We start from the raw sequence: 72,089 nt of genomic DNA, 5'->3' as shown, positions 1-72,089 counted from the left end.
TCCACATCTACATGCACATTCACATCCATACATCCACATCTATATGCGTACATTCACATCTACATGCATACATCCATATCTCTATGCATACATCCACATCCACATTCACATTCACCTCCATACATCTACATCTACACACCTCCACATTCACACCCACATCTATACATCTACATCTACATGCATACATCCACATCTCGATTCACATCCACATCTATACATCTACATCTACATGCATACATCCACATCTCCATGCATACATCCACATCCACATTCACACTCACATCCATACATCTACATCTACATGCATACATCCACATCTCCATGCATACATCCACATCCACATTCACATTCACATCCATACATCTACGTCTACATGCATACATCCACCTCCACATTCACATCCACATCTATACATCTACATCTACATGCATACATCCACATCTCCATTCACATCCACATCTATACATCTACATCTACATGCATACATTCACATCTCCAATCACATCCACATCTATACATCTACATCTACATGCATACATCCACATCTCCATTCACATCCACATCTATACATCTACATGCATACATCCACATCTCCATTCACATCCTCATCTATACATCTACATCTACATACATCTCCATGCATACATCCACATCCACATTCACACTCACATCCATACATCTACATCTACATGCAAACATCCACATCTCCATGCATAATAAAATTCTTTTAATTAATCTAGGATGATAGTTCCTAGAATATGGTAGGAAATCCTCTTTTCATGCTTTGAATGAAATTATTTTATGTGTATATTTTTATAAAATTTTGCCATAGCTCCGCTACTATAACTAATAAATCTCAATTATTTTAAAAGATAGGTTATCTTTAAGGGAATGATTAGAATGATCCCTAATTGGATCATTAATCCTTAATGGATTAAATAAAAAATAATCATAAACTAAAAGCATAAATAAAAAAAACTATTAATTTATTCTCAAGCATAGATTAATTTTGGATTAAGAAAAAGCTTTATGAAAAGCTTCATTTGGATTGAGAATGGTCATGAGTATGACCATTTCTTAAGTGAGAGAGAAAAAAAAACCATTAGAATTAAACATAAATAGAAATTTATGTAATTCTTTACTATCATTAATTAATTAACTTCAATAGCATTTCAAAAACCATACCAATTAATCTTCTCAAGCTTGAGAGGGGTTGAGAAGAGAGAAACATTGAGAAATTATAGAAAAGATCAAAATTCATCATACTTACCTTACAATTTGCTTGATTCTTTGTTCACGGTAGAGGCCCCCAACCAATCAATTGGTTTAGTATGTTGATGGAGCCACCAATGGGAATTGAAGAAAGAGAGAAGTGTCAAAAACTAGTGAATTATTAAAGAATTCACAGTTCTTGGCTTAGGTGGAGTAGAGTAACAATGTGTAAACACTATATTTTTTTCAGCAAGAGAAGGCCTTAATTTATAGGAAAAATTGAGCTCCTAACCAAACAAACTGATTCTAGAATTTTCCAAGTCAGTTTGGTTGAATTTGGACTAGATTTGGACCTAGTTTGGTTACTTTTTGATTCGGTTTGGTTCCATTTTGATTTGGTTTGGTTCAAGAGAGATGAGAGATAAAAATATCACATTATTTTTGAGGTTAAAACTCATTCAAGCATGTGAAATATGCACCTCCCTTAAAGAACTCCCCTTCCTTACATATGTGTCAAAATGGAATGATTATACCCAAAATATCTCATATTTTTAATATTGCTCATAGTTTTTTACTAATAAACCTTGTACATTTTCAACTCTTCATCTTATGTGAAATATGCACCTCCTTTAAAGAACTCCCCTTCCTTACATATGTGTCAAAATGGAATCATTATACCCAAAATATCTCATATTTTTAATATTGCTCATAGTTTTTTACTAATAAACCTTGTACATTTTCAACTCTTCATCTTATGTGAGCATTTACTCATTTTTGGATACCCAAAATATCTCATATTTTTAATATTGTTCATAGTTTTTTACTAATAAACCTTGTACATTTTCAACTCTTCATCTTATGTGAGCATTTACTCATTTTTGGGTATCTTCTTTTACAAATTGGATTTATCTCCTCCCTACACATGGATTGATGCTATTGGCCCATAGGAACCTTAATTGGACCATAATCCAAAAATTTCTGAAAATCTAGACCCTTAGGCTAAGGTCCTTTATACCCATTTCCAATAAATTCTAATTGCACATTGGCACACATGCACTTGGCATAGTGGAATGTCCAAGATTGGGTTCCAAGCATTGTCCTCCTGGTCACGCCGACTAGGTGGCTTGCTCTGGTCACAACTTAATATGCCATTATGCCATACCTTTGATCCTTTCCTCTGTTCAGCACCAAAAACAATTGCTTTTTTTGTACCCACTTGTTTTTGACTTTTGCCTTTGCTAGGTTGTTTCCCTTTTACTCTTGAGTCTACTGCTGTCTTGGAATGACAACAGTAAACACATGAGAATATAGTATTCGCACCTGTTTTACAACCCAACATACACTTTAAGGTTTTTAGATCGCCACCCAAGTGCCATTCAATGTTAAAGCAGCCTATTCTGGGAACATCAAGCTTTTGACCATTGACCTGACAAGAGACGACATGTTGAATGCCAGACCGTTCAAAATACCACCTCAAGGTATCATGGTTCTCTTTTGGGAGGACCCATGCTGCTTGCCCAGGTGTTCTTCTCTGATTGAATACCGTAGTAGTCTTGCTTATGCCCTTGATCCCTATTGTTGCTGTCTTCAGTTGCATCCAACTCTTGGGTCTCTAAAGGCTTTCCTCTAAGTGCTCGGCTCATCAAGGTTAAACTAACACGCTCCAGTCTTTGACCTTTAACCACTTGACATTCATCCAGCTTCAAGACAAACACGGCATTTCCACCTGTCTCTTCAAGTGTGATGCCATAGTACTGAATCATTGCTTTTTGTAGCACTTCCATGTCAATGTAGACATTGTTATATGCATTGTATTCAAAGGGTTTGATTGTTGGCATTGGCATAATATCCTCAACCCACTTGTACCCACCATTAAACATGGATGCAATATCACCATTAGCACACTTCTTTGCCATCTGTAAGCTATAAAGTGTTGGAAGCAAGGATTGCGTAACTCCCTTTGCTCGCAACCCTAAAGTGATTGATCTATACATTGCTCTCTAACCTTTCTGGCTAATACCTGTCACATATATCAAGCATCTCTTTGGGTGTGACAATTTCTTTGATTTCCTTCAAGAAATGTTGACGAAGGGTCTCCCGCAGCTTATCATTACCAGAACCTGTTATCATTTCCATGATATCCTTCTCCTGAAGGACATGTTGAAGAAGGGAGACATTAACATTGTCCTCAGCGTTGTTACATCCTAGTATAGCTGTTGCACATGCCCTACAATCGCAAGAGTCACCCATGAGAGATGCTTTATTCATTAATTGCTTCTCAAAGTTGCTATAATTCCTACAAAAAATTTTACCTGGTTGTTTGTTTACGCCTCTTGCATGCGCCTGCTATCTTAGAAAGTAACCCAACAGCTTTACGTTTTCTTTGCCTTGCGTGATATCCAATGGGAAGATGAGTGAAATGGTGAACACGACGCCGAAGATTACGAGTGGAGTGTTGGAGACGAACATAATTATCGGTAAATTGATTTATTGTGCGCACACAATCCGCTAGATTATTCTTCTGCACCTCAAGCTCCTCTGAGAGCTCTTTAATCCTCTGCATCAAACTATTGATCTGCTTAGTCGATGCCGCTTGAAGCTGGTCGAAGGCAAATTGTGTTTGCCTCTTTTCAGCTGCCTCATCTAGCCACAACATGTGTAATCTCCTACAATAGCCAAGAAGCCCATTGAAACCATCACCAACAAACTTAAGAAAACTTGTAATGCTTTTAAATGGTGGAGGGGCACCAGATATTGGATCTGGTGGATAAAGATTTCCATCAATCCAAAGATCAATTGCTCCTTGCATTCGAAGCTGATCGTATGAAATATTGGGTGCAACATGCCTACTGCGTAGGGTTGCGTATTTTGTCTCCAAATCAACCTGAAGGCGGATCTTAGAAGGCTTATTGGTGATGTCTTGTAGTGCCATCTACAAGAAAGTAGGCTTGTAAGCTTGGGTTGAATAGGAGTGAAAGGAGCAGGATATGGTATCAAAAAATAATGGGAAGAATGGAGATGAGGTTTGCTTCTCTAGAGCTGCATTGTGGATAGAGAAAGAAGCCAGAAAGGGAGCCAAAGAAACATAGAGAGGGTTGGCAATGGTGAGACGAAAATGCAAAGGAGACAATGCATCATGGGAAGCTTCTTTAGTGCAAGCTATGGCTGCTAAGCAATATAGAGAGAGAATACATCATGAAAAGGTTCTTCTGTGTGCTACTACTGTGGGTTTGGAGAGAGAACCAAGTATTGTAGAGAGAATGCTCCTGGTAAGCTTCTTCCTTGCAAGCCATGGCTACTACTGTGGGTTTGGAGAGAGAAGGATCATTTAGGAGTACAGACCTGCTAGCTATGGAGAGAGGACCAAGTATTGTAGAGAGAATGCTCATGGTAAGCTTTTTCCTTGCAAGCCATGGCTACTACTATGGGTTTGGAGAGAGAAGGCTCATGTAGGAGTACAGATCTGCTAGCTATGGCTTTTGGAGTAGAGAAAGACGCTTTTTTCCATGGAGAAGGAGTGCAGGGCGTTTTAGAGAGAGGATTTAGAGAGAGAAAGAGATCTGGTGCACACACAAAAAAGGGGAGAAGAAAGTGACGAATTTTTGGAATGTTTGGAGTTCGAAAAGGTAGAGAAGGCTATGATAACTGACTGACAGCCCATTACAAAGCTTTAAAGGCACCTAGGTGGCCAGATCTAAGAATATCTCCTTTTTTTCTTTTTCTTTTTGTTTTTGTGAAAAATCAAATATATGCTTTTAGGACTAGGCCTCTAGGCTTGGTCAAAGATGGATTAGCATTTTAAGCATTTCACTAAACGTCCAAATTAAAGAGCCCAAGAAGACTCCATTGAGTTCCTAATGCATACACATACATTCACTTAAATACACTTCATTACCATTACGCATCTTTACTACCATGCACTCAAATACACTTCAATATCATGACACATCCATAAAGTTATGTACATATCTCATAAAATTCAAAGCACATGTTACCTTACACTTATATACATCTGCAATACTATTTCATACATTTTCATATAGTACTTGTACTTCCATACACACCACACTTCACTTTTATACACATTTTGTACCCTTTATACAATTGTATATACTTGTGCACAATTTAGACACTTCACTAAATCTCATATCCATACACTTTGATACACTACCATACACATGCTTACAATAGCATATACTTTCTATATATTTCATCAACTCTCATATAATTCATTATTTTTTTGTACACTTTCATGAAGTTTTTTTACACGTCCTTAAAACTTGGTACACTTTCATACTCTTCAGCACAATTTCAAACACTTTTATACACTTCCTACATACTTCCACTCACTTTCCATAGTTCAATATATTTGCAGATTTTCCAACTTCATATACACCTCTTGTACACTTGTACATATTTACTCTACTCTATCTTATATAGTTCTATATACATTTTCTATACACATCTTTGTATTTATATATATATATATATATATATATATATATTATTATTATTATTATACATGTTCCATAAATCCTCTATACTCTATCTTATATACTTCTCTATCCTACCTTTTTTCTATACGCATCCTATATATGCTCTTTACATTCCTTTTATAAATCCTGTTCATATTCTACACATCCCCTATATGTGTGTGTGTGTGTGTGTGTGTGTGTGTGTATTCTATGTAGCTTCTATATATATTGTATATTTGTTCAATGCATCTCCTATAAATATTGTATATATGTTGAATGCATGTGCTATATATATATCCTATACATGTTGTGGAAGGGCAGACTTTGGCTCATATAAGAATTGTTGTGGGATACGTGAGAAGTTTGGTGACACTCTTCCCATAAATTCTTAAAATTCTTGTATATAGTACTGTTGTAATATGAGTGCTTGTGTATGGCTATGTTTTGTGTGCGTGTTTGAAAGAGAGAGAGAGAGAGAGAGAGAGAGAGAGAGAGAGAGAGAGGCCTTTGCTTAAGCTCGTGTTGGCATGCAACCTTAAAGCAGATAATATTATAATTTGGTAGTCAAGAACAGAGACTCGTAACTTTAAAGCATACCACTAAGGAAAACAAGAAAACTATGGCAAAAAAGTGAACAAGGTTGAAATTATCAAGCTTTAACCATCATGAGCAAAACTTAGCTCATTGAGAACTGCCTTAACAGAACCAGAAAATTAGTGTATTCCATCCCAGCATAGTGTTTCCCTCGTAAAAGATGCAGATTCAATGTTCCAAAATAGCAGAGAAACATGATAACATGAACCATAAGCAAAACTTTCACCATCATAAGCAAAACTTGCAGCCAAACCTTAGATAACCTTGAACGCAAAGAGTGACTCTTAAGTATCAGCAGCACATCTAGCTTGAGACTGTCAATAGTTTGTATTGTCCCTGTCACTTTGAGTTCAAAAAAACACCCTCTCAAATCAGCAGCATCCATCAGGGCTTGCATTGTATTTTCATGAGAAGTTCCCATCGATAAAATTTTAACCCAATCTGCCTGTTTCCAAGGAAGAGTTGTATGTATCGGGTTCCTTGGTAAAGTTGGATCAATAGGACTCCCTTTCGCCATTGCTCCCTTAGCTTGGTAAGTGTGCAAAATGTTATATTGCAATAATGCATTGTCATTGATAGAAATGCTCAATGACCTTGCTTCAGCTCTGTTGAACCTTTACATGCAAAACTAGGAATCACCACGTCTCCACAAACATGCAGTTTATAACTTACAAACTTAAGGAGTATCACTGACATCTGTGCACATAATGAATGAAAGAGTTGAAGACTTACATAATGAATGAAAGAGTTGAAGACTTACATAATGAATGAAAGACACAGTATGGCTATGTACATTGTAGAGCGAAGATAGATGCAGTTGATTACCTAGCTTTGGCAAAAAGAAGGCTGCAATTGCAGTCGCATCAACTTTTGTAATACCTGGCACTAGATTTTCAATAGTTCCCACAAGAATAGCTGGTTGCTTTTGTGCTCAGTCCTTTAATTGCGGACAAGCCCTGGTGAGCTGCTCTACTGCCTGATTGTGTAGTCTTGAACCCGGCTCTTCGTATCGCAATGCATTTTTTGTCACCTCCTGGACAACTTGAGTGCGATTATCCACACTAGAACTACTGTTCGAGGCTCTTGCCCCACTCGAACCTCTCCTTTTTTTGGTCGGGCTGTGTATTTGTGCACCTTCGTCCACGCTTACTCTTTGCAACCGATTGGTTTCTGCATTTTTCTGCCAAACCTTTGATGAATCCATCAAGACAAAATTAAGCAAGATAAAATAATCCTAGGGAATCGCTGCTCAAGCACTTCCTGCATCCAACCTGTAAGATTCCTCCCCAGCCTCTCAAAATGTCCAGCATCTTCCCCTGTAATCAATCCCTCTTCAAAAATATAAAAGACTTGTTTCTAACTGTTTTAACCTAGAGAGAGAATATTCAGATTTTTAATATTTTTGGATAGAAAATTATCTCATCTTATTAAAATAAGTTTCCCTGAAACAGAAATTCAAAAAGAACTTTCCAATGTGCAATTGGAATTAATTGGAAATGGGTATAAAGGACCTTAGCCTAAGGGTCTAGATTTTCAGGAATTTTTGGATTATGGTCCAATTAAGGTTCCTATGGGCCAATAGTATCAATCCATGTGTAGGGAGGAGATAAATCCAATTTGTAAAAGAAGATACCCAAAAATGAGTAAATTCTCACATAAGATGAAGAGTTGAAAATGTACAAGGTTTATTAGTAAAAAACTATGAGCAATATTAAAAATATGAGATATTTTGGGTATAATGATTCCATTTTGACACATATGTAAGGAAGGGGAGTTCTTTAAAGGAGGTGCATATTTCACATAAGATGAAGAGTTGAAAATGTACAAGGTTTATTAGTAAAAAACTATGAGCAATAGTAAAAATATGAGATATTTTGGGTATAATGATTCCATTTTGACACATATATAAGGAAAGGGAGTTCTTTAAAGGAGGTGCATATTTCACATAAGATGAAGAGTTGAAAATGTACAAGGTTTATTAGTAAAAAACTATAAGCAATATTTAAAATATGAGATATTTTGGGTATAATGATTCCATTTTGACACATATGTAAGGAAGGAGAGTTCTTTAAAGGAGGTGCATATTTCACATGCTTGAATGAGTTTTAAACTCATAAAAATTGAGATATTTTATCTCTCCTCTCTCCTAATTCAAGTCTAGTTACAAAAAGTTAGCTCAACTGACCTAAAAATGGTCAAAAATTGACCAAACTGAGTTGGGAAAATTCTAGATTAATCAGTTTGTTTGGTTAGGAACTCACTTTTTCCTATAAATAGAGGCCTTCCCCTTTGGTGAAACTCAACAATGTTTAATGCATTAATAATTCACTAGTTTTTGACACCTAAGCCAAGAACTGTGAATTCATTAATAATTCACTAGTTTTTGACACTTCCTTCTTTCTTCATTCCCCATTGGTGGCTGCATCAACATACTAAACCAATTGATTGGTTGGGGGCCTCTACCGTGAATAAAGAATCAAGCAATTTGTAAGGTAGTTAGTGAATATTGATCTTTTCTATAATTTCTCAATGTTTCTCTCTTCTCAACCCCTCTCAAGCTTGAGAAGCTTAATTGGTATGGTTTTTAAATGCTATTGAAGTTAATTGATGAATAGTAGTGAAGAGTTACATAATTTGATGAATGCTATTGAAGTTAATTGATTAATGATAGTAAAGAAGTATATAAATTTCCATTTATGTTTAAATTCTAATGGTTTTTATGTAATTTCTCTCTCTCACTCAAGAAATGGTCATACTCATGACCCATTCTCAATCCAAATGAAGCTTTTCATAAAGCTTTTCCTTAATCCAAGATTAAGCTATGCTTGAGGCCAAATTAATGGCTTTTTTCTATGCTTTTAGTTCATGTATATTAATGATTCAATCCATTATGGATTAATGATCCAATTAGAAATCATTTTAATTATTTCCTTAATGATAAGATTTATCCCTTAGAAAAATTGAGATTTATCAGTCATAGCAACGGAGCTATGGCAAAAATTTTATAAAAATTACGCATAAAATAATTTCATTCAAAGCATAAAAAGAGGATTTTCTACCATATTCTAGGAATTATCATCCTAGATTAATTGAAAGAATTTTATTATAATCATGGAGAAATTGAATTTTTATATTATGCATAAAGGATAAGTTTTTATATCAAAAGTGTTATTTTTACCATTTTTATTTTCATGCATAGAAGTATGCATAATGGATAAATTTTTATATCAAAAGTGTTACTTTTATCATTTTTACTTTCATGCATAGAAGTATGCATAATGGATAAATTTTTATATCAAAAGTGTTATTTTTACCATTTTTATTTTCATGCTTAGAAGTATGCATAAAGGATAAATTTTTATATCAAAAGTGTTACTTTTATCATTTTTATTTTCAAGCATAGAAGTATGCATAAAGGATAAATTTTTATATCAAAAGTGTTACTTTTATCATTTTTATTTTCATGCATAGAAGTATGCATAAAGGATAAATTTTTATATCAAAAGTGTTACTTTTATCATTTTTATTTCATGCATAGAAGTATGCATAATGGATAAATTTTTATATCAAAAGTGTTACTTTTATCATATTTGAATTTCATGCATAAAGGTATGCATAAAAGTTGATTATTTTATTATAAAAGTGTGACTTTTATTATAATTGAATTTCATGCATAAAGGTATGCATAAAAGCTAATTATTTTATTATAGAAGTGTGTCTTTTATTATATTGAATTTCATGCATAGAGGTATGCATAAAAGTTGATTATTTTATTATAAAAGTGTGACTTTTATCATATTTGAATTTCATCCATAGAGGTATGCATAAAAGTTGATTATTTTATTGTAAGAGTGTTACTTTTATCATATTGGATTTCATGCATAGAGGTATGCATAAAAGATATTCTTTTTATACTAAAAGTGTGATTTTCATCATAAATGGATTTTATGCATAACTTAGATGCATAAGAAAAATTCTTTTATTCTAAAAGTGTAATTCCTACCAAATTGAATTTATGCATAAGAAGATGCATAAAAGTTTGATTTTTAATTCAAAGTGTCATTCTCATCTAAATTGAATTTATGCATAGGAAGATGCATAAAAGAATAAGATTTCAATTCACAAGCGTTATTCTCATCCAAATTGAATTTATGCATAGGAAGATGCATAAAAGATGGATTTTTAATTCAAAAATGTCAATTCTCATCCAAATTGAATTTATGCATAGGAAGATGCATAAAAGATTGAATTTTAATTCAAAAGTGTCATTTTCATTTAAAATGAAATTATGCATAGGAAGATGCATAAAAGATTGATTTTCAATTCGAAAGTGTTAGTCTCCTTAAATGGAATTTATGCATAAATAAAAATGTAGAGAAATCTTATATCAAATATGAGAATTCTCTTGTATTCTATAAAAAGATATGAAATGTGATAAGACGTGATAAGAGGTGTATGAGATGTGATAATATGTGATAAGATGCGTATGGGAAGTGATAAGATGTGATAAGAGGTGTATGAGATGTGATAAGATGTGTATGAGATGTGATAGGATATGATAAGATGTATATGGAATGTGTAGGGCGAGAATGAATGAAATATGGATGTATGGATGTAGATACAGATATGTATGAATGAATGTGGATGTGGATGTGGATGTGTATGTATGAATGTGGATGTGGATGTGTATGTATGAATGTGAATGTGGATGTGGATGTGGATGTGGATGTATGGATATGAATGTAGATGTGGATGTGGATGTATGGATGTAGATACGGATGTGGATGTATGTATGTGGAAGTGGATGTATGAATGAGGATGTGAAAATGGATGTATGCATGGATGTGTATGTAGAATAATGAATGTGAATGTGTATGGAAAATAATGTGTCGTCGATATGAGTGAATGGATGATGATGAATACATATGAATGGGATGTGGAATAAGTAATGTGGACTAAGGAGGATAAAATGGAAAAGACGAGAGTTCGATATAGAAACTGTATTTTGTGAACTGTTTGTAAATGAATGTTTTATGTCAAGAATGCAGGGGAAGCATTTTGACCGTCTTGAGGATTAAGGTCATGGAGACCTAACTGATAAAGTTGCAACTACTGACGGAGAGTCAATGGAGGACGTCTCGCGTAGCAAGGTCAGCCGAGGTCTTGACCAGCCTTGGTTCGATTTAAATGGTGAGCTTCCCCGGTATGGTGGATTAGGGACCAAGGAAGCGGCCTATGAGTGAAGTGCTAGGTCACCTGCGAGAAGGATCCTAGAGGGTGCTGACCATACGGTGCTCGAGCTTTGGGTTGCCGAAGATACCCACACGTGCGTCGTGGAAGATATTGGAACAAGGAGTAAGAGTTATTTTCTGAAACCGGGCATGGATCTGGTTGATTGACCTTGCTGGTCCTCAACGGATTTTATATGGATCTGTGGGTTGATCTTGCTAATCTTCCACAGAGATTCCATTCTATTATATGAATATATTGCCGGTTACTATGAGCTAGGAACTATGGAAAAGGCCCCTGAGTGAACAAGTGGTGAGCGTTCTGGTTGCCAATGATGCCATAAGTATACCGATGAATGAATGACTGGAAATAAGGATTCAACCAGAGACTTTGAGGATTGTCATCAGTGACATAATGGTTTCATTAAAGGATTGTTTTAAAGTTGCTGATGCTAAGAAAAAGGTAATTTCATATTGGGTGTGTAAGTGGTGTGACTAGTTTTATGTTTGCATGAACTTCCGGCTAGGGGACCTTGGAACTCTTTTCCTTGGTACCCGGGACAAAACCTAACCAAATTCTTAATTGGATCCCATTGCTACAGCGGTTGGCTAACCCATGGGACTGGATGGGGTTAGGCTGGACTGATGGATCCGTAAATCGAGATTTAAATTCTATTATTACGATAGATGAAGTAAGTCCCGGATAGTAATTGTTCTATGGATAGGAATCAACGGCTGTGCCTCTTGATGGGGAAAAAAGCGTTGATCCCAATGATCCAAGTGCAAGTTTCTTCCTTGATCTGACCAAGTACAGTTAGAGGTGCAGTCGGATCAGTTTGATCAGTAATGATCTTGACTACGTTAGAGTAAAGAGTTATCCTGGTGGAATCGCCCGTGCTTTCCGGGTAAAGGAAGTTTTTCCGGTTTTGGTTTTGGATAAACTGACAGATTAGTCTCTTGTCCGGATATTTGTGGGCGAGGCCCCGAGTGTGAGACCCATGCCCCACGCCCGATGTGCTACTTCCACTGCTAGTACCCTGAATCCGTCGCATGGTGGGGACAGAGATCTCACAGTTGGTATCAGAGCGAAATTGAAAGCTAATAAAGATAATTAAATTCTTATCTGAAATTAGTAATAAGAATTTAGAAACAGCATTTTCATAATGTATTGTCATTCCGTAAGCTTCTTTAATGAAGAAATTTTAATCAAAGAAATTGTTTTTTATAGATGGAAGTTTCCCATTTATCTGGTATTCCCGACCTCACCCAGTCTCAAGATATGATTGCATTTGCCTTCGAGCATCTCATCTTTTCCGCTTCGGACGCCATTTCGAGGAATTATATTTTCCTAACCTAGTGGAGAGACAACAGCATAAGTGGTTTGCAGGACTATATATCCACGCCTCTTGCAACCGGCATGCAATGCTGAGGCAGAACCTCTCATTGGCCATGATTTTTGATAAAGCTAAAAATGACGCGTGGTGTTATTCTATATCATTCAACGCCTCAAAATTTCAGACTTGCTTGCCGAGTTTATAGACTCTTTAGTCGATTTATCCCTAAGGAGAAAATAATAGCTCCCTTCGCAATTAGAGAAATTATGTAACAAGGCATGACTATGGCCCTAGTACCGTCGTCTTATGCGTCTCTCGTGGAGATTTTGAATTTTGGAGCCGAGCCACTCTATGTACTTATTGCAACTTGTATATAAATATACAAATGTTTTTTAAATTTAAGTGATTGCTTACGGACGATCGGATAAAGAAAAATCTGTTTATCAGACTTATGTCATAGATCTCCATAAGATCAACTGAGGAGACAATTATGTCAAAAGTTATCAAGACGCACAAAAAGGTTGTAATTATGTGATATAATTCATACAAATTGTTAATTCAAATTGAAATTCGTAAATTAGTAATTGGGTCTTCAATTGGAAGTACCGCAATTGTATGGAACCCTGACTTGCTTGAGGCCTATCTACATGATGGTATTTACCTTATAGTTTCGAGTATCATGACTATCCGTATATACCGAGGGTATAACTGCAGCTCTTTACCGGTAGTATATACGAGTAAATCCAAGACTTGAAATTATAAGCATTAATGCTATCCAGATGATGATTTCAAATGTGATTGATATGATTTTTAATTCTGTTTGGGAACTGATGAATTGATTGGGATTCTGATTGAAAAATAATGATCCCTGAAAATGGGTTGAAATGTAATAAACTGAGCGAAACCACAATATGGATGATTGGGATGAGTCCCTGTGATGATAAATGATGATAATGATTTTAGCAAATCACTATGAGATTAGTGGATTGTGCTATCAAATTACTACTGTTAACACTTGACTCGTTAGATCAAGTTAAGAAATAATAAATTGAGAACTTACTTGTCTGAAATTTTCGTGGGAAAATATTCATAAAGAAATTTTTCGGTCTAATGGACCATTATCGTGTTAAAGATATGAATGATATGATTGAAAGAATTGTTATGATGAGTTCTATTTAAGGGATAATTATCCCCGTATTCTGTTGGGTTGACCAGAATATAAGGAACCCCAGAATAAATTGGATCTTAAGAAAAAGAGTTGCCCTCTACTTTGCGAGATAAGGACATCTCGCACTTTTTAAGTGGGGTAGAATGTAAGAAATTCTCCCCCAGCCTTCGAGGTATACAGGAGTAAGAATCTCCTTTTCTGATCTTATAATTATTCCCTCTCTAAATAAAAGAAAGATTCTGTTTAAAAAGGGAAGACACTTTACCCAGAATACCTTCTCAGGAGCCCACCTATTTTAAAGATTCAGAACGATGAGTTCAGAAGTGAGAACCAGTGTTTTGGATGCCAAGGTTTTGACCATCAGTTAAAAGACTGCCCGACTCCTACCATGGAAAGGACACAGGAAAGTCTAGAACCCAAATTCAGAGACCAATTCCTTCATACCAATCTAATCAGGGTCCGACTCAGACAAGATTGCTTAACTCCATTAACTAGGTCTGACCCATTGATTAGGGTCGAGATGACCAGTCAAATGCTTGGCAACTTAGAGCAACAGATGCAGGCAATTCATAAAGATATAAACGCTGTCGAGGATCGACAGAGACAATATACAGATAAGAAGAGGACAGTCAGAGAATTCAAAGAAGCAGTTATAGTCTTCATTTGAATACGGACCAAAAGAATTTCTTTATCTCTAGGAGAGTATAAGTAGTTATCCCCCAGATAGTGTGGACCAAAGAAAGTAAGTGACTTAGCCTACAAACTTCTTTTATCTCCTCATCTCAAAGTTCTTAATGCCTTCTATAGAAATTTGTGCCAAACCCAAATCATGGAAAGACGGTAAAACTTCAGTGGTAAGATACCGTTGGCTTCTAGGTTACGCTAGCTCCTTCCTTTATATAAGTCGTAACGCTTACTTGTCACTCACAGTAATCTTACTTCCATCGATCTCCTTTCTTTCTTAATCTCCTTTATGGCTTGGCAGCAGGAATTGGTTTTATCCATGATGATTTCTCACCTTCAAGATGCAAGCGAGTCTGTGAAGAAGGCTTTTATAGAACAGTATGAGCACTCACTTTTTCCTCACTTGGGAACGTCTGTAGCTCAGACCAAATGGCGGACCTATCAAGACATAACTAGGGTAACACCCTGGGATCAGCAGCACTTTTGTAACAATGTCCGCTTGGCCATGGTTATCGAAGCCTTGGGTTTGGGTCCCCGATACTACTGCGTCATGAGAACGGGTCTTCTTACTGGCGTGTTTTCTTCCTCATCAGAAGATATGCCTTTACCCCGTTTTTGGCTTGCCTCTCAGAGGTCCTTTTGTTAGATCACCTCATACCACTGAGATAGGTGCGGCAATAACCAACAGAATTATTCCCATAGATGAGTTACCTTATACGTGCGCAGCTTGTGAGTGCTGCTTTTGTGATCTTATGATGGACAGGCTTATGGAAGTGTAAAGAGTTCTTCTATCTTTACTGTATATGTTCCAAGAATGAATAAAGTTTAAATCTTGTTCTTGTCTTGACCCTTACTCTCTTTGAGACTTTTCTTGGTGGTTAATCTTAATTAAATTTTTTCTCTCAGTCTCATACGTGTGCATCTTGTGAAATTACCCCCAGTTTGCGAGATGAGGGCATCTCGCGTTTTTCAAGTGGGAGAGAATGTAAGATTCCTCCCCAGCCTCTCAAAATGTCCAGCATCTTCCCCTGTAATCAATCCCTCTTTAGAAATATAAAAGACTTGTTTCTAACTGTTTTAACCTAGAGAGAGAATATTTAGATTTTTAATATTTTTGGATAGAAAATTATCTCATCTTATTAAAATAAGTTTCCCTGAAACAGAAATTCAAAAAGAACTTTCCAATGTGCAATTGGAATTAATTGGAAATGGGTATAAAGGACCTTAGCCTAAGGGTCTAGATTTTCAGAAATTTTTGGAATATGGACCAATGAAGGTTCCTATGGGCCAATAGCATCAATCCATGTGTAGGGAGGAGATAAATCCAATTTGTAAAAGAAGATACCCAAAAATGAGTAAATTCTCACATAAGATGAAGAGTTGAAAATGTACAAGGTTTATTAGTAAAAAACTATGAGCAATATTAAAAATATGAGATATTTTGGGTATAATGATTCCATTTTGACACATATGTAAGGAAGGGGAGTTCTTTAAAGGAGGTGCATATTTCACATAGAATGAAGAGTTGAAAATGTACAAGGTTTATTAGTAAAAAACTATGAGCAATAGTAAAAATATGAGATATTTTGGGTATAATGATTCCATTTTGACACATATGTAAGGAAGGGGAGTTCTTTAAAGGAGGTGCATATTTCACATAAGATGAAGAGTTGAAAATGTACAAGGTTTATTAGTAAAAAACTATAAGCAATATTTAAAATATGAGATATTTTGGGTATAATGATTCCATTTTGACACATATGTAAGAAAGGAGAGTTATTTAAAGGAGGTGCATATTTCACATGCTTGAATGAGTTTTAAACTCATAAGAATTGAGATATTTCATCTCTCCTCTCTCCTAATTCAAGTCTAGTTACAAAAAGTTAGCTCAACTGACCTAAAAGTGGTCAAAAATTGACCAAACTGAGTTGGAAAAATTCTAGAATCAGTTTGTTTGGTTAGGAACTCACTTTTTCCTATAAATAGAGGCCTTCCCCTTTGGTGAAACTCAACAATGTTTAATGCATTGTTACTTTACTTCACCTAAGCCAAGAACTTTGAATTCATTAATAATTCACTAGTTTTTGACACTTCCTTCTTTCTTCAATCCCCATTGGTGGCTCCATCAACATACTAAACCAATTGATTGGTTGGGGCCTCTACCGTGAACAAAGAATCAAGCAATTTGTAAGGTAATTAGTGAATATTGATCTTTTCTATAATTTCTCAATGTTTCTCTCTTCTCAACCCCTCTCAAGCTTGAGAAGCTTAATTGGTATGGTTTTTAAATGCTATTGAAGTTAATTGATGAATAGTAGTGAAGAGTTACATAATTTGATGAATGCTATTGAAGTTAATTGATTAATGATAGTAAAGAATTACATAAATTTCCATTTATGTTTAAATTCTAATGATTTTTATGTAATTTCTCTGTCTCACTCAAGAAATGGTCATACTCATGACCCATTCTCAATCCAAATGAAGCTTTTCATAAAGTTTTTCCAGCTTAATCCAAGATTAAGCTATGCTTGAGGCCAAATTAATGGCTTTTTTCTATGCTTTTAGTTTATGTATATTGATGATTCAATCCATTATGGATTAATGATCCAATTAGAGATCATTTTAATTATTTCCTTAATGATAAGCTTTATCCCTTAGAAAAATTGAGATTTATCAGTCATAGCAACGGAGCTATGGCAAAAATTTTATAAAAATTATGCATAAAATAATTTCATTCAAAGCATAAAAAGAGGATTTCCTACCATATTCTAGGAATTATCATCCTAGATTAATTGAAAGAATTTCATTATAATCATGGAGAAATTAAATTTTTATATTATGCATAAAGGATAAGTTTTTATATCAAAAGTGTTATTTTTACCATTTTTATTTTCATGCATAGAAGTATGCATAATGGATAAATTTTTATATCAAAAGTGTTACTTTTATCATTTTTACTTTCATGCATAGAAGTATGCATAATGGATAAATTTTTATATCAAAAGTGTTATTTTTACCATTTTTATTTTCATGCATAGAAGTATGCATGAAGGATAAATTTTTATATCAAAAGTGTTACTTTTATCATTTTTATTTTCAAGCATAGAAGTATGCATAAAGGATAAATTTTTATATCAAAAGTGTTACTTTTATCATTTTTATTTTCATGCATAGAAGTATGCATAAAGGATAAATTTTTATATCAAAAGTGTTACTTTTATCATTTTTATTTCATGCATAGAAGTATGCATAAAGGATAAATTTTTATATCAAAAGTGTTACTTTTATCATATTTGAATTTCATGCATAAAGATATGCATAAAAGTTGATTATTTTATTATAAAAGTGTGACTTTTATTATAATTGAATTTCATGCATAAAGGTATGCATAAAAGCTAATTATTTTATTATAAAAGTGTGTCTTTTATTATATTGAATTTCATGCATAGAGGTATGCATAAAAGTTGATTATTTTATTATAAAAGTGTGACTTTTATCATAATTGAATTTCATGCATAGAGGTATGCATAAAAGTTGATTATTTTATTGTAAGAGTGTTACTTTTATCATATTGGATTTCATGCATAGAGGTATGCATAAAAGATATTCTTTCTATACTAAAAGTGTGATTTTCATCATAAATGGATTTTATGCATAACTTAGATGCATAAGAGAAATTCTTTTATTCTAAAAGTGTAATTCCTACCAAATTGAATTTATGCATAAGAAGATGCATAAAAGTTTGATTTTTAATTCAAAGTGTCATTCTCATCTAAATTGAATTTATGCATAGGAAGATGCATAAAAGAATAAGATTTCAATTCAAAAGCGTTATTCTCATCCAAATTGAATTTATGCATAGGAATATGCATAAAAGATGGATTTTTAATTCAAAAATATCAATTCTCATCCAAATTGAATTTATGCATAGGAATATGCATAAAAGATTGAATTTTAATTCAAAAGTGTCATTTTCATTTAAAATGAAATTATGCATAGGAAGATGCATAAAAGATTGATTTTTAATTCGAAAGTGTTAGTCTCCTTAAATGGAATTTATGCATAAATAAAAATGTAGAGAAATCTTATATCAAATATAAGAATTCTCTTGTATTCTATAAAAAGATATGAAATGTGATAAGACGTGATAAGAGGTGTATGAGATGTGATAATATGTGATAAGATGCATATGGGAAGTGATAAGATGTGATAAAAGGTGTATGAGATGTGATAAGATGTGTATGAGATGTGATAGGATATGATAAGATGTATATGGAATGTGTAGGGCGAGAATGGATGAAATATGGATGTATGGATGTAGATACGGATATGTATGTATGAATGTGAATGTGGATGTGGATGTGTATGTATGAATGTGAACGTGGACGTGGATGTGGATGTATGGATATGAATGTAGATGTGGATGTGGATGTATGGATGTAGATACGGATGTGGATGTATGTATGTGGAAGTGGATGTATGAATGAGGATGTGAAAATGGATGTATGCATGGATGTGTATGTAGAATAATGAATGTGAAAGTGTATGGAACATAATGTGTCGTCGATATGAGTGAATGGATGATGATGAATACATATGAATGGGATGTAAAATAAGTAATGTGGACTAAGGAGGATAAAATGGAAAAGACGAGAGTTCGATATAGAAACTGTATTTTGTGAACTGTTTGTAAATGAATGTTTTATATCAAGAATGCTGGGGAAGCATTTTGACCGTCTTGAGGATTAAGGTCATGGAGACCTAACTGATAAAGTTGCAACTACTGACAGAGAGTCAATGGAGGACGTCTCGCGTAGCAAGGTCAGCCGAGGTCTTAACCAGCCTCGATTCGATTTAAATGGTGAGCTTCCGGTACGGTGGATTAGGGACCAAGGAAGCGGCCTATGAGTGAAGCGCTAGGTCACCTGTGAAGGATCCTAGAGGGTGGTGACCATACGGTGCTCGGGCTCTGGGTCGCCGAAGATACCCACACGTGCGTCGTGGAAGATATTGGAACAAGGAATAAGAGTTGTTTTCTGAAACCGGGCATGGATCTGGTTGATTGACCTTGCTGGTCCTCAACGGATTTTATATGGATCTGTGGGTTGATCTTGCTGATCTTCCATGGAGATTCCATTCTATTATATGAATATATTGCCGGTTACTATGAGCTAGGAACTATGGAAAAGGCCCGTGAGTGAACAGGTGGTGAGCGTTCTGGTTGCCAATGATGCCATAAGTATACCGATGAATGAATGACTGGAAATAAGGATTCAACCAGAGACTTTGAGGATTGTCATCAATGACATAATGGTTTCATTAAAGGATTGTTTTAAAGTTAGCTGATGCTAAGAAAGAGGTAATTTCATATTGGGTGTGTAAGTGGTGTGACTAGTTTTATGTTTGCATGAACTTCCGGCTAGGGGGCCTTTGAACTCTTTTCCTTGGTACCCGGGACAAAACCTAACCAAATTCTTAATTGGATCCCATCACTACAGCGGTTGGCTAACCCATGGGACTGGATGGGGTTAGGCTGGACTGATGGATCCGTAAATCGATATTTAAATTCTATTATTACGATAGATGAAGTAAGTCTCGGATAGTAATTGTTCTATGGATATAGGAATCAACGGCTGTGCCTCTTGATGGGGAAAAAAGCGTTGATCCCAATGATCCAAGTGCAAGTTTCTTCCTTGATCTGACCAAGTACCGTTAGAGGTGCAGTCGGATCAGTTTGATCAGTAATGATCTTGACTACGTTAGAGTAAAGAGTTATCCTGGTGGAATCGCCCGTGCTTTCCGGGTAAAGGAAGTTTTTCTGGTTTCGGTTTTGGATAAACCGACGGATTAGTCTCTTGTCCGGATATCCGTGGGCGAGGCCCCGACGAGTGTGAGACCCATGCCCCGCGCGCCTGATGTGCTACTTCCGCCGCTAGTACCCCGAATCCGTCGCATGGTGGGGACAGGGATCTCACACAACCCTGCATCCAGCCCATGAAAGAACAAAACTCTGCACACACACGCGCACACACACACACACACACACACACACACAGAGGCAGACAGAGAGGTCACAGCTACCTTCTTGATTTTAGATTGTCAAAAAGGATGGCAGCCCTGAACAACAGTCCTATCGAATGTTGAATCATAGAGAGAGTAGGAGGGGGGTACCCCGTTTTCAGACTCAGAGCGAGTCTGCATAGGCCTAGGCCCGCAAGCTAGGCACAATCCCGAATGATGGTGTTTGGAAAAATCATTTTCCATAATGGCTAATGGCTAGTTTGCAATATATTTCCAAAGAGATTTTTTTACAAAAACTCACCAAAAAATCCTATGGAGTCGAACAATTTCTCGTGTGTGTGTAGCGAGAGAGAGAGACATTCGGGGTCGACCAAACTGCCTTCTCCGTTGACTTCTTGCAAGATGGGGGCCTAATAGAGACCTTCTTGGTCGCCATGCACAAGAGGCAGAAGCCATGGAAAGGACTGCAAACAAGAACAAGACATTGGTTGGCAAAGCGAGGATGAACGCAAACAAGAACTTGAGGGGCTATAAAATGTGGTTGCCATGGCTTCTTGCTTCTCTAGAGAAATTAGATTACGTCCTCAAGCAAAGATAGGAGAGGAACCCACGCAGAAGATGAGGTATCTGCAAGGGGTTGCATGATAGGCGAGACCCCATATTGTGCTCGTTTATACTATCCTCATTGGTTGGAACTAGATGCCATACTTTTTCGTGCTTTTGCTTCTCCTTGGTCTCCCTTAGATGTGAAGCATCCACAACACAGAGATGTGAGAAATTAAATATGCGCAAGATTTATTTAGATTTTCGCCTATCAACCATTATGTTCTCAGGGCATACATCTCTGTGCATGATTCCTTTCTTATGGGCAGAATAGAGTATATCAACAAGATCTTTTAAGTCCATACATGGCTTGATGCTAGAGATATCAAAGACAGGTTTACCCACCACAGGTTCCGAGCAGACTATTGTGTTGATCTTCTCCACAAACCTGGGTACACCGTCAATACCTTCCAGCTGTTGTAGATAATATTTGTCATCTTCAACTGCATTTGAGCCATTGACTGGAACTTTAAGGGCAAGTGCTCAGCCAACTTTCTAAGCTTCATAGACATTGCTGGTAGCTCCCCTGCTCAAAAACCTGATTACTTCCGAGGTATCTCTCGACAATTGATGAATTGGATGAGCCAAATCTATCCCCAAATCATGAGCATCCATTGTCAAGAAAGTACAGAGACTTTCTCTCATAGCAAAAGTAGCTGGAGATTGTTCAATTACATAAGGATGCATAGGATTGTGCATATAAGTCCCTACCCTAGAGTCTCGGTTCATTAATGAAGTCGGAGACACCCACCACAATGGATGTTCTAACTGGCCAAGCTTCCTTCAAAAGCATCTCCTCGTAAAGAGATTCTTCACCAACATCAGCATCAGAGTCATAGAGACCATTGGTTGTGGACTTTAAACAGATAAGAACACCTGTATTAAAAGGTGTGGCACAACCACCCTTCAATCGCAAGACCACATCCGGCTTCACGTTACCACATACACTTTGACCATTACCTTTGAATGAAATTTCAAAGGCGCATGCTTCAGCCTTGATACATGCTATAAGGTCCCCTATAATTGTCTCAACTCCATCAGTTCCCCAGCTCGATAGCACTCGGTTCCAATCATCCTTAGGCCATATTTGGTCTGCTTTGCCTTGATCAAGTGGACACCCCAGTGCAAGATCCACACGAGCACATTTCATTGTGTTGCCTCTCTCTTGCTTAGAATCTGTGCGTCTTCTATGATGGTGCACAGTTCGGTAATTTGGATCACCTCCTTCCATCATGTGCCTAACAAACTCAAATTTAGCAACAAACAACAGTTTGTTTTGACATAGAAATTAGCAACAAACAACAAAAACTAGCTTACCTCACCTTTTGGCCCGCGATGATGTTGGTGGCTTGAGCGACTCCAAGGAAATGGCAATATCCAGTGCAAGCTCTTTGGGGAAGTACTCCTCAAGAATTGAAGTTAGAGTCAAAAAATTACCCGCAACCCAGAGAGGATGTTTTTCGACCAGGTTTTCTACTTCTTGAACAGTTCTTCCTAGCAGAAGCCCCTGCAATTTTAGCCAAAGTGATTCTTTAAACTCTTGTACCCTTGGTCCAGAAGTAGATGTAAGAGAAGAATGCCCTGCGTCATTGTTTTCAATAGATGCGAGAGAAGGACGAGAAAGTGAAGAACTTGCACTTCGCTTCATTGTTTCCAGTTGCAAGTTCCTCAACTTCTCCTCACCGGCTTCTCTGCCGCTACTTCATCTTGTTTTCACCATGTCTGCCAAACAGAGAGACTCAGCCAAACAGAGAGAGGCAGGAGGGTGAAGAGAGGCGGGAGCGGGATCGCCATTATAATTAGGGGGAGGATATGAAAAGACAACCTAGTAGCTATTATGAAAATGACAGCCTTGTTATAGCTATAGCTCAGCAGAGGGCTCAGGCAAGAACTCATTTTAAGATATCAATTTGAAAATTATACTAAAGTTGGTGTCACACTCGATCACCGGAACAGTTGACATGCCTATGCTTGACCGACAAGACAGCACATATGACGGTCGCCATAGCTTCTTACATCCATTACAACACTCACACATAGGCAGTGGATGAGTTGGCAATCGGTGAACTCATTGGTTCAACCCATTATACATCATACTCATAGCCCTAACAAGTTTACCTTTACAACTAACACTGTGTTAGACATGAGATGTCAAGACCATTACATTTTAAAACTTTACAATGTTGCATTGAAGCAAACCAAATGCCACTCTGCATTGTAATTGGTCTACATTGTAATTGTTGCGCCTTATTAGGCCTCTTAGGAGAATACAAGCCAATTTGTACTTGAGTGGGCAAACCAAGTACTATACATTTTAATTGGGTCATGCATTCCTATATCTCTAAATCATATATCCCTAATATTTCTCTCACGTAGTCCATATTCACACCCCCAACACACAAGTTTATCTGCACTCTAGTGGTCAAACCAAGTGCGCCTTCCTTGACTTCACGTTGTAATTGGACCACAAATCCCTCACATTTTCAAACCATCTCTTGAGATTAATGGAGCCCATGATAAAGCACACTATATGTTGGTGCCCAACATGTTGTGTTAAATCCTAACATGTAAATGATGGTGTGTGAAAGGTTGTGTAAAGGTACATATATAAGGACACTTGAGCAACCAACACACTGTACACCAACACGCAGGTGTACACATAGAGGCACCTTCCTTCCCTTCACAACCCCCATCCAACCTGCTAAGCACGGATGATTATAGGAAGTGGCAGAGGGAAGATGGAGCCTCAGTGTGTCACTCGTGCAACACACAACACAAAGACACATTTTCATTCCTTTGTGGAAGTAACAACACATACACACAGTCACACCCACCTTGTAACACCACCACACATGCACACATACACTCATACACCACACACGTATGCACATAGATACAGACACTTACACTGTGACACTTGTAGACATGTATATATGTATACACATTGCATCACAAGGCACCGTGCATAGACATCTACACATGCACTATGCTATATACACATTAGATGGCATTCAAAGACACCACTGGCATCCACACATATTGACACACAAGGTCACACATATAGACACCCTTAGCTACACATAGCGGCGTGCGCACACACACACGACACACACATACACACATAAACGCCTAACCCCATGCTAGATACACATGCATCTCATACCCTGCATACCCAAGTAGACACACGTAGATACACATACTAGACTCACATGCACGTATAGCAACATGCACGTATAAGACTCACTATCCCACCAATAGACACTTATACTATACCCACCTACTCAGACATACACTCACATAGCATCTTCCCTACACAACTAGGTGCATCCGTATAGCAATGATCACTATACTTACATCCCCACATATTGTGTATTCTCCCCCTTAGGGCACTTCTACACACCCACTGTGCATTCATTGATACACACATGCACATGCTCAATTAACACTACAAGCACCTCCACACACATTAAGATACAACGTGCTCATTTATCCTGCATTATAGAGCACTACAACCATAGGTGCACATAATTGTACTATAAATTAGGATACAACAACACACGCAGACACTCCTTATTGCACTCACTTATCCACCTACTGCACCCACATCATACTCACACTGCCACATTATTGTGACTCATGCACCATCACTCCACATAAAAGTAACCACCTCGAACATAGGACAACACAAGCAAACCTAGGGTACCACAATTGCCATAGATCCCACAACACACTATTGAGCGCACTCCTCCATAGTACACATAACTCGCATAGGTACACTCCGGGTACCCATCCTTCATCTTTAGTACACACTTGCACAACGCATAATCAAGCCACTGCATATAGAGTACACCATATCACACTAGTGCACCACCCCCACACTTACACACTTAGTTTTTGACTTATAACTTAGCCCATGCACTTACGTGCAAATTGACCCACACATCCACCTTTGCATATCATATAGCATATGTCTCATAGATCATAACTTAATTTGTTGTTATGTTGTATGATTTTTATGGTATGTAGTATAGACTATCCTCGATTTAAAGAAGAACACAATGTCACTAGAATATAGTCCTAGGATAGAGAGGGGAAGGTAGCTCCCCCTTCTCTCTCTCTTAGGAAATTGCCATGCTTTTTTCTTTTACGCAAACTCTACTGCATTAGCGCGAGCAATTCCAATGTCAAACTGGTGTAGAAGTGCTATGGATTTCAACTCTGCATTATGAGCTATGCACTATGACCTATGAACTACATATACCTACATCCTTGGCTGACTTGGCTCATTTGACTTGGTTCATAGGCTCAAGGATGTACAATGTAAGATTCCTCCCCCACCCCCTTTTTGATGTCTAGTATCTTTCCCTGTAATCAATCCCTCTTCAGAAATATAAAGACCTTGTTTCTATCTGTTTTAGCCTAGAGAGAGAAATATATTCTAGAGAGAGAATATTCAGATTTTGAATATTTTTGGATAGAAAAATATCTCTTCTAATTCAGATGAGTTCCCCTGAAACAGAAATTCAAAAAGAATTTTCCAATGTGCAATTGGAATTAATTGAAAATAGCTATAAAGAACCTTAGCCTAAGGGTCTAGATTTTCAGAAATCTTTAGACTATGGTCCAATTAAGGTTCCTATGGACCAATAGCATCAATCCATGTGTAGGGAGGAGATAAATCCAACTTGTAAAAAGAAAATACCCAAAAATGAGTAAATGCTCACATGAGGTGAAGAGTTGAAAATGTACAAGGTTTATTAGTAAAAAACTATGAGCAATATTAAAAATATGACATATGTAAGGAAGGGGAATTCTTTAAAGGAGGTGCATATTTCACATAAGATGAAGAGTTGAAAATGTACAAGGATTATTAGTAAAAAACTATGAGCAATATTAAAAATATGACATATGTAAGGAAGGGGAATTCTTTAAAGGAGGTGCATATTTCACATAAGATGAAGAGTTGAAAATGTACAAGGATTATTAGTAAAAAACTATGAGCAATATTAAAAATATGACATATGTAAGGAAGGGGAATTCTTTAAAGGAGGTGCATATTTCACATAAGATGAAGAGTTGAAAATGTACAAGGTTTATTAGTAAAAAAACTATGAGCAATATTAAAATGATTCCATTATGACACATATGTAAGGAAGGGGAGTTCTTTAAAGGAGGTGCATATTTCACATGCTTGAATGAGTTTTAAACTCATAAAAATTGAGATATTTCATCTCTCCTCTCTCCTCATTCAAGTCTAGTTCCAAAAAGTTAGCTTAACTGATCTAAAAATGGTCAAATATTGACCAAACTGATTTAGAAAATTCTAGAATCAGTTTGTTTGGTTAGGAGCTCAATTTTTCCTATAAATAGAAGCCTCCCCCTTGTTGAAAAATATATAGTGTTTATGCATCGTTACTCTACTCCACCTAAGCCAGAAACTGTGAATTCATTTAATAATTCACTAGTTTTTGGAGCTTCCCTCTTTCTTCAATCCCCATTAGTGGCTCCATCAACATACTTAACCAATTGATTGGTTGGGGGCCTCTACCGTGAACAAAGAATCAAGCAAGTTGTAAGGTAATTAGTGAATATTGATCTTTCTATAATTTCTCAATGTTTCTCTCTTCTCAACCCCTCTCAAGCTTGAGAAGTTTAATTGGTATGGTTTTTTTTTAATGCTATTGAAGTTTGAATAGTAGTGAAGAGTTACATAATGCTATTGAAGTTAATTTTCATTTATGTTTAAATTCTAATGATTTTTATGTAAATTCTCTCTCTCACTCAAGAAATGGTCATACTCATGAACCGTTCTCAATCCAAATCAAGCTTTTCATAAAGCTTTTCCTTAACCCAAGATTAAGCTATGCTTGAGGCCAAATTAATGGCTTTTTTCTATGCTTTTAGTTTATGTATATTAATGATTCAATCCATTATGGATTGATAATCCAATTAGAGATTATTTTAATTATTTTCTTAATGATAACCATTATCCCTTAGAAAAATTGAGATTTATCAGTCATAGCAGCGGAGCTATGGCAAAATTTTTATAAAAATTATGCATAAAATAATCTCATTCAAAGCATAAAAAGAGGACTTCCTACCATATTCTAGGAATTATCATCCTAGATTAATTGAAAGAATTTCATTACAATCATGGAGAAATTGAATTTTAATATTATGCATAAAGGAAAATTTTTATATCAAAAGTGTTACTTTTATCATTTTTAATTTTCATGCATAGAAGTATGCCTAAAGAAAAATTTTTTATATCAAAAGTGTTACTTTTATCATTTTTAATTTTCATGCATAGAAGTATGCATAAAAGATAATTTTTTATATTAAAAGTGTTACTTTTACCATTTTTAATTTTCATGCATAGAAGTATGCATAAAGGAAAATTTTTATATCAAAAGTGTTACTTTTATCATTTTTTATTTTCATGCATAGAAGTATGCATAAAGGATAATTTTTTTTAATATCAAAAGTGATACTTTTATCATATTGGATTTCATGTATAGAGGTATGGATAAAAGATGATTATTTTAATGTAAAAAGTGTTACTTTTGTCACAATTGAATTTCATGCATAGAGGTATGCATAAAAGTTGATTATTTTATTATAAAAGTGTAACTTTTATCATAATTGGATTTCATGCATGGAGGTATGCATAAAAGAGATTCTTTTTATACTAAAAGTGTGATTTTCATCATAAATGGATTTTATGCATAACTTAGATGCATAAGAGAAATTCTTTTATTCTAAAAGTGTAATTCCTACCAAATTGACTTTATGCATAAGAAGATGCATTTTAAAAAAATGATTTTTAATTCAAAAGTGTCATTCTCATCTAAATTGAATTTATGCATAGGAAGATGCATAAAAGATTGAATTTTAATTCAAAAGTGTCATTTTCATTTAAAATGAATTTATGCATAGGAAGATGCATAAAAGATTGATTTTTCTTCGGAAGTATTAATCTCCTTAAATGGAATTTATGCATAAGTAAATGTGTAAAGAAATCTTATATCAAATATAAGAGTTCTCTTGTATTCTATAAATAGATATGAGATGTAATAGGATGTGATAAGAGGTGTATAAGAGATGATAAGAGGTGATAAGATGAATTAAGATGTGATAAGATGTGTATGGGATGAGGTGAGAAGTGTATGTGATAGGATAAGATGCATATGGGTTGTGATAGGACGAGAATGGATGTGATGTAAAAGATTAGATGTGAAGGCATATGGGGTTACATGAATAGGAATGTGGAAATGGATGTATGTATGTGGATGTTTGGATGTGGAGATGGGAGTATGGATGTATGAATGTGAAAATGGATATATGAACGTGAAAATGGATGTATGCATGAAGATGTATATGCATAGATGTGAATGTGGATATAGATGTAGATGTGGATGTATAGATGTGAATGGGAATGTGGATGTGAATGTGGATGTAGATGTGGATGTATAGATGTGAATGGGAATGTGGATATGGATGTATGTATGTATGTGGATGTAGATGTGGATGTATAGATGTGAATGGGAATGTGGATGTATAGATGTGAATGGAAATGTGGATGTGGATGTATGTATGTATGTGGATGTAGATGTGGATGTATAGATGTGAATGAGAATGTGGATGTGGATGTATGTATGTATGTGGATGTGGATGTATGTATGTATGTGGATGTGGATGTATGAATGAGGACGTGATAATGGATGTATGCATGTAGATGTGGATATATGGATGTATGCATGTAGATGTGGATATATGGATGTGAATATGAATGTGGATGTGGATGTGGATGTATGGATGTGGATATGGATGTGTATGTATGAATGTAGATAAGGGATGTGGATGTATAAATGAGGATGTGAAAATGGAGGTATGCATGTAGATGTGGATGTATGGATGTGAATGTGGATGTGGATGTGGATGTATAAATGAGGATGTGAATGTGGATGTGAATGTGAATGTGGATGTGGATGTGGATGTTGGATGTGGATATGGATGTGTATGTATGAATGTGGATATGGGATGTGGATGTATAAATGAGGATGTGAAAATGGATGTATACATGTAAATGTGGATGTATGGATGTGAAGGTGAATGTGTATGTGAATTAATGTGTCGTCGATATGAGGAAATGGATGAGAATGAGTACACATTGAATGGAATGTGGAATAAGTAATGTGGACTAAGGAGGGATAATGTGGAAAGACGAGAGTTCGATTTAGAAACTGTATTTTGTGACTGTTTGTAAATGACTATTTTATGTCAAGAATGCTGGGGAAGCATTTTGACCGTCTTATGAATTAAGGTCATGAAGACCTAACTGTTAAAGTTGCAACTGCTGACGGAGAGTCAATGGAGGACGTCTCGCGTAGCAAGGTCGACCGAGGTCTTGACCAGCCTCGGTTCGATTTAAATGGTGAGCTTCCGGTACAGTGGATGAGGGACCAAGGAAGCGGCCTATGAGTGAAGCGCTAGGTCACCTGCGAAGGATCCTAGAGGGTGCTGACCATACGGTGCTCGGGCTCTGGGTCGCCGAAGATACCCACACGTGCGTCGTGGAAGATATTGGAACAAGGAGTAAGAGTTGTTTTGTGAAACCGGGCATGGATCTGGTTGATTGACCTTGCTGGTCTTCAATGGATGAGTCCATGGCTCTTTATATGGATCTGTTGGTTGATCTTGCTGATCTTCAACGAGAGCCCATCTTGATTTTTATAAGTGATTATATTGCCAAGTATTATGGGCTAGGAACTATTGAAAAGGCCCCTGTGTGGACAAGTGGTGAGCGTTCTAGTTGCCAATGATGCCATAGATACTCTGATGAAGGAATGATGGGAAATTATGAATCAACCAAATAAATTGGAAGATTGTGATCAGTGGTACTATGGTTTCATTAAAGGATTGTTTTAAAGTTAGCTGAAGCTAAGAAAAAGGCAATTTCATATTGGGTGTGTAAGTGGCGTGGCTAGTTTTATGTTTGCATGAACTTCCGGCTAGGGGGCCTTGGAACTCTTTTCCTTGGTACCCGGGACAAAACCTAACCAAATTCCAAATTGGATCCCATCACTACAGTGGTTGGGCGGTTGGCTAACCCATGGGATCGGATGGGGTTAGGCTGGACTGATGGATCCATAAATCGAGACTCAACTTTTGTTTTTACGATAGATAAAGTAAATTCCGGATAGAAATTGTTCTATGGATAGGAATCAACGGCTGTGCCTCTTGATGGGGAAAAAAGCGTTGATCCCAATGATCCAAGTGCAAGTTTCTTCCTTGATTTGACCAAGTACCGTTAAGGTGCAGTCAGATCAGTTGATCTGTAATGATCTTGACTACGTTAGAGTAAAGAGTTATCCTGGTGGAATCGCCCATGCTTTCCGAGTAAAGGAAGTTTTTCCAGTTTCGGTTTTGGACAAACCGATGGATTAGTCTCTTGTCCGGATATCCGTGGGCGAGGCCCCGAGTGTGAGACCCCTACCCACGCATGATGTGCTACTTCCGCTGCTAGTACCCCGAATCCGTTGATCGGTGGGGAACAGGGATCTCATAGTTGGTATCAGAGCAGCTTTTGAAAGCTAATAAAGATAATTAAATTCTTATCTGAAATTGGTAATAAGAATTCAGAAACAGCATTTTCATAATGTATTTTCATCCCGTAAGCTTCTTTAATGAAGAAATTTTAATCAAAGAAATTGTTTTTATAGATGGAAGTTCCACATTTATCTGGTATTCCCGACCTCACCCAGTCTCAAGATATGATTGCATTTGCCTTCGAGCATCTCATCTCTTCCGCTTCAACTCAAACAAGCCGAGTAAGACTTGCACGCCATTTCACGGATTTATATTTTCCTACCCCAGTGGAGAGAATACAACATAAGTGGGTTGCAGGGCAATATGTCCACGCCCATTGCAACCGCCGTACAATGCTGTGGCAGAATCTCTCATTGACTATGATCCTGTTAAAGCTGAAAATGGTGCGTGGTGTCATTCTATATCATTCGACACCTCGAAATTTCAGACTTTCATGTCAAATTTATAGACTCCTTAGTCGATTTATCCCTAAGGAGAAAATAATAACTTCCTTCGCAGTTAGAGAACTTATGTAACAGGGCATGACTATGGCCCAGTACCGTCGTCTTATACGTCTCTCGAAGAGATTTTGAATTTTGGAGCCGAGCCACTCTATGTAATTATTGCAACTTGTATATAAATATACAAATGTTTTTTTTACGGACGATCGGATAAAGAAAAATCTATTTATCAGACTTAAGTCATAGATCTCCAATAAGATCAACTGAGGAGCAAATTATGTCAAAAGTTTATCAAGACGCACAAAAAGGTTGTAATTGTTTGATATAATTCATACAAATTGTTAATTCAAATTGAAATTCGTAAATTAGTAATTGGGTCTTCAATTGGAAGTACCGCAATTGTATGGAACCCTGACTTGCTTGAGACCTAGACATGATGGTATTTACCTTATAGTTTCGAGTATCATGACTATCCGTATATACCGAGGGTATAACTGCAGCTCTTTACCGACAGTATATACGAGTAAATCTAAGACTTGAAATTATAAGCGTTAATGCTATCCAGATGATGATTTCGAATGTGGTTGATATGATTTTTAATTCTGTTTGAGAATTGATGAATTGAATTGGATTCTGATTGAAAAATGACGATTTTCGAAATTTAGTTGAAATGTAATAAGCTGAGCGAAACCACAATGAGGATGAATGGGACGAGTCCCAGTGATGATATTCATAACTGGAATGATGATAATGATTTCAGCAAATCACTATGAGATTAGTGGATTGTGCTGTCAGATTGCTACTGTTAACACTTGAGACGGTAGATTAAGTTAAGGGATGACAAATTGAGAACTTGCTTAACTAAAATTCCTGTGGAGGAATGTTCAGAAGGAAAATTTTCAGACTAATGGACCATTATCGTGTTAAAGATATGAATGATATGATCTGAATGAATTGTTATTTAATGATGAGTTCTATATAAGGGATAATTATCCCCGTATTCTGTTAGGTTGACCAGAATATAAGGAACCCCAGAATAAATTGGATCTTAAGAAAAAGAGTTGTCCTCTACCTTGCGAGATGAGGACATCTCGCACTTTTCAAGTGGGGTAGAATGTAAGATTCTCCCCCAGCCTTAGAGGTATACAGGAGTAAGAATCTCCCTTTCTGATCTTATAATTATTCTCTCTCTAAAATAAAAGAAAGATTCTGTTTAAAAAAGAAAGAACCTTTTTCCTGAATACTTCTCAAGAGTCCCACCTATTTTAAGATTCAGAACAATGAGTTCAGAAGTGAGAATCGATGTTTTGGATATCAAGGTTTTGGTCTTCATTCGAGTACGGCCCAAAAGAAGTTCTTTATCTCTTGGGAAGAAGTTATCTCCCAGATATTGTGGACCAAAGAAAGTAGGTGATTTAGCTTACGAACTTCTTTTATCTCCTCATCTCAAAGTTTTGAATGCCTTCTATAGAAAAGTGTGCCAAACCCAAATCATGGAAAGACGGTAAAACTTCAGTGGCAAGTTACCGTTAGCTTCTAAGTTACGCTAGCTCCTTCCTTTATATAAGTCGTAACTTTTACTTGTCGTTCACAGTAATCTTACTTCCATCGATCTCCTTTCTTTCTTAATCTCCTTCATGGCTTGGCAACAAGAATTAGTTTTATCCATGATGATTTCTCACCTTCAAGATGCAAGGGAGTCTGTGAAGAAAGATTTTATAGAGCAGTATGAGCGCTCACTTTTCCCTCACTTGGGAACTTCTGTAGCGCAGACAAAATGGCGGACCTATCAAGACATAACTAGGGTAACACCCTGGGGTCAGCAGCACTTTCGTAACAATGTCCGCTTGGCCATGGTTATTGAAGCTTTGGGTTTGGGTCCCCGATACTACTGCGTCATGAGATCAAGGCATCCTGGGTTTTCTGAGCGGGTCTTCTTACTGGCGTGTTTTCTTCCTCATGAGAAGATATGCCTTTACCCCGTTTTTGGCTTGCCTCTCAAAGGTCCTTTTCTTAGAACACCTCATACCACTGAGATAGGCGTAGCAATAACCCACAGAATCATTCCCATAGATGAGTTACCTTATACTTGTGCAGCTTGTGAGGACTGCTTTTGTGACCATATGATGGACGGGCTTATGGAAGTGTAAAGAGTTCCTCTATCTTTACTGTATAAGTTCCGAGAATGAATAAAGTTTAAATCTTGTTCGTATTTTGAATCTTGCTCTCTTTAAGCATTATCTTGGTGGTTAATCTTGATTAAAATTTTTCTCTAAGTCTCATATTCGTGCATCTTGCGAAATTATCCCAGTTTGCGAGATGAGGACATCTCGCATTTTTTTAAGTGGGGTAGAATGTAAGATTCCTCCCCCACCCCCTTTTTGATGTCTAGTATCTTTCCCTGTAATCAATCCCTCTTTAAAAATATAAAGACCTTGTTTCTATCTGTTTTAGCCTAGAGAGAGAAATATATTCTAGAGAGAGAATATTCAGATTTTGAATATTTTTGGATAGAAAAATATCTCTTCTAATTCAGATGAGTTCCCCTGAAACAGAAATTCAAAAAGAATTTTCCAATGTGCAATTGGAATTAATTGAAAATAGCTATAAAGAACCTTAGCCTAAGGGTCTAGATTTTCAGAAATCTTTAGACTATGGTCCAATTAAGGTTCCTATGGACCAATAGCATCAATCCATGTGTAGGGAGGAGATAAATCCAACTTGTAAAAAGAAAATACCCAAAAATGAGTAAATGCTCACATGAGGTGAAGAGTTGAAAATGTACAAGGTTTATTAGTAAAAAACTATGAGCAATATTAAAAATATGACATATGTAAGGAAGGGGAATTCTTTAAAGGAGGTGCATATTTCACATAAGATGAAGAGTTGAAAATGTACAAGGATTATTAGTAAAAAACTATGAGCAATATTAAAAATATGACATATGTAAGGAAGGGGAATTCTTTAAAGGAGGTGCATATTTCACATAAGATGAAGAGTTGAAAATGTACAAGGATTATTAGTAAAAAACTATGAGCAATATTAAAAATATGACATATGTAAGGAAGGGGAATTCTTTAAAGGAGGTGCATATTTCACATAAGATGAAGAGTTGAAAATGTACAAGGTTTATTAGTAAAAAAACTATGAGCAATATTAAAATGATTCCATTATGACACATATGTAAGGAAGGGGAGTTCTTTAAAGGAGGTGCATATTTCACATGCTTGAATGAGTTTTAAACTCATAAAAATTGAGATATTTCATCTCTCCTCTCTCCTCATTCAAGTCTAGTTCCAAAAAGTTAGCTTAACTGATCTAAAAATGGTCAAATATTGACCAAACTGATTTAGAAAATTCTAGAATCAGTTTGTTTGGTTAGGAGCTCAATTTTTCCTATAAATAGAAGCCTCCCCCTTGTTGAAAAATATATAGTGTTTATGCATCATTACTCTACTCCACCTAAGCCAGAAACTGTGAATTCATTTAATAATTCACTAGTTTTTGGAGCTTCCCTCTTTCTTCAATCCCCATTAGTGGCTCCATCAACATACTTAACCAATTGATTGGTTGGGGGCCTCTACCGTGAACAAAGAATCAAGCAAGTTGTAAGGTAATTAGTGAATATTGATCTTTCTATAATTTCTCAATGTTTCTCTCTTCTCAACCCCTCTCAAGCTTGAGAAGTTTAATTGGTATGGTTTTTTTTTAATGCTATTGAAGTTTGAATAGTAGTGAAGAGTTACATAATGCTATTGAAGTTAATTTTCATTTATGTTTAAATTCTAATGATTTTTATGTAAATTCTCTCTCTCACTCAAGAAATGGTCATACTCATGAACCGTTCTCAATCCAAATCAAGCTTTTCATAAAGCTTTTCCTTAACCCAAGATTAAGCTATGCTTGAGGCCAAATTAATGGCTTTTTTCTATGCTTTTAGTTTATGTATATTAATGATTCAATCCATTATGGATTGATAATCCAATTAGAGATTATTTTAATTATTTTTTTAATGATAAGCATTATCCCTTAGAAAAATTGAGATTTATCAGTCATAGCAGCGGAGCTATGGCAAAATTTTTATAAAAATTATGCATAAAATAATCTCATTCAAAGCATAAAAAGAGGACTTCCTACCATATTCTAGGAATTATCATCCTAGATTAATTGAAAGAATTTCATTACAATCATGGAGAAATTGAATTTTAATATTATGCATAAAGGAAAATTTTTATATCAAAAGTGTTACTTTTATCATTTTTAATTTTCATGCATAGAAGTATGCATAAAGAAAAATTTTTTATATCAAAAGTGTTACTTTTATCATTTTTAATTTTCATGCATAGAAGTATGCATAAAAGATAATTTTTTATATTAAAAGTGTTACTTTTACCATTTTTAATTTTCATGCATAGAAGTATGCATAAAGGAAAATTTTTATATCAAAAGTGTTAATTTTATCATTTTTAATTTTCATGCATAGAAGTATGCATAAAGGATAATTTTTTTTAATATCAAAAGTGATACTTTTATCATATTGGATTTCATGTATAGAGGTATGGATAAAAGATGATTATTTTAATGTAAAAAGTGTTACTTTTGTCACAATTGAATTTCATGCATAGAGGTATGCATAAAAGTTGATTATTTTATTATAAAAGTGTAACTTTTATCATAATTGGATTTCATGCATGGAGGTATGCATAAAAGAGATTCTTTTTATACTAAAAGTGTGATTTTCATCATAAATGGATTTTATGCATAACTTAGATGCATAAGAGAAATTCTTTTATTCTAAAAGTGTAATTCCTACCAAATTGACTTTATGCATAAGAAGATGCATTTTAAAAAAATGATTTTTAATTCAAAAGTGTCATTCTCATCTAAATTGAATTTATGCATAGGAAGATGCATAAAAGATTGAATTTTAATTCAAAAGTGTCATTTTCATTTAAAATGAATTGATGCATAGGAAGATGCATAAAAGATTGATTTTTCTTCGGAAGTATTAATCTCCTTAAATGGAATTTATGCATGTGTAAAGAAATCTTATATCAAATATAAGAGTTCTCTTGTATTCTATAAATAGATATGAGATGTGATAGGATGTGAGATGATAAGAGGTGATAAGATGAATTAAGATGTGATAAGATGTGTATGGGATGAGGTAAGAAGTGTATGTGATAGGATAAGATGCATATGGGTTGTGATAGGACGAGAATGGATGTGATGTAAAAGATTAGATGTGAAGGCATATGGGGTTACATGAATGGGAATGTGGAAATGGATGTATGTATGTGGATGTGTGGATGTGGAGATGGGAGTATGGATGTATGAATGTGAAAATGGATATATGAACGTGAAAATGGATGTATGCATGAAGATGTATATGCATAGATGTGAATGTGGATATAGATGTAGATGTGGATGTATAGATGTGAATGGGAATGTGGATGTGGATGTGGATGTGGATGTAGATGTGGATGTAGATGTGGATGTATAGATGTGAATGGGAATGTGGATATGGATGTATGTATGTATGTGGATGTAGATGTGGATGTATAGATGTGAATGGGAATGTGGATGTATAGATGTGAATGAAAATGTGGATGTGGATGTATGTATGTATGTGGATGTAGATGTGGATGTATAGATGTGAATGAGAATGTGGATGTGGATGTATGTATGTATGTGGATGTGGATGTATGAATGAGGACGTGATAATGGATGTATGCATGTAGATGTGGATATATGGATGTGAATATGAATGTGGATGTGGATGTGGATGTATGGATGTGGATATGGATGTGTATGTATGAATGTAGATAAGGGATGTGGATGTATAAATGAGGATGTGAAAATGGAGGTATGCATGTAGATGTGGATGTATGGATGTGAATGTGGATGTGGATGTGGATGTATAAATGAGGATGTGAATGTGGATGTGAATGTGAATGTGGATGTGGATGTGGATGTTGGATGTGGATATGGATGTGTATGTATGAATGTGGATATGGGATGTGGATGTATAAATGAGGATGTGAAAATGGATGTATACATGTAAATGTGGATGTATGGATGTGAAGGTGAATGTGTATGTGAATTAATGTGTCGTCGATATGAGGAAATGGATGAGAATGAGTACACATTGAATGGAATGTGGAATAAGTAATGTGGACTAAGGAGGGATAATGTGGAAAGACGAGAGTTCGATTTAGAAACTGTATTTTGTGACTGTTTGTAAATGACTGTTTTATGTCAAGAATGCTGGGGAAGCATTTTGACCGTCTTATGAATTAAGGTCATGAAGACCTAACTGTTAAAGTTGCAACTGCTGACGGAGAGTCAATGGAGGACGTCTCGCGTAGCAAGGTCGACCGAGGTCTTGACCAGCCTCGGTTCGATTTAAATGGTGAGCTTCCGGTACGGTGGATGAGGGACCAAGGAAGCGGCCTATGAAAGAAGCGCTAGGTCACCTGCGAAGGATCCTAGAGGGTGCTGACCATACGGTGCTCGGGCTCTGGGTCGCCGAAGATACCTACACGTGCGTCGTGGAAGATATTGGAACAAGGAGTAAGAGTTGTTTTGTGAAACCGGGCATGGATCTGGTTGATTGACCTTGCTGGTCTTCAATGGATGAGTCCATGGCTCTTTATATGGATCTGTTGGTTGATCTTGCTGATCTTCAACGAGAGCCCATCTTGATTTTTATAAGTGATTATATTGCCAAGTATTATGGGCTAGGAACTATTGAAAAGGCCCCTGTGTGGACAGGTGGTGAGCGTTCTAGTTGCCAATGATGCCATAGATACTCTGATGAAGGAATGATGGGAAATTATGAATCAACCAAATAAATTGGAAGATTGTGATCAGTGGTACTATGGTTTCATTAAAGGATTGTTTTAAAGTTAGCTGAAGCTAAGAAAAAGGCAATTTCATATTGGGTGTGTAAGTGGCGTGGCTAGTTTTATGTTTGCATGAACTTCCGGCTAGGGGGCCTTGGAACTCTTTTCCTTGGTACCCGGGACAAAACCTAACCAAATTCCAAATTGGATCCCATCACTACAGTGGTTGGGCGGTTGGCTAACCCATGGGATCGGATGGGGTTAGGCTGGACTGATGGATCCATAAATCGAGACTCAACTTTTGTTTTTACGATAGATAAAGTAAATTCCGGATAGAAATTGTTCTATGGATAGGAATCAACGGCTGTGCCTCTTGATGGGGAAAAAAGCGTTGATCCCAATGATCCAAGTGCAAGTTTCTTCCTTGATTTGACCAAGTACCGTTAAGGTGCAGTCAGATCAGTTGATCCGTAATGATCTTGACTACGTTAGAGTAAAGAGTTATCCTGGTGGAATCGCCCATGCTTTCCGAGTAAAGGAAGTTTTTCCAGTTTCGGTTTTGGACAAACCGACGGATTAGTCTCTTGTCCGGATATCCGTGGGCGAGGCCCCGAGTGTGAGACCCCTACCCACGCATGATGTGCTACTTCCGCTGCTAGTACCCCGAATCCGTTGATCGGTGGGGAACAAGGATCTCACATACAAGGCGGCAGTTGCAGATTTTGAATCATGCTTATCCTTATCCACAGCATCATGTTCATCATGCTTATCCTTCCTTATCCTTCACATCATCATGCTCATCATGCTTAGCTATACATATGACATAAAGTTTGAATATATTGACAATGAGGTCTATCAAGATTCATATATGATTATGAAGCTTCATATGTTAATTTTCTTATAAGAAATGAAGAATGAACAAGAAGATAGCTTTATGGTACATATACCAATTTTTTTATATAAATAATATATAAAACTTTATTGTTGTTACACCATTCCTCCTAGATTTATTAAGCCTCACAAGTCATAGCTCTTTGTATTATCACAACAGTGCATGTATGGTATGGACTCTTAATTTAAGATGATTACACATGCATTTTTATGTATGTGTACTATTATATATGGAGAACCTAGAGCTATGAATTGAAGCTCTACTAAGATATTTGTAGAGGTGAAAACTATGATAGACTTATAATCTTTGAACTATGTTTTATTTTTACTATTTATAAATCATATTTCATACATCACACATCCATAGTTCTTATATAATAGTTTATAATTCTCACATAGTCCATAGCTCATATATCATAGTTTATAATTCTCACATAGTCCTTAGCTCATATATCATATTTTATACTTTATTATTTCTACCCAATTTTATTTTATCTTTCTTAAAGAGTTCACAAAGGGTAGCAAGCCAACAATATGAACTATATGATGCATGTACACTAACTGAAGAAGGTGAAATAAGAAATCCTTTCACGGTTAGTTTCTTCTATTTTGTTTTTCTCCACATATGCACCATTGTAGTTGGATTTGCCACATATGTGCCATGCGACACAGTGGTCATCCAGTTTTTAAGCAGAAAGGATAAAGGTTATAGAGCACTGTTAAAAGATTTCATAGATCATGGTCCATCGCATAGTCTATAGAGCATAGTTCATGGAGCATGAGCCATAGTGCCTAAAACATAGATCATTTAGGATAGTCTACCTTGTAAATAGTAGATGCCTCCATGTGAATTTGACTAATGGTTGGTGGCTAGACTATGATTGGAACTATGGCAAGGTAGGCTATAGTTGTACTAAGAGTGTGGCTATAACTGGATTATGATGATTGGGCTATAACTAGAGATGGTTGGGCTATAACTAGTAATGGCTGGTGGGCTATAGCTGATTGTACTATGGCTGGGCTATGGATGGATGACCTATAGCTGGTGGACTATGGCTGGGATGGGCTGAACCATGGCGGTACTCTGGCTGTGGACTATGGTGGCTAGAGCATGGTTAGTGGCTGGACCATGGCTATACCATGGTTGGTGGCTGGACCATAAAATGTACCATGGTTGGTGGCTGGACCATGGCTGTACTAATACTATGGACTATGGTTGGTTGGTGGGCTATAGAACTATGGCTGTGGACTATGGCTGGGGGGCTATAACTAGAGATGGTTGGGCTATAACTACATATGGTGGACCATGGCTGTCATCCTCTAAGCTTGCTCTTCCATAAATAATTGCCGTCACAAACATGACTTACACTCCACCATCTGGGTTTTCTAATAATATCGAGAAGAGAGTCTCCTGCTACTATCCATGCAAAATGGACATTTATGGCCCACCCATGCTCTTTATTACTTTTTGCACAGTTATAGACTACCTTGTAAATAGCAGATGCCTCCATGTGAATTTGACTAATGGTTGGTGGATGTGGCCTATAGCTGATGAAATATGGCAAGGTAGGCTATATGTACTAAGAGTGTGGCTATAACTGGATTATGACTGGGCTCTAGAGATGGGTGGGCTATAACTAGTGATGGCTGGGCTATAGCTGATTGTACTATGGCAAGGTAGTAGGCTATAGTTGTACTAAGAGTGTGGCTATAATTGGATTATGACTGGGCTATGACTAGAGATGGCTGGGCTATGGATGGATAACATATAGCTAGACTATTTCTAGGCTATAGATGGCCTATAGCTGAACCAGGGCTATACTCTGGTTGTGGACTATGGCTAGAGCATCGTTAGTGGGGCTGGCTGTTCCATGGTTGGTGTGGCTGGACCATGGCTATACTAATACTATGGACGTTGGTTGGTTGGTGGGCTATAGAACTATGGCTGTAGACTATGGCTGGTGGGCTATAACTACATATGGCTGGGATATAACTACAAATGGTGGACCATGGGTGTGGACTATGGCTAGACCATGGTTTGTGTGGCTGGTGGACTATGGTTGGTGGATGGACTATGGCTTGGACTATGGTTGGTGGCTGGTGGACCATGGTTGTGGACCATGGCTGTACTATGGCTGTGCTATGGCTGGGCAATAGATGATTGTACTATGGTTGTGGGCTATAGATGATTGGACTATGGTTGGTGGCTGGTGGACCATGGTTGTGGACCATGACTGTACTATGGTTGTGCTATGGATGACTAGGCAATAGATGATTGTACTATGGTTGTGGGCTATAGATGATTGGACTATGGTTGGTGGCTGATGGACCATGGTTGTGGACCATGGCTGTACTATGGCTGTGCTATGGATGGCTGGGCAATAGATGATTGTACTATGGTTGTGGGCTATAGATGATTGGACGATGGCTGTGGGCTATGGATGGATGGGGTGGATGGCTGCTGGGGGCTATAGATGATTGTACTATGGTTGTGGGATATGGATGGCTGGGCTATAGATGATTGTACTATGGCTGTGGGCTATGGATGGCTGGGCTATAGATGATTGTACTATGGCTGTGGGCTATGGACCATGGCTGTAATCTGGCTGTGGACTATGGCTAGAGCATGGCTGTAATCTGGCTGTGGACTATGGCTAGAGCATGGCTAGTGGTGGCCTATAGCTAAACTGTGGCTGTACTCTAACTGTGGACTATGGCTAGAGCATGGCTAGTGGCCTATAGTAGCTGAACCATGGCTGTACTCTAACTGTGGACTATGGCTAGAGCATGGTTAGTGGCCTATATCTGGCGCTTATAGCTGAACCATGGCTGTACTCTGGTTGTGGACTATGGCTAGAGCATGGTTAGTGGCCTATAGTCGAGCCATCTATACATACAAATGGGGCTGCATCTATGTGTAGTATATATAGGTCATTTTGAAGAGGGGCAGGAGAGAGAGCCAACCTCCACTTTGAGTGGTGAGGAGTTACTTTTGTTTGCTATCGAGAGAATCGAGATGTGCTATATTTGAGGAGAGGGAGCTTTATGTTGGTGAGTCTAAGAGTTGCGAATCTTGAAGTCTTGCTCTGCTGAGAGGGAGCGATCATTTCAATAATGTGTTGTGAAAAGAGTATACATAAGACCTACATGTGTGGGTGCATTAATGAATGTGTTTGTGTGCGTCGGTTGTTTCTGAGGTGAACTTAGCTCACTCTTTGTTGCCCTCCATCCCTCCCTCCCTCCCTCTCTCTCTCTCTCTCTCTCTCTCTCTCTCTCTCTCTCTCTCTCTCTTGTAATCCTTCACAAGAAGTTCTAAACAAAATCCTCCTATATGCCTTATATAGGATATATTTTGTCTAGATAGTATTGTGCATATGAGGTATATTTTTTTTTCTATTTATTCTCACTATGGATAATGTAGCTGTGCCCTTTGAATGCAAGCTATTTTATGATCTTGATGTGAAATCTTAGATACTCCATTGCAATTATATATTGTACACCAGAATAATGCAATGATGTATGCAAACCACAAAGGCATGCAACGACCGCACTACAAAGGTATGTGATGACAAGGAGAACTATGCTATGGGCCATCATCTATGAAATATGATGAGTGGACCATGCTTTAGAAATTTGCATCAAGAAGCTATAGAGTATGATGATTCTATAGTCTATGAACGATGCTTTGGGAGCTATCGATCATGCTTCATTAACTTCATAGATAAAATTTTAAACTTCACAAATACCATGTATGATGTATCATACATGGTATTTGTGAAGAGACCATAGTATGAATGCAAATTGCATTTACTACAAAATGCACCATTTGATGGTGGAACATGTACTATCTCTTATATGAATTTTATACTTTTCATGTTCTTGTCATATATGAGGCAAGAGTAAGAGGGCATATGAGGTATATATTTTTTTCTATTTATTCTCACTATGGATAATGTAGCTCTGCCCTTTGAATGAGGTATATATAAAGTATTTATATACCTCATATCCATAGTGATAATAAATAGAAAAAAATATATACCTCATACTACATTATGTTATTATGATCTATAAAGTATATATAGTGTGCTATAAATGTGTTTTGAAGTATTGACTATGAACTATGAACTATATAATTTATGAATGTGTGGTATATCTTTGGAATAATTTGACTTTACAAAGGGGGTGTGATCTCCTCTTATAAGTGTCAATGTTTTTTAGAAACATGGCCTTCACAACAACGACAAATATACACCTTGCGCATATAAATTGCAACGAAATAGTCACTTTAAGATATTATATCAACACTACGATGAATATCTCGATGGATATTTGGTTTAAGATCTATATTTGTATGCATCTCAAGTTTGTGTTAAACATAATATGCATTCATGGAAATGGATTACGACCTATATATTAGTTAAAAAGCTCATCAGGATAGTGCATATACTCAAGAAACATACGTAAATACAATTACTCTGCAAGTGGTATGGTTTCATGTGGAATGTCGATAATGAAGAATGAACCAATAGGGACAAAGAATCATCAAGGTATTGAATGCCAAATTGAAGAATCATCTCTTGTTGCTTTGCAAGTGAGCAAAGCAACCATTCCTAAGCTTTTTAACTTCTCGACACCGGCTTGTACGGCATGAAATAAGAAATCCTTTCACGGTTAGTTTCTTCTATTTTGTTTTTCTCCACATATGCGCCATTGTAGTTGGATTTGCCACATATGTGCCATGCGACAGAGTGGTCATCCAGTTTTTAAGCAGAAAGGATAAAGGCCATAGAGCATTGTAAAAAGATTTCATAGATCATGGTCCATTGCATAGTCTATAGAGCATAGTTCATGGAGCATGAGCCATAGTGCTTAAAGCATATTAGATCATTTAGGATAGTCCTTAGTTTCTTGAGCATATGCACTATCCTGATGAGATATACCACACATTTTTCATATGTACCAGTTGGCAAGCATAAGAGAAGTACACACGTAGGTCTTAAGTTCCTTTAGATCACAATTCTTTTGGATCATAGCTCATTGAAAGCCGATGAGACTATATTCTAGGAATGTTGTGTTCTTCTAAGAATGTTGAGACTATATTCTAGGAATGCTATGTTCTTCTTTAAATTGAGGATAGTCTATCCTACATACCACAAAATCATAGAACATAACAACAAATTGAGCTATGAGCTATTAGACATATGCTATGAGCTGTGCATCACACTATGAATGCGATATTAAGCATGCCAACAATCCTTCATGAGCATGTGAACTAGCTATGAATTAAGCATGTGGCATAGAACTGAAATCATCTCTTGTTGCTTTGCCAAATTGAAGAATCATCTCTTGGTGCTTTGCAAGTGAGCAAAGCAAGCATTCCTAACGAAATGATTTCACGGTTACTTTCTTTCATTTTGTTTTTCCCCACATATGCACAAGTGCAATACTGGGAGAGAGGAACTATATACAATGGGTCCACTGTGTGTGTGTAGCCATTATACAATGGGTTCACTGCTTATGTCTACAACATCATGTGTGAAAACTATGGTGAACAACCTTCAAGTGGTATGTCTACGCACTAGGCTCATAACAACTCCACTTAATTATCTTGGTAATTTCAAAAATAATTAAAGCCTATGACATGCTACTAGATATTTTGTTTTCTAATTGGGTCTTTAAAGCCCATTAGAGAACTCACTAAAATAGAAAAGATGGCAAATTTCACCTTAAATGAAGCTATTTTATCAAATCCTAGATGGTTTACATCTACTTCATGTTGATTGTAAGTTTGTTTACATATGTCGCGAAATTGTTTGTGCCAATGCATGAGTGACAAGGTATGCTATGCACACAAAATGTGTGTGAGTGTGTGTGTACATGATGTGCTTGTGTTTGTGTCTAAGAGTGAATGCATAGAAAAGTATCCTAACTACAAAAGGGTTCATTGACATTCTTATACTTGTACATATACAGGCATGGCTAGATCATTTGAAACTGGTGGATACATCTATTCAAAGCAAAATGTTAACAACTATCAAGATAAAGAAGCTCCAAAGCGTTTACAATCAAGTGCTGAATATTATCAAATTGACTTTTACGAGGATAACTCGAGTATTGCAAGATCCAAATCAAGCAAAAGCTACACTAGTGTTTCCACAACCTACACAGATCAAGGTGAGGTCTAGAGGGCCCATCCATTAAGAATGGAATTCTTTCACCTTAATGAAATCTCAATATCCTCATATATGGATGAAATTTATCTTCAATCCATAACATTTAAAAAAACTTCCTGCTTGTGAAAAATAATTTTCACTAGATAAGTATAACTATTTACCCAATATAAATCCTAGTAGCAAAACCACCACACACACCCCCAAAAGGGTGCGCCTAATTATAATAATTTATATTAATAAAAATATGTTTCAACATTCCCCCTCTTGTAGTAGTAGAAAGTAGTCTTTGCCACCATGGATACATAGGAAAATATGTTTCAACATTCCCCCTCTTGTAGTAGTAGAAAGTAGTCTTTGCCACCATGGTCCTCAATGAGATTTGCTAAGGTAGCTTTCCACATGGATACATAGGAAAATCAACGTACCAAAGCAATCTACATAACCCAATAGAAATATGCTATTGTGTAATGTATTTTATACCATCTGACATAGCCAACTGAAAAGAGCTTTAGAAAGAGGAAAACACATAAAACATGAGCACCAAGAGACTCAGAAACTTTGTAAAGACATCAATACATGAAAACTTTGCAACAAGAGACCCTCTTAACTATCCTTAGCAATCAATACATGAAAACTTTGTAAAGACATAATGCATGAATATTTTTCTACTTTGCAATTAATGTTACCAATTGCTCAATATCTTGAAATGCTTTCTTTAAGGCATCATACTCCATCTTGGCAGAGCAGCTTCATGTGCAACTTTCCACATTTGGTTTCCATCAACATCGGACCAGAATTCCAAAATTGCTGCGGAGTCCTTCCCTAACTTGTCAAGTTTAGCTTCAGGATTGAGCAAGAAAAATGCAGCGCACAAGCGATATGAGGTCATCTGTAGCTGTATATTCCAGATATTTTGTACCCTCCAAATACTGTCTAAGCATATTATCTGATGCAGTTGTAATGCTTCCACGAAAACTACTGCACTTGCAATCAATCTTCTCAGCAAACCCCCAATCAATTATGAAAAGCCTAAGCCCCCCCATTTGTTGCAAACTCTGTGCAATCATTAAATTTTCCAGGCGTATATCCCTGTGTACAATATTTAAAGCATGCGCACTTTGAAGTACCTCAACTAAACTAGCCAATGCTAAATCCGACTGTCCAATTCGACTTGCTTCAAATGCTACACCTACAGGTTCTACTACTAACATTGACTTCTCCAAGCATTTATATACTCTGGGTACTCCATCAACATCTTGCAACTCGTTTAAATATCTTATGTCATCATTATGCTCTTCATACCCACTTTCGCCTAAAGAATGTAAGCTGAGAATTCCACCTACAGATGAGTGTTCCACAGGACTACCCTTTAACTTTATCACAACATCAGGCTTGAGAGTTCCAGCAACACTTCTCTTGGTAGCTACCACTTTGTTGAAAAAAACATTTCCTACAGGCAAAAATAAGCGGCTGTAGTGTATGCATGGCATCCTCCATGCTCTTCAACTGCATACAAGAAGTCCACATGCTTTCCCCTCCCCACCGTAACTTCTGTGCTTTGCTACTATCAAGCGGTTGAAGAAGTGTCCCGTCAACTTTGCTTGCTTTGGCACGTCTGCCTTTTGCTTGATATGTATGCGAGACTTTAAATGACAGGCTACTTTTAATTATCTTTGAGAACCCCTTACACCTGACCACACCTTTAGCACATACACAATAAGAAAAATTAATGCTCTTCTTTCTCTGTTGCTACACCTGAAACTCCAATGAGAGCTGAGATCAGGGAGAAGCATACACATCTCTCTCTCTCTCTCTCTCTCTCTCTCTCTCTCTCTCTCTCTCTCTCTCACACACACACACACACACAAACACACACACACACACATCTTGTGCATGCCTGCATCTTAATGCCATATCCAAAAACAAGTGAGAAAATAAAAAGAAAGCAGTTACCTTCTTTGTAATCTTGCCCCGTTTTAGAGAGGCCCATAGCCACATTAAAAGCCAAACGCTTGTCAAATTTTGGGAAAACGGTTGAAATAGCCTTGACATTGTGTTCGACCTCAAACCACACTGCGGTTGGTAAATCCTTTGCCACTCGGACCCCCTGCACAACTACCTCGTTGTTATCTGGAAAGAACTCAAGGAGATTGCCCCTGACGTCTGCTACGACCGCCCTTGCCCTATCCTCTGATATGCGGAGGATGACCTTTTTCCCCTGTCAGAGGATAGAGAGACATGTGATGACCTTTTTCGGTGACCTTTGTGGGCGTATCCATCATGTTCACTCCTGACAAAGATCTTGTGTGACTGAATCCAACCCTGCTCGGTTCTGCTGCCCTGCAATTCTCTTCGAGTACAAAGAAGAGAGGTTGGAGGGGGAACAAACAGAAGAGACAAATTCACTCTAAACTCCATGAATGAACTTTCTTCTATTACAAAGAGAGGTTCGTAAAAGAGAGGTTGGAGCAGGAATAGACAGAAAAGATGCTCGCTTGTGTGAAGAGTGTCTCTATTATGATGACGATATGACTTCTCACGAGAAAGAGAGAGAGAGAGAGAGTGCCTCCCTATCAACTTCTATATTGTGAAACTTCTAGGTTGTGAAGAGTATCACTATTATGATGGTGATTTGACTTCTCACTAGAGAGAGAGAGGGCCTCTAGGTGGGGATCCATTATAAGGGGTATATTATGGTACAAGTTCTTTGATAATTGCTAATTGTTTTATCAATGTGACCAAAGGTGGGTGTGGTACCCAGACATCAACCTATGCTCCTATATCTACATCTAGGGGGTACTCATGTGGCACTCTTTGCACCTTACAAACAACATTTTAGTTACCTGTCCACCCAAAAGCTCAGGTTATTCTCGATATCATCTTTAGAGCTTTCCTATATCTTGTTGAGAATTTTCTCCTCCTCCGGAAGCCTCTGACACCCCATTATATGGGGACGATCCACCTAAACGGGTCCACTACACTATTCCAGACAAGGAATCAAAGATGAACCCATTCCGTGTAGTCCAAATATGCCAAAGTCCTGTCCATCTAAGGAAATGGAATATCACAAGGTGACTGTCCAAAGTAATGACTTGAGGACAAATCCCAAATATCCACTGATGAGCCGAAACAGTAGACCTCTCTACTGCCTCCCAAATGCGAGAGACAAAAGACCAAATCTGACGGGCCACTGGACAACTCACGAACAGATGCATAACTATTTCAGTGCATGTCATGCAGAAGAAGCAAGAGGCCAATGTACTTTTACGACGGTTGAGCTGATCCCATGTAGGTAACCCTCCCACCAACATCCTCCAAAGGAAAACCTTACCTTGGTAAGGGAGTTTAGACTGCCAACCACGCATAAGAGATTTCTGCCACCATGATTTAGACTTGTGCAATCCCCACACCTTATTGGGCTTGGCTGAAACCCAATCTTTCTCTGATACGAGCTTATGATAGACCTGGTTAGCTGAAAGTGATATCAAGTAACCAGATTTACATAGTGCCCAATCAAGCCAAGGCTGATCTACAAATGGCCGAGGCAATGGAGTAAAAGGCTCAACTGCATGCATGATGTCAACCCATAGTGGCTGAAATGTCCGAGGAACCCTAAAGTGCTATCGAATACGACAAAACGAATATGGCCTGTCACGACCAGGTATCACAGCATCTCAGATTCTAACCAAGCCTAACCTGACCATGCGGTTAAGCCGTATGCGTGAAGCATCTCTGTCTGGCCAAACAATGACACGCGACTCCACAAATGTTTCGAACTGCAAAGAGTTCAAAAGTAGTCTTTCATGACCACGATCCCACTGAGCCAATAGTAGAACTTCATGCCAAGAAAGGAGAATATGCGATAAAATGTGAGATGAGCGAATACGAACAGGATGAGCTGCATTCACAATGTGCCACCATGAAGCCTGCACACGTGTCCGTCCATGTGACAATCCCTCCAACTCAATCAAGTCACGAGCCATGAATACCCAAGGCTGCTCTTGCAAACACATATCTTGAAAAAGCGCCCACCTACGCGCCACCATATGCAAGCGGACATCCAGTAAAGCAGCCCCACCCATTCTTTTGGGCATTGTAATGTGATTCCAAGCTATCCATGTTTGACCCATAATATTTCCTTGCCTCTTCCATAGCATAAACCGAATGGGAGCAACCAAAAGGAGAAGAGATTTGTGCGTCCAAGGTAGCAAAGGCAAAAAATAGAAAATCATGCTAAGCATAATAACCTGAGCTACCGTAACCCTCACGTGCATAGGCCACCCTTGAGCTTTCCAATACACAAATTTATCCAAGATCCGAGCAGAAATCTAAGCAAGAAGCGCTTGGGGGTCCACATCCACACCCACCGGATACCCAAGATGACGAACAATGTCTCCTGTATTATGCACCACACGGCCTTGCCACCCTAATGCCTCAAGATCAAATTCCTTGCATACAATGAGGGCTGATTTTGTTGAATTTATTTTCAGCCCAGAAGCCAATGCAAAATTATTCCAAGCTTCCATTGCTCGATCTATATTGGCTTTTTCGGCCCTGAGAAACATAAAAGTGTCATCCGCAAGGGCTTGAGTAACCAACTGCTTGCCATGAGGGAGATGCAAAAACCAACCACTTCACCATGCGATGCCATAGCATCTAGGCGAGATAACATAGGATGAGTGGCAATGGCAAAGAAAAGAGGGCTAAGAGGACAGCCCTGCCGCCGCCGCCGCAGAGAATGGGCCGCCGCCGTAGAGAATGGGTGGGTGAGAGAAATACCATCCGAAAGTCCTCCATTGAGCATAATCCGTGTGATAGAGCCAGAGCTAAGTAAATGCACCAAATTAGCCATTTTGGGACCAAAGCCCATGGCTGTCATTAACTGAGAAAGGAAAGACCAGCTAGCATGATCAAAAGCTTTTTCAAGATCCAGCTGCACTATCACAATCTCTTGCTTCTTTGCCTTGGCATAATCCACTCCAATTTAAACATTAAGAATATTATGCAAAATATTCTTGCCATGCACAAATCCATATTGATATGGATGAATAAGAGTAGGAAGCACCTTCTGAGATCGGGTGCCATTGAGCTAAAGAAGTAGGCGAAGGGACTTTGGGCAACAAACAAAGTATGCCCAACTTCCAATCGGCAGGCATATATCCCTCATCCTAAACCCTTTGACAAATTGGCAGGCATATATCCCTCATCCCAAACCCTTTGACAAATAAGCGTCAAAGGCTTTGCAAGAAGCTGATCAGCATATTTTTGAAAAAACTCATTTGTCAAACCATCCCAACCAGGGCTCTTTCCCATGGGCAGTTTGGAGAGAATAGCTTCCACTTCGCCTTGAATAACAGGAGCATCAAGCTGAACTGCCACATCAGGGTCAAGTTGATATCGTACTTCAGCAAACAATGACTCCCTTGCAGCCAGGACAGCCGGTGAGACATCCTCTCGAGGGGCAAGCAAATCTTCATAAAACCTGATGCCATGCTGAATAACCTCAGAAGGTTGAGTAACAAGGTTGCCTTGGGCATCCATCAACCTAACAATATTCTCACGCATATGTTTTTGATGCAACTTATCATAGAAGTGATGAGATTGACAGTTAGCATCCCGCAAAGCATCAAGACATGCAAGTAGTTTAAAGCGAACATATTGTGCTTCCTACACCCTAGATAGCTCCTTTTTCAGCCATTCTATGGCATCCACAACTTCAGCATCCATAGAGTCAGTAAACATGAACGCCTGCAAGCCCTTTAAAAGCGACTCAAGAAGAGCCACATGTTGTTTTTGTATAGAGGCATTAGCAAGACCATAATGCCGTGCTAATTTCCGAGTGTTGGTGGTAAGGAACATTGGCCAAGCATGATAATCAGCCATGGACACTCTTGTGGAGAAATGTCGTATCAACTAACGCACATAAACATTAAAAACTTCATGCTCCAAAGAAGTGTGATTTAAGCGCAAAGGCAAGCGTCCCAAAACAAGCCTTTGTATGCATCCACACAGGGTGATAGATCATTTCAAACACAAGCGGCCAATGATCCAAGAAAACCTATTTTTGCTGATCAACCATCATAGTAAAAACCTCTGGGAAAAAGAGATCTTGATGTAAAATATACATCCTATCCAATCTAGCATAAGTGCCCCGAAACTGTTGTGAGGCATAAGTGTAACCCCTTTCATCTGGATGCAACCAAGACCACATGTCTTGTTTTAGCAACCTTGCTGCAAAAGCTTCCCACGCCATTCTCTCTGGGCCATCCATTACAGAATGAGGCAACGTGGCTTGCTCCCTGGAGACACACATATTAAAGTCTCCCATCACAAAGCCAGGATGAGAGACTGAAAGAGCACACAAGTCATTCCAGAGCAAACAGCGTGCACGAGCATTATTTGGAGCATACACCCCTAACAACCATAAAGGCGTATCATCCCAAACAATCTGTATCACTAGAAATCTTCCATGAACATCTTGAATCACAAGAGAAGGCTGAAACTGCAAATGAACAGCAAACATAACACCTGACTCTACGAAGCAAGATGTCCGCTGTAGAAAACATGAAACCCCTTATATACATAGGCTTTGCCAGCCAACTTATGCTGCTTATGTTCAACTGCACACAAAACATCCCAACCATGACAAAAAGTTGTATGCCAAAGCCTGAACTGCTTTTGGCGTGAAGAAATACCCTTTACATTCCATTGTACAATTTTCATAAGCCTTCCCAGAAAAGGAATCAAATCTGTCATATTCTAGAATTGAGTTTGTAAAGTGTTATCTTGATTGAGTTAAGAAGTACAGATATATCTTCTTCCCACCTCAACGCTAACCCCCTTTCTATGCTTGTGTAACCGGGTGACGACGTTAGCAAGGCCCGTTGTCGACCCAAGGTATTCCTCATATACCATTGAGAGAATAAAATTTTGCCAATGGGGGCGAATATTGTGATGCTGCCTAGTTTTACGGGCCCAGGCTAGTGCGGTGAATAAGCCCTCCCTACTAGGACGTAGACATTTCTTCGAGGAGTAGGAGTATAAGGAGTGGAGCCTAAGAGGGCGACAACCTGGCTTGAGTCCTTGAGAGCTGTCGAGACGATGAGGTGTATGGTCCCATAGGGATTGCCCAGTCTGTAGAGGCTAGAAGGCCGAATTCTAGATCATCAACAGAATAAAGTAAAGAGCCTAGATTTGGCTATGAATAATTTTGAAGATTGTATCTATTTTTTTTAATACTTTGTTTGTAAACATTGTGTATCATTAATAAAGACTATTTAAACAAACCATGTGTAAGGCTTTTAATTAAGGAACTTTTTTATTTATGTCAAATAGTGTGGTAGGATTAATTAGAAAATAAGTTGATGTGTGAGTTGGGTGGAAAGTGGGAGGATGGGATGCCTTGACAGAAACACCCCATGGACGGGTGGACCCGATTAGTCGGGTAACTTTTCAATAAATTAATTAAAGTGTTACGTTAGATAAATAAATCCCTGATAACCCTACTCTAGAGGACTAGGTCAGCGATTGTGCCTTGCATAGATATGGAAAGAAGCTAGAAGTCAAGAATAGAGGTTGCTCGAATGGAAGTCAATCACTCTATGAGTGGTTTGATTTTAGAAATCCTTTAAAAATACCACGCTCCCCCTGTAAGATAGAATTAGGTCATACCTACTAATCGTATCCTTGTATCTTACATGGTCAAGGTGTCGACGAGTAGGAAACTACCATAAGTTAGACTTAGTAGTAGACTATCTTAAAGGTTTCCCCTATTTAGGAAGCGAAGACCTTACATCAGGAAGCAATTAATCAAACACTTCCGTGTTTCTATTGTCGTGGACCTCACAAGGTGGCAGACTGCATAGTTTGGAATACTTCCATGCCCATAGTCACTGACACTTTGAGACCCATGTGTGAGCGATGTGGCATTGATTACATGTTCCAAGATTGCCCAAGACAAGTTGCTTCAATGGAGCTTGTCTCACAAAATTCAACTCTTAACATCTTAAGTGTACAAAATGGGTAATTGTCCATGGTACCCTTGAATACATGCTTACACGCTTACAAGCCAAGGCACGAGAGATGGTCAAACAGAAGACAAAAGACAATACCTCAGCATGGGTAAAAGAACATGCTTTAAAGCAGAGCCGCCCAAAACAGAAGACAAAAGACAATACCTCAGCATGGGTAAAAGAACATGCTTTAAAGCAGAACCCAAAACAGAAAAAAACCTTCTAATCCCAAGAAAGACAAGGGACAACTAGCTATAGAAACCAAGGTTGAATTAAAAGATAGGAAAAAGGAGCCTATGGAGAACATATATCCAAAAGAGCCAAAAGCTATACATGATGCAGAAACGTCCACCTCAATCACCACCACACAAACCACAAAACCCATATGTGCGACACAGGGTACAAAAGCCCAAAAGAAAATTCGATCTTGTCACATGGGCAAAACATAATGAAAAACTGACAATCCAAAGAAAGCCAGAAGATGAAACAAGTTCTAGTATGTCACTGAGTGAGGATGAAACAAGTTCTGATTTGTCACTCAATGCACCTCATAGGTCAATCAAGAAACTAGAAACCACCCCAAATGGAAAATCATGATCATATGACATATGCGAAACATAAAAAGCAAGCTCAGGAGAGCATGCGTAGCTTGGTTGAATGTCTACAGGATCACCGATTGTGATTGAGCCTCATAATGCCAATCCTAAAAAAGCAACAAAAATACAAAGCCCAGAGGAGTACCGCTTCCCCTTTCAAGAGGAAGACATACTCTCTACATAAGAGTCATTTGAGGCAGATTGCACGAATTATACGCTTGAGAAAACACGTGAGGAATTTGATAATTCCCTTACAAAATTAAAGCAATCTCTCAAAACCTCATTTGGAGGAATGCTCTTCTCTCATGGGTGAAGCCATCATAACTTCAGCACTTGCATCTTTAAGGGCTCAACATGAGTTATACCAAGACATAAAGAACTCCATAGAACAGGACTGTTAGGATTCGCAAGCTTCCATAGAACAGGACTGTTAGGATTCGCAAGCTTCCAAATAGAACTCATTTAGAATTGTCAGAGGGCCAAGTGTGCCAGTGTACACATTGGCTACTCTTGAAAAATCTGAGAGCCAAAATGAGGATGAAAGTGAATGGGAATATGAAACAGAAATGGGATCTGAAAACATGAAACATCCATGGTTCCTTTGGAAGATTGTATCATGGTATGGTTATATTTCCCTACATGAAATGGTGTTAGCGCAAATGCGCATTGATTAGCCCTCGAGCTAGTCATAACATCATGACAATAGACACTTGGGTGTCATTGTTGGGACAACCTAAACTCATCCCTACAGACAATAGTCTTGCAAGAGGAGCTAATGGACAAAACATTGAAGTTCCAGGTTACTTTAGCTACACTACTCAAAGAATCGGTGGAGATATAGAATTTACATTCCATGTTACCCTAGATTCCCTTGAGTATGATGTCGCCCTTGGTGGAACTTGGATAGGTGAATCATTGTATTCAATAGATGAATCCATGGAAAAAGTCACCTTAAACACTCTTGCAAACATTGTACAATTGCTTTTACGGGAGAACGAGACCATAGAGGAGCTGGAACTTCCAACATATCTTACTGATAAGATCCGTTGGATTGGAAATTTTAAATAAAATCACCATAGCTCAAGCACAGCTTTATCCAACAAGAGAACACAATCTCATGACCCTCAAGTTATGGGATTTGTTAGGTCAACCAACACTCAGGACACATCCTGAAAAGAATTCCCTTTACATGATTTGAACATACCATGTTTGGGGTACTTTAAACATACAATGTATATTGAAACTAACCCCCTTACTTGCAAGTTTTTTGTGGTTGAGTATGTGTTAGAAGCACATTTGATCTTGGGGCATAAATGGACTATTGCTACCCAAGCACCACTGTGCTTTACTAGCAATAGAGTCATCATGATGGTCAATGACAAAAAGTTGACAGTACCATATTGCAAGGAAGAGGATCCAACTTTAATGAATTTCTATGATGCTGAATGCAAAAGGTTACAAGCTTCTTCCATGAAAGCCCCTCTACACAATAACCTACCATCTACATCAACAACTGACTCCGTCAGAGCATCTACTCCTTCAACCCCATCCTCACCTACGAAATTCAATGCCAAAACCTTGCAATCAACAGCTATTCCTGAAGAAGTCCCCACAGCTCAACCATCTATCTCTAACAAGGAACTCAAAGGAAAAGCCCTAGAGCCTATACAACTTCATTGACAAACCTCACCAAAGGAGACAACCACATGCTCGAAGGCCTTGTCACATCGACAGCCACTCCACAAGAGACTCTAGCCTCATCATCGTTAACAATGCCAATGAGTCTCAAACCTGCAGCCTCAGCGCCAACCAAAGTCAAGGAGGGCCCCGAACCTTCCACATCAACCCAAAAGAAACTTCCACCAAGACAACCAAAATCAAGGTATCTTAATAGTATGAAGATGTGGGTGGAGAAGCAACTACTTGTAGCTCAAGGCTACTATGAAGATGCCAATTAAATTTGGGTGCCTCGACAATCAAAACCTCTTCCTCAAACGCAACACTCAAAGGCCAAGGAAAAAGAAAAGTGAGTTCCTCAAAGAACTCCACCAAGTCAACAAGTGTGGGTACGAAAAACATTACTGCAAGCACAAGGGTATTACCAGAGGAATACCAAAGCTTGGATTCCCAAGCACATCACAAAGTCTCCTAAGCTTGCACAAAGAAGGAAGCCTCAGCACCAAGCACATCAGCCAACCAATTTATAATGTTCAACATAGATGGGTGCCTGTGCATGTGCTTCAACAACAAGGGTACTATGATGGTAATTCCATCATATGGTTGCCAAAATCGAACAATGTGAAGAAAACCTCACCACCACGGACTTCATCCCCAACAGCTTCACCTAAAGTTTGACAAGAATGGAGGCCCAAAAAATACCAATCAAGGCACTCAACCACTCTCGTACATTCAGGAGCTACATAAGAGCTTGTGTGTTCAAACAACCCCAATGGTAACTAACCAGTAGTCTTATCTACTGCCTCAACAACATGTGAGCCTAAAATTCAAGAAGAAATTTCCACGTTTGCAAACGGAGACTTATGATCACATCAAAGACAAACTCACAATGCTCTTGTCACCCCTCTAGATGTGAAGCATAAGTGCACAAGAATCTATTCCTCACATGTCATGCTCTAGCTGACCCATAGAATCATTTTAATAAAAAATCATCTATGGGTCATGCTCTAGCTGACCCATAGAATCATTTCAATAAAAAATCATCAGGGTCAAAACCTATACTTTCATGGGTTTAGGCCATTTCACGGAATAACCTTTCACAGCCTAAAAAACCTGCAACTTGCCTAAAAATCCTACAACTTCACGGCCTAAAAAACCTACAACTTCACGGCCTAAGAAAACCTACAATTTCACGGAATTCCATTTCACGAAATTACCTCTCACGGAATTCCATCTCACAAAATTATCTCTCATGGAATATCCCTTCACAGGGACCAAAAAACCTGCAATCTCACGGGATTAGGCCATTTCACGGAATATCCCTTCACGGCCAAAAAAACTTGCAATTTCATGAGTTCACGACTCTCTCACGAATTAACAATCTCACAGCTTAAGAACTTGCTCTTTCACGATTTAAGCCATATCACAGATTGAGCCATCTTACGCATTAACACTTTCCCAATGATCTTCAATAGCCATTATATATTTGTTAAGGTTATAGTTTACTATTCTTTTGGCTAAATTAACGAAGTAGCTGCTCCATGAGTACATATCCATACTCATGTAGCACTGGAGAAAATTTGCACCAAAGCCTCACCATCAACAACTTCTTGGTACATCTCTGGATGGGGGGGCCATGGTGGGCGAAAGCATCGTAATCTTACAAAGGGATGGTGGTGGGTGGTAACGTTCTTATGCAACACCTACTGCTATGATGAAGATGGAAGACTTCTCCGCTCTGCCTTAATCATGACCCATACATTAGTGTAAGATTCCTCCCCAGCCTCTCAGGATGTCCAGTATCTTCCCCTGTAGTCAAATCCCAGAAATATAAAAGATCTTGTTTCTACCAGTTTTGGCCTAGAGAGAGAAAATCTTCTAGAGAGTGGTAATTCAGTTTTTAAATATTTTTGGATGGAAAAATATCTCTTCTTATTTAAATAAGTTCCCCCGAAACAGAAGATCAAAAAGATTTTCAGAAGCTGCATTAGAAATCAAGTATAATATGTTCAAGAGGCCTTATCCTGAGGGTCAAGATTTTTTCAAAATTTTAAATTAAGGTTCCTATGGGCCAATAAGATCAATCCATGTGTGGGGAGGAGATAAATCCAATTTGTAATAAAAGAAAAATACCAAAAAATGAGTAAATGCTCACATAAGATGAAGAGTTGACTATGTACAAGGATTATAATTAGTAAAAAACTATGAGTATTACTAAAAAAATGAGATATTTTGGGTATAATGATTCCATTTTGACACATGTGTAAGGAAGGGGAGTCCCTTCAAGGAGGCGCCTACTTCACATGCTTGAATGAGTTTTAAACTAAAAAATAATGTGATATTTTTATCTCTTCTCTCTCTTGGATCAAACCGAATCAAAAAGGAACCAAACTAGGTCCAAATCTGGTCCAAATTCAACCAAACTGAATCTGGAAAATTCTAGAAATCAGTTGGTCTTGGTTAGAGCCTCCCTCTCCTATAAATAGAACCTGAGCCCTTTGTAAAAAAATAGGAGAATTATACTATGCCAAAATTATGCTGAAATAATGATAATTTTTACTATTCTCTAAAATTCTCTCCAGATTGAAGAAATTGGAGCTTCCCTCCTTCTTCACTCTCCATTCGTGGCTCCATCAACACACCAAACCAATTGATTGGTTGGGGGCCTCTACCGTGATCAAAGAATCAAGCAATTTGTAAGGTAAAATGTGAATTTTTATCTTTTTCCATAATTTCTCATTGTTTCTCTCTTCTCAACCCTCTCAAGCTTGAGGAGCTTAATTGGAATGGCTTTTTAATGCTATTGAAGTAAATTGATGAATGGTAGTAAGGAAATACATAAATTCCCATTTATGCTTAATTTTAATGGTTTTTATGATTTTTGTCTTCTCTAAAATGATTATGATGTTATGCCTCATTGAAAAAAGGCATTCCCCTCTCTTCTTTAGTAAATCCAACCATTCTTTATCCTAGATGAATGATTAATGGATAGAATCAAGTTTTTCATAATGTTTTTCTTAAATAGGTAGAAATTGTTTACATTAGAATGATTTAAATACTCCTGGTGAAATTTTAGTTGATTTTAGAGAGTTAAAAATTGAAAAATGGTCAGCCATACAAAGGAGGTAATGGCGAAATTTTTTAAAATAAGTTTTATTTTTTTATTCAAAAGGAGTAATTCCCATCGTATATGTATTCTTAAAGTGTTAATTTTCATCCTAGATTAAAGAAAATATATACTAAAAATATTGTATTAAAAAAGTGTTACTTTCTTTAGAATTAAGTTCTATGCATAGAAGGGGAGTGCGTCAATAAAGCGAGTCGAGAGCAGCGAGCCGAGAGCAAAAATCACACAGAATACAAAAATAAGAGCAAAAATCACACAGAATACAAAAATAGATTATCCCCTTCAAGCGAGCAGATTTGTGCTTGTGCTGCTCTCTAAAACATTGACATAACACTGAACTTAATTATTAAATGACTGAAAACATTGACATAACACTGAACTTAATTATTAAATGACTGAAAACATTGACATAACACTGAACTTAATTAAATCAATCAATATAAGTGTGTTATTTATATAGCGCACAGAGTACAAAAAGTTTAATTGATATTCTCAAAATATTCTCAAAACATTATAAGTATATCCTATAATTGTTGTGGGTGGCTCCTCTGAGATCTTGTGAGCATCTCTTTCAAAATATAATTAGGAATCTTTGGCTGATGGATATGCATATTATTGTTCACATCCTGTCCAAGAATCATCAGGAAAACAAAGTAGATATGTTTGCAGGCAAGATATGGTTTTCTTTTGACCAACCTATCATTGAATTCTGCACACGAACATATTGGGTGGTTCTGAATGGTTACTTCAATGGGTAGGGCTTCTTTGTTCTGGATTTCCCTCACTTTAAATATTTCCTTCTGCCCTTCCATTTGAACATGTCCTCCCATAATTTCTACATTCATATCTAACGCAGCACTGATCTGTGCATATGCAGCTTTCGATATACCTTTTCGATAGGGGTATTTTTGCTTATCTTCCTCAAGAATTTTTTGCTTGTTTTGTTCACTCTCTTGAAGCAAACTATTTGGAATCTGTACACCAATCTCAAATCCAGCTTTTACTAAATCATGAGCTTCCCTGACTTTCAAGTGTGTACCTGTTGCTATTGGCCAAACATTAGGAACACTTGCAGGTGGATGTAAGATTGTCTTTGTAGGCTTCCAAGTGTGTCGAACATCATTATTACAGAAATAGCAGTACTTTTCTTTCCTCCAAGAAGATAATTGACAATCACTCCAAAAGCATGGTGCCACTTCTCCGCCTCGTAGCTTTCTGCTACATTTTTTTCCTCCTACCCAATGGTTACATTCTACTCTATTGAAGATCGGAATCCTGCGCAATGCCCACTTTGTCTGATGAATATCTTGCTCTAATGATTGAAGTGCTACGTCACCTTCTTCTGGATTTATTGATGCTTGCCCTTTTTCATGCTTATCCACTGTCACATAAACAAACTCTGGTCGGTGGCTAGAGCTCCCTACATTCCCCTCATGGACCTCATGAAGTGGACGTTTAGCTCGAATAGTCTTTTTCTCACCCTTGAAATTTATCCTGTTTGTAAACATTGGAGTGCCCATCACTGCATCATCAATTGCCCTTGAAGTAGCAGCTGGAGAAGGGCTTGAAGTTTGTCTGGAAAGAGCTCTCTCAATTAATATCTCTAGGTCAGGCCCTCCACCTATATATTTTCCTTCCATAAAAGCCATTTGACGAGCACACTGGAAGTAAGCATTGATGAGATCTGAAACACATGCATCGTACAAACTAATTTTATGTTTGTATCCTTCTCCTGCTAGCCAACTAGCATGCTTGGCTTCAGAGAGGTTCGTCCGTGGTACCAGAGCATTTACAATAGGCTCACCATCCTGTTCATTGAAAACCCATTGCACAAAGATAAACCCAAACCAGTAGGTTTTTTAATTACTGCTATTGAATTAAGTTCATAGAAAAAAAAAACATACATAACATACCTTAATAATAAAATGACCCCAACGACTTGCTCTATAGTGCCACCAACTAAGCCAACTATCTAGCTTGGGAATGTTTCTGTCTGCTGCCTTTCCTGTTGCCCACCATGCACGTATCTTACGGAATTGCACTAAAGCATCCTCTTTGGTTGGTGCAGTCCTCCACCTCTCACACATTTCATTGTGTTTTTCCATATGTTGAGCATATATATACTTTTGTGTATGCACTCGAAGATTGTCCTTCCAATGAAAAAGGCAAGATCTCTCCTTTCCTACCATCTCATCTCCATTGTTATATACTGACCTAATAGCATTCCAATTTGCACCTGCTTCGTCGGCCATGAAGCCAAAAAAGTTTGCTGATTTCCCAGTATGGTCGATCATAACTGCATTCAAATTTTCCCAAAACATTATCTGTGCTGTCTCATCCTCCTCTCTAAACTCACAAGTTGCAATTGTGAGTAGCTCTCCAATCCTGCAAGAAGAGTATTTGGAAGATTATTGTATTGTAACAACTCAGTCGAACAGTCATTTCATTTTGAAAAGAGAATAAAAATTAAAACATACGTGTGATCATACACATGTGCACCCATTGTGTGCCAATCATTCTCCACTCGGTGTACATGATCAAAACAAACCCATGAATGTCGAAGGTCTCGATCCCCCGCAGCATCCATTCTATTGACAATATCAACGCCAGAGCCAGGGCCAGTTGTGGACATCTTGAAAAGATAGCACCTCTCATCACTTTTGGTTGCTTGCAAGGGAAACCTTGATCCGTGGAAGAACTGAAAGTGGCATTTTCTTTTTAACTCTAGGATAGCCTCAAATCCATCACCTAGTGCTCGACTTATCTTTCGACTTTGCATTACCATCTGCTTCACCCTACATTTACCAAGTTGGTTAAGAAATTACATATATATATATATATATATATATATATATATATATATATATTCAATAGAGAAGAACTTACTTTTTGAGATTTATTAAAGATATTAGCTCTTGAGACATCTCCTGGAGTTCCCTCTCTGACATAAACTCTCCAATCACTTTATCATCGTCAGTGAAAGCCTTCAAAACCAACTCCCTGGCAACAATCATTTGTACCTTTCGTGGACCCGCATTATGGTCCATCTGAACAACACGAGCTACTAAGGCTTTAATGTTTCGCATAGATGCTCGACACATGCCTCTAGCAATTGTGTGTGTATGTTTCCCATAGTGAAGGAACAATCTACTATGGGAGTGATCTTTAGGCATAAAATAGTAGGCAGACACTGAACATGTTTTTATGCACATTGGAACATGCTTACAAAAGAAACACTCTAAGTTTCCATAACTTCCCAAAGCCAAACATCCTTCATTTGGGGATTTCAATAATTGGCCATTCCAATGGAGCCTATTCGGTGATTTGTTTCGAAATCGATAAGTGCATCTTTCATTCATACACTGGAAGGTACCCCCACAAAAACTCTTTCTCAAAATAAAAGATTTATTAGTTCTTGTTTGTGTTTGGGGTTTTGTCCATGCATTTCCTTCATATTTGTGCTCCATACCCTCCATGCCCTTCCCATCTAAAAGCTCATAAATGCAATTTTCTTCATACTTCTTAGGGAGCTCCTTGACTTTTCCTTTGAATGTGCATTCATTTATAATATTATGGAATATGTCATTGGGCGGCAAAGTACGAACAATTTGGAAGGCAGATACTGCAGTGTCAAATGCAGGATCACCTTCCTCAATGTCAATTAAATTATCTGCATGCACCACCTTTTCCATGTCCTCTTCATCCAAGTCACTAGGAAAAAAATCAACAATCCAAAGTCAACAATTGAAACAAGAAAGATAACCTCACTATATTTTACCATGTTTCAAAAGTTGAAATGTCACTCACATAGGTGAGGTCTTGCTACCAGATCCAGAAGGAATATCCCCAGGGGTAGGGAGTGGTGTTGATGTAATGGCTACTTTTGCAACATAAAATGATGACAGGGTATTATCTAAGATATAATACCCATGTTCACCAATCCCATGGTACAAGGGAATTGTCCCTATGCTCTCAAAACCATCATCAGTTTGCAATAGACCTTCAATAAAAATTTCATGTTCTGCACCTAGTTTTTCTTTCATTAATTTGGCTGATAATAAACATTTCCCATGTGAAAATGACAGTCTAAAAAGAGGGCCTCCAACTTTGTGTAGAAAAATCTGAACATCTGACTCAGAATCCCTACATTTCAGGAATACATTCCAAAAGAAAGTATAATGTGAGCACACATATCCATTAATATTCAAAACAAAGTAATACTATATACATTACACTAAAGCTAATAAAACGACTACGTGAGAAAAAGGCATAGGCTTCCTTTGGAATGAAAGTCTAATGAAAGGACAAGCTGGAAAAGCTATTTTTTAGTATATTTACTCACTAGTTTGAAAGACTACTAAAACAGACTATTTCTAGACTATCAACCCATCACAAAAAAATTTTGCCCTGTAATTTTCCCAGTAGGACTCCAACTAAATTTGCCCAGTACGTTTTTGTTTTGTAATTTTCCCCAGTAGGATTTTGTTTTTGTAATTTTGTACTGCAATTTTCCCAGAAGGATTTTGTTTTGTAATTTTCCCAGTACGATTTTGAAGTATAATTTGCACATTTTTCCTTGTACTACAGTGGTTTAATTTTTAGTGGTTTAATGTTCAAGTAAGCACAATAATATATATTCACACGACTTTTTAGTGGTCAAATGTGTACTGCAGTGGTTTAAGCAGTGGTTTAGACTTTTTAGACTTTTAGAAGAAGTCCTTTTAGAAATATTTACACGACTTTTTATGCACAGGACTGTAATCTATTGGAAGACCACGACTGGAATACCTCTATAAAAGGGCATCCACGTTGTACTCCCTAAATATATCGCTGAAGTACAACAACGTTGAAGATGAAGATGTCTGATGCGCTCATGTTGCAACTCTCACCCTCACGACAAAGGGCATCACCTGCCCGAGCATCACCTGCCCGAAAGAGAGTATGTTCTTTTACGTTTTTTAAATGTGCGTTTTTTCCTTGCGTTTGTATTTTGTGTGTGGGGCCAAGACCATGAATGTCTACTGGCTCCTCCTCTTCATTGTATAGCTAAAGATGGCCACGTACTGGCACAAGATGGTCATTGTAGAGCTTTAAGGATCAAGTGCGCTGAGCGCACTTGATCTAGGAGGCCCCTACACAGGCATGTCTTGTCTATCCATGGAGGCATCCACATTAGCAAAAGATGTCTATGTTTTTATTAAAAATAAGGGCTCAACATGCCCATCAAAAAATTTAGACCTCAACATGGCCACTGTAGAGCTAAACATTGGCTTATGCTTTATCTGCAGAGCTAACATGGTTATTGTAGAGCTTCCTGGATCAAGTGCGCTCAGCGCACTTGATCCTGGAGGCCCTACACAGGCATGTCTTGTCTATCCATGGAGGCATCCACATTAGCAAAAGATGTCTATGTTTTTATTAAAAATAAGTGCTCAACATGCCCATCAAAAAATTTAGACCTCAACATGGCCACTGTAGAGCTAAACATTGGCTTATGCTTTATCTGCAGAGCTAACATGGTTATTGTAGAGCTTCCTGGATCAAGTGCGCTCAACGCACTTGATCCTGGAGGCCCTACATAGACATGTCTTGATCCAGTAAAAAAATTTACACCTTACATAGACACCTCAACATGGCTACTTACTGTAGAGCTAAACATGGCCACTGCAAAGCTATCTGGAGGCTTCATCTGCAGAGCCATTGTAGAGCTTCCAGGATCAAGTGCGCTCAGCGCACTTGATCCTAGAGGCCTTACATAGACAGACCTACATAAACATGGACCTACATAAACATGTCAACATGGACCTACATAAACATGTCTTGATCCAGCAGAAAATTTACACCTCAATATGGCCACTGTAGAGCTAAACATGGCCACTGCAAAGCTATCTCGAGACTTGCATGTGCAGAGCCATGACTATGCCATCATAGTCATTGTAGAGCTTCCAGGATCAAGTGCGCTCAGCGCACTTGATCCTGGAGGCCCTACATAGACATGTTTTGATCCTCAATATGGCCACTGTAGAGCTAAACATGGCCACTACAGAGCTATCTCGAGACTTCATCTGCAGAGCCATGACTATGCCATCATAGTCATTGTAGAGAATGAGTTTTTACATTGGCCATTAAAATCCAGATTGTAATCAATAGCAGTACATTATTACAAGCAGAGAGCTAAACATGGCCACTGCAAAGCTATCTCGAGACTTGCATGTGCAGAGCCATGACTATGCCATCCTTGTCATTGTAGAGCTTCCAGGATCAAGTGCGCTCAGCGCACTTGATCCTGGAGGCCCTACATAGACATGTTTTGATCCTCAATATGGCCACTGTAGAGCTAAACATGGCCACTACAGAGCTATCTCGAGACTTCATCTGCAGAGCCATGACTATGCCATCATAGTCATTGTAGAGAAGGAGTTTTTACATTGGCCATTAAATAAAAAAATCCAGATTGTAATCAATAGCAGTACATTATTGCAAGCACAGAGAGATAGAGAGAGGGGGACTTACATGCTTGCAAACACGCAGAGGATATTTGCAGGTGATAATTGTAGAAGAGGATAGTTGTAGACGACAGCTGCAGAGAATAGAGTAGAAGATAGTTGTAGAAGATAGTTGTAGAAGACGATAGCTGCAGAGGATAGTCGTAGAAAATGGTTGTAGAAGATAGTTGCACGAGTGTACCTTTCCTTCTAGCCATTGCAGAGGAATGAAATCCTTTTTGGGAAAAGGTTTTTTCGAGCACTTTGTTATTAATGATTAGGAATTTACAGCCTTGAATAATCCGTATACTTTGTGCCAACCCGAGATTATTTTCAACCTTGAATAATCCGTATATTTTGCGCCAACCCTGCCAACCCATGATTATACAACCTTAAATAATCCGTATACTTTGTGCCAACCCATGCCAACCCATGATTATACTACCTAGAATAATTCGTGTAGTTTACTTTACTTTTTGTGGGAAGAGTTATATCTTTGAAAATGGACACCAACTCCCAACGTTATGTGACTAGATCTTCTTGTTCTCAAAAAGATTGTTGTTTTGCTGGTATGGATTCCTTACTACCTCCTTCTAAACGCTCCAAAAAATTACAGGCAAGAACAACCGAGAGGGTGTCTCGAGGATTGTTTGATGAGGAAGTTCAGAGTCAAGGCCAAGTGTTGATGGAGAATGATAGACATGAGAATGAGAGAGACAGGGATGACAGACAAGAAGAGGATGAGAGACAGAATGATAGAGAGGATGAGAGACAAGAGGATGAGAGAGAGGATGATGATAGAGAGGAAGATAGACAGGAGGATGAGAGAGAGGATGATGACAGAGAGGATGATAGAGAGGATGATAGAGAGGATGATAGAGAGGAGGATGAGAGAGAGCATGATGATAGAGAGGATGATAGACAGGAGGATGAGAGAGAGGGTGATGATAGACAAGAAGATGGGAATGATAGAGAGGATGATAATGAAGAAGAAGAAGGTGGAGACACATTGACAACTGAGACAAGAAAAACAGAGAGCATCAAAGCAGAAATTTTCGGAAAGATCCTTAAAACCTCTACTCCAACTGCATTCATCGATCGAATTAGAGTTAGATTCAGCACCCCCCCCCAAGATCCCCTTGTGTAGGCTTCTTCCAACAGAGGCCATAAGGAGACTATGCCCCAGTACTGATAAGAACCTTGGTCGAGCATTCAAGAACCTTGGTGGGTATCTTGAAAGCAAGGGGGCGTTCACGGTGTCCATGTTTGATTTGGATGGAGAGGAGACTCCTCTGACTGAAGAAACAACATTGTCATGGAGTTCAACATGGAGGGATGTGAATGGAACTTTTGAAGAGTCTCTCAAAAATATGCCAGAATGGGGATTGTTCATCCAGGGTAAAATGATACATGTACTGGATGGAAACAACCGCTATAAATCTTGGATGGATTTGATTGCTCAAGGTGAGGGTGATTTGAAATGTTTTTATCTATTTATACAATTTTATGTATGCATCTAATATAATTTTATCATCTTCTTTCCTTTTACTCAGAATTTCCAAATGACATCTCTAAGCATTGTCTGGTGGCCTGTGACTTTCTACAATTCGAGAAGGCTGACGTTGGAGAGCTGATGTTTTCTCTTTCCAAATTGAATAAGTATATGTTTTATTATTTTTCTCTTTTTTGCTCTTGGCATTGATTGCATGATGTTGCTTCAACTCTCTGCATTGGTTGTACTAGGATGCATGACTATGCCTTTGTACCAACAACTTTTGGGGATAGGCTCTTCCAAATAAGGAGAATTGGTGAGTCCGATAAGACTACCCTCCTTGCAGAGCTCGATGATGAGGACAAGGCTTGGATGGAGAATGAAATGAAAAAGTGCCCCACTCGTGGCAAAAAAAGCTGGTTTTCTGTTCCAATAAATATATTGGCATGGCTTGTGTTTAAGGTATGCAAGATATTAAAGGTGTGCAAGATCTACTTAATTATGCGAAATATGTTTAATGTATGCAAGAGTAATTTTGTAATTAAATGGACTCTATAGGACGATATGGAGATGAAAATCGAGGACAAGGCTAAGGGCATGGATGTAGACGGAAGGGCTAAGGTGATAAGAGAGGTAGAAATTCTGTATAAGAATAGGGTGGGAAAGTTTGCCCGCATAGCAGACCCTGCCAATGGAGAATACTTTTGGCGTGCTGTTTTGTCACTTCCTTGGCATGCAGCAGGGACCCATATTGCGACAGAAGAGAAACTGAACATGATTGGGGCTGCACAAGTTAGGGATGAAGATAAGGCATTCTTAGTTCGAATGTTGGATAATTCACAAGCTAGCATTCGAGAGATAGAGTACTTGCCTAAAGACAAAGCAAAAGCTAGAGAGTGGCTACATTCATTTGTGTTCTGGCTACAAATAAGTTCTTATGGCTCCAAGCTTCTGGAGGAGATTGAAAATTGTGATAGAATCTCCTTACCTTCCATTAATTCCTTTATAAACTATGTCGTCTTTCATCGACGAAAGTATTTCAAAAAAGCTTTCAGAGTTCATCAGGGGGATATAAAATTTAGCAATGATATGGACACACAAAAAGGGCTACGCTCTGCAACACATCGAGTTGTTTATAGGTAAAAAAAAAACTTGGTCAATTTTATTTCTTCTCCTTATGCTTCTTATATAGCCTATTGACTTTAGTTTTCCTTTCCATTTGGAATTTAGATGGCTGCTGAAAGAGGTGGATAGTGGTGTAGTACAGGCCATACCACCTCTTGTGTTGTTATGGATTTGCGAGGATACTCCACGATATATATATGCGGATCTGCACCTTGGGAGAGTAAGTGTTTTCTGTAATCATGGTCATGATGATAAAATATATGTATGATGATAAAACGTATGTTATCTATTTTTGAAATGCATGGTTAGCCTCTATCAAGTGTTGAAAAGACAAGATGCCCTTGGTGGCTAGACATGGAGAGGTTTGTTGTGCCAGATGAAGAAATTCAATTACATGATCAACACTTAGCTATATTGGCTAAGATGACCATAGTGGAGGGTTCTGATGAGGTAACCATAAGTTGTCTCTGATTTTTGCACGATGATAAAGTTTTTTGATGAGGTAATTTATAACCATAAGTTGTCTTTGTGCAGAGTATACCATTGACTGCAGTACGTGGCTGCTCTACGAGCTCTCATGCCACATCTATAGCCTCTACATCTAGAATGCACCCTCTACCAGTTAACCTAGGGAGGGATATAGTGAATCAAGCATTGGATGCAAATAGGAGACAAAGAGAAGTACATCAAACAACAAGTACTTCGGGCAATGTACATGTAGCCTCGTCTATGATCCAACCAGCACCTTTGAAAGGTGTTATCATGCCGTTAACAGTAGTGTATGTTTATTGGGGTGATAAATATTTTTCTCTTACCAATCAATCTTCTTCTGTGTTTCTTCTTGCATTGTGGGAATTCGCAGGCATGGTATATGCATTCAATACCTCCATCGAGGACCTTGCAAGGGACTGTAAGAACATAGAAGGGCCATCCCCTCTATTCAAACATGTTTGGAAGCCATGAATGTGCTTTGTAATAAAGGAAAAGTCCATGGGAAAAGGACTGACTATTGTGTGGAGATGGTGTTTGTAGACTTCCCCTCAAACCTCGTTGTTGAGGGTTGTTTGGGACACAGAGTGCCACCTTGGAATGTGGTTAGCGAAAGTCTATATGAGGTAACTTTTCAATTTGTAGACTTTTGTCTTAATGATCATGGCTTCATAACATGCCTTTATACAATGGAAGAAGGAGTGAAGATAGAGCATGAGGCAACATCTAGAGGATTTGTGGTCTTTCATCAACAAGTGGTCAAATGCACTCCACCAGTGGGAAAGAAGATGGGACAACTTGTAACAAAGGTAGCTGCACACTTCTCTTCTACAAAAATTCTTATGTCTATGTCTATTTCAACTTATAGCCTAAGGAATTCACTACTATTTGAATGGATTTCATTACAGGTTGCATGTCTTATTCTATCTGTTTTTGTACGCTCAAGTACACCAAGGCAGTATTTACGGATGTATGGAGATAAGGTGGAAGAGCAAAATCTTGGGAGTGAATTAGATCTGGAACAAGACCTCATTCAAGATATGTAAGGGATCGACTCTGGATCTGTGATTAAAAACAATGTCTATGTATTTAGGGTTTAGGTTTTTGGGTCTCTCATCTCTGTGTTTATGTAGTGTTCCTGAAGAGGATATGGTAAAACGAAAGGGAAAGCCTTGGAGAGGTGGTTGCCAAAGAGGGCAGAGGCTATGCAAGTACATAGTATCTCTCTTTTCAAAGACAGGGGATACTATTGTTGACTTGTTTGCTGGGACTGGAACTCTTGGACTTATTGCAGCGGTCATGGAACGTAATGTTATTATCTTTGAAAAGGACCATCGCATATATAATAAGCTATTGGAGCCATATTCTACAAAGGTAATTCCCAAATTAATAAGACAAGGCACTGTTAATACCCCATAATCCTCTATAAATGCAATGTTCATTAATTTCTTACTTTTTTGCAGTTTGAAGAAGACTAAAGACATTTTGGATCTTAGCATTTTTTGTGAAGACAGAAGATATTTTGGATATTAGCATTTTTGGTGGATGTAGCGTGATATTTGAACTTTTTTTTAAAGACATTTAAAGACAGTTTCGATGTAGCATTTTTGGTGGATACAGAAGACATTTTATATATTAGCATTTTTGGTGGATGTAGCGTGATATTTGAACTTTTATTTAAAGACAGTTTGGATGTAGCATTTTTGGTGGATGTAGTAAGCCTTCTTTTATTTTGTGTCTTGAATACATTGTCTTGAAGGTGGTATGTCTTGAAGGTGGTATGGCATGTCATGTAGTAAGCCTGCTTTTTTTTTGGTATGTCATGTGTCATTCTTGCTCACTTTCAATGGATACATGACAAGAAACTGCTCGCATCTCGTATTGATTTGAAAATAATTTGCAAATTGGCTCGCTGCAATGGGCTCGCTTCGTGGCCACCCTCGTGGGTGCAAAAGAAGTCAACACAAAATCTTCAAGAAAGGAAAGGTGGCTGTGATAGCACCTACAAAACTACTTGTGTTGATCTTCCTAAAACATGTATTGAAACACCGGTTGTCCCGATTTCTCCTTGTAACACAATTCAACCATCAACTTGTGTACCTACGACAAGTCCAAATGTGTCTCATTTGAGCATAGATTCTAGCATTTCAATGCCTAAAACCTCTTATCTTGCTCAAATTCCAAGACAATTGCTAAAGTGTCCACCTCTTAAAAAGGATATACCAAAAACTAAAGATAAGGCATTAACACTACAATTAAAGCTCTTTGGTAAATCAATGTTTGAATAATGTAGTTCCTTATGCCTTTAGAAGATGTGTTTTCTTTGAGATAATCTTGTTTTTGATTGGAATTGTCATGATGGATATGAATGTTCTAAATTTCATTGTTCTACGTCCAGATAACTCCTGATGGATATTTGGCGAGATACATGTCCACCATGCATTGACCCTGATAGTACTCGACCAGATCATCGCGGGGGTTATAGTGCTCCTCCGTTTCAAACACATTCTAGGTACTTCTATGCTCCCTTAGGTGAAAGTTGTTGTGGGCATCACTTTGTCACATTATTCTATCAACAGCATCACCCATTTCCACATTGTCAAGAGTGTGCACGGCTTGTATTAGAAGAAGCTTCAAATATTTGTTGGATATGCCGCTCTTACTTTAGACGATATGGCACGGGCTTAATGAAGCAAATTGTGGGAGTTACACCCCAACGCCATAATCTTCTTAATGTGAGAATACCAGAGAGAGGACCAAATCAACGTATATTACCTGTGGAGGTTCAAGCACAACAATGGAGGGATACAAGCCTAAATGACTTGCAACCACCGATCTTGCAAGCCCTCCTTCCCCAAGCCTCCACATGTCAATATTGAATCAATATGAGTACCTACATTGCACAGTTCCAAAATCGAAACTGTTTGATTAACCTTCCCATAGAACCAATGCCATACTTTAGTGAGGAAGCACTCCTTCCTCTACCACCTTCTCCAGCGGCCGGTTTTTGTGAGGGGTTGTCTCTACATCCTGAGGAAATTGATACCACCTTTCCAGCAGACGAGGACACGGATCCACCACCAGCGCAAGGGTAAGTTCAATGACTCCATAATAAGATCGACAAGCCAGGGCACTTTTCTCCCACTGCGTTTTTTCCCTCGGCTATATTCGGTGTTTGGCACCAATGGCAAATTTTATTTTTTTCTTTTCTTTTCGTGTTTGTTAATAAAAATTTTGCAGAGATCTCCGTAAAAAACAAAAGCATCAAACACGCCCCAATAGTCCACCTATCGTGCAAACAAATTAGAAAGGGGGGAGACATGCTACGCTTACAAAGATCAAGGAGGAGTAATCTGCACAAAATCAGCAATGCATCAATGCAAACGAACAACATCAACAGGGCACTACAACAGGTGTATTCAAATCTTAATCTTTACTTCTTTTTGTGCTCTTATCTTTCGAATATATGGTTTGCATGTTCGCACAATGTTGGCTGGTTGAAGTTTTTGATTAGTTGTTAAAATATGGTGAGTGAATTCTAGAGTCTTAGAAGACTTAGGAAAAGATATTTCTATCTAAAGACAGTGTAGGATATATACCAAGGGAATATGCTAAGTTCTTATGCTTTCAAGGTATATTAGTTATCCCTAGTGGTGGCTACCTCTTAGATATGAGCTAGGTGCTAGGAGTAATAATAATTTATAAAAAAAATTATACCCTAAAAAAATATATATCCAAAGTAAATTGAGACATGACGTGTCTACAGCCATGAGAAATGCTTGGTAGGACCTGGGGTTGTCTTAGCACCT

General features: G+C 37.8%; 1 protein-coding gene across 1 annotated transcript; it reads right to left on the bottom strand.

Annotated features, from left to right (window-relative positions):
* Nucleotides 1-59,102: 59,102 nt before the first annotated feature.
* LOC147607126 (uncharacterized) lies at nucleotides 59,103-62,381 on the bottom strand. The gene is made up of 4 exons (XM_086791495.1): nucleotides 62,159-62,381; nucleotides 60,926-60,985; nucleotides 60,603-60,694; nucleotides 59,103-60,545 (listed from the first exon to the last, which is right to left on the bottom strand). Exons 1-4 carry the CDS (start codon nucleotides 62,379-62,381, stop codon nucleotides 59,214-59,216), a joined length of 1,707 nt encoding a protein of 568 aa, XP_086647621.1. The 3' UTR covers nucleotides 59,103-59,213.
* Between the last annotated feature and the right edge of the window lie 9,708 nt (nucleotides 62,382-72,089).

The sequence above is a fragment of the Cibotium barometz genome, chromosome 56, assembly GCF_041138505.1.
Source record: "Cibotium barometz isolate CiBa-2024 chromosome 56, ASM4113850v1, whole genome shotgun sequence".
NCBI lineage: Eukaryota > Viridiplantae > Streptophyta > Polypodiopsida > Cyatheales > Cibotiaceae > Cibotium > Cibotium barometz.
The sequence above is the reverse complement of the archived record's forward strand: the minus strand, read 5'-3'. Positions and strand labels throughout refer to the sequence as shown.

Coding starts and splice junctions, on each gene's coding strand:
- LOC147607126 (XM_086791495.1), bottom strand. CDS start 62,381: ATGGAAAAGGTGGTGCATGCAGATAATTTAATTGACATTGAGGAAGGT. Junction 60,695..60,925: donor CTTCATGGCCGACGAAGCAG/GTGCAAATTGGA, acceptor GGTGGGCAACAG/GAAAGGCAGCAGACAGAAAC. Junction 60,546..60,602: donor GGGGTCATTTTATTATTAAG/GTATGTTATGTA, acceptor AGTAATTAAAAA/ACCTACTGGTTTGGGTTTAT.